This window comes from Desmodus rotundus, chromosome 9 (genome assembly GCF_022682495.2).
Source record: "Desmodus rotundus isolate HL8 chromosome 9, HLdesRot8A.1, whole genome shotgun sequence".
In the NCBI taxonomy this organism is placed as follows: Eukaryota; Metazoa; Chordata; class Mammalia; order Chiroptera; family Phyllostomidae; genus Desmodus; species Desmodus rotundus.
The window spans coordinates 8,278,857-8,350,945 of NC_071395.1; positions in this window are offsets into that span (position 1 = coordinate 8,278,857).

The following is a 72,089-nucleotide window of genomic DNA, read 5'->3' on the forward strand; positions in this document are numbered from 1 at the left end:
CTCCATCAACCCCAAATATTTGTATGATTTTCTGTGCCAATGAGAGTGTTTAAACAAATATATATTTTTCTTGTATCATTTTTTCTAAGAAATTAGTTTCTATTGATTTCATGTTAAGTGAAGTCCTCATACAAGCTTCCATAACACTTTCTCATTAAGGAATGATCCTCTACATAAATCTAGTATGTGTTTAATTCAAGGAAATTATGGATCCTTACATAGCTGTGACAAAAATATTATGGTAATGTTTGACATATCTTACATAAGTGAAAATGATGTCCCTTTCCTGTAAAAACACCTTTTTCTTATAAATCATGTATTTTCAGTGACAGGAGTGGTGATTACAAGTCTATATTCAGTAGACTGTGTATTTCTTATGGTTCATGGACATAACCACATACTAGATATGTTCCAGGTTTTCACAGACACTGGTTTCCATGGGGCATCAGGTAATAAAGCCCATCTACTCCTCACCTGCATGCTATGGATGTCAGGGAATTATTTGTCACCCAATGTCAACCAATTCCATAGCATGGAGGACCAGCTCCTTCCTTATTCATCTGGCCTGGGCTGTCAGAGAGCAATGCAAAGGTCACTGCATTTAGTTGTTTGAGCCATAAGTCATACTCAACATGGTTTACCCACGATTTTAATTCTTTAGCTTGCCTCTCTGGATTCCTGCCACTAAAATTGAAAAACATAATATTTCATAGTGAAAAGAATACCCAAGAGTTCTTCCTGGGTGAAGGTGCACGCCGACTCTCAGCATTGTTAATGAGTATGAAAGAGCCTTTACTCATTTGATGCATTCGGTTGCAGCTTGATTCCCACCCACGGTGATTTCTCGGGGCAGCTAGTCCTCTAAAAATAAGCTCCCTCTAGTGCCCCTATTTACAGTATCAAGTGCTTTGCATCATGGTGATGGAGCTCCTGGAATAACATGTCCGGGAGATGCAATGCCCCCTGAGCAACTCCTAAAACTCCTATAAAATGCCTGGCACAGGGAGGCCAGTTCTGATTAATATGTTACATATGGTCTTGGCATTATACATTAATTAAATGCATATAGTTTTGTCTGCACCTAAAAATAGTGTGCTTCATGAGACTCCTAATTAGATATATTCTGCTACCAAATATAATATGGTTGTACCATAAGGCTTCCCATAAATGTCCTCCATGTACCTCTGGAAAGGAGTTATTTGTAGTTTCAGACCAATTCATCACACCCAAAGACACATTCCCTAAGCTTTCTGGGTTCCAGCTTTTGAATACTTTAAATTAATTTCATCCACATTCACATGATGCGTTTAAAGGAACGGAAGATGCCAAGCTGTGACATGCCACGCAGGCCACCACTATCTGCTTTCCATCATTCCAAGGGAGCTGTCTTTGCAATGCATCATCTTGATTTATGGCCACGCAAGGTACAGAAACTGTTGCACAGAATCCTCTGGTCCATACAATTTATTGGTAGTATTTTTCTGGTAAAAAAAAATCCTAGAATGTAAACAAAGCCTCGGAAATGAATAATAATTGTAGTCAACTGCCCATAAACTGGGTCGTCAGGGGGAACTTTGTCATTTGTTTTATCTAAATTACACAGGTAGAACATTCAAATCAGTAGGAGTCCAATTTTCCTCTTCTGCAGAAAATAGGCCATGAGATTTCTACCAACATCAGCCATTTGTTTGCATGAGAGTGGCAAAAGATAGACAAATATTATATCCTTGCTCTGAGCTGCTTGTGTGGAAATATCGTCATGGCTTCTATCCATGGTAATGTAATCTCCTTATAAACTCCTCTCCCATCTGCTATGATTTCCCCCTATTTCCAAACACGTCATCCCAATGTGAGGCTTTATAAGTCACGCACATAATGTTTACACACAAGGGCAACAACACAAGCCTTGCTAGAACACACAGACAAATGCTTTAGGATATGACAAACCAAGGCCCTCAGGAACGTCTGCTCTGCTTGGTGATACAGTTTCATTCTCCTTATTTGATTACATGGGAAGAAGTCCAACCATAAATTACCTTGTGGAATATGCACTATCAAAGTCAATGTCATGGGTATCATGTCCTTGGTACTACCACAACCTTCCTCTGGTTCACCCAGACTTACGTCTGGGTTTGGGCCCCCATTAGAGCCAAAACAAAAGACAATGTTTTCAAGGCGGGAAAGAGATAAGGTTACATATTTGCATTCTCCCTCACTCCTTCGTTACTACGTCAGGATCCTAGAAAAGCTCCCAGTGAATTGTATGAGTTACTTCTCATATTAATCTTGAGACACTAGGTTTTAACTAAATCAACTCAATAATTTTGAGCAAGAGGGCCTGCATTTTCACTTGTTACTGGGTCACGTGAGTTGGGTAGCTCGTCCTGCCTGACACCGTTCACCATGTTGCCCAGTGCAGCAGGGCGTCTTTCAAAGGGATTCTATTAAACGGGGACCCCAGACAGAATCTGAGTCAAAATCCTGAGGGGTTTGAACTGGTGGCCCTATGTCATTTTCCCAAAAGGTCTCCAGTTTTAGTATATTCTCCTATCTAATCCAGTGGCTGGGTCATAAAGGTCAAAGGATATCTCCTGTGCTATCACCTACCCCACAACTTCCAACACTTTTTTCTACTCCGTGCTATAGTAGGGTAAATGGTGTCCCTCCAAAACGAATGCCTTTCTGGAACCTCAGAAAGTGGCCTTACTTAGAAATTGATATCTTTGCAGTCATAGGTCCTGCTAGATTAGGGTAGCTACTAACTCCAGTAACTGCTTGTGTCCTTAAGAAAAGAGGAAAGGACAGAGGAGTATGATGTGAGAATAGAAGCAGAGACTGGAGTGATATGTGTACAAGCCCAGAGGTGCCACGGTTTGCTAGGACATACCAGAAGGGGGGAGGAGGCAAGGAAGGACCCCTTTCTAGAGCTTTCTCAGGGGCAGCATGGCTTTGCCCATACCTTGATTTCAGGCTCTAGCCTTAAATTTCTGTTGATTTAAGCTACCCAATGTGTGGTAACTTTTACAGCAGCCCTACATAACTAATTCAGTGCCATACTCATATTAAGAATTAGTTCCAGTGACTTTGTAAATGGGGGTTAACAAGATTTCAAGCTCAGGAGTAGCCCTGCCAGGACTCGGCATTGCTGAATGGCAGGTCCTAAGAAAGATAAATCGCTTTTCACAGTTAAAGGAACATTCCTCATTGCTCCATTGTAATTCCCAGGACTTTATATATTGGACTGTGCCTTGAATTTAGCTGGATTTGTTTTCCAGAGTCTATTTGTAATATAGGTGACTCAAGTCCTTAAGTCCTCTCCCTCTTCTTCCTCTGGGAAGAGAATTATCATGATAACATTTTGTTATTGTCTTTTAATTTCCCTTGCTCTTCTGGAATATAGCAATGTGCTGCTGAACTAAAGAAAATCCATGAGGAGACAGCAAACATACATTTGTTTCCATTACCTACAATTTCAAATTATGCCTAACTGAAATACAAAATTGAGATAGGGAAGAAGACAAAGCCAGTTCTATGGTTACACTTCTGTGGAGTCATGCGGTGCCCTGTGCGTGGCAGGGTCTTGAGACTGGTTTAACACTTGGTTGTTCCACTCTTGAAATTCTTAATCTTCAAGTATGGGGCCCTATATTTTCACTGGGCGCTGAGCTCCATGAGTTATGTTGCCATCCCTGATGACATATGACTCCCTCGTGGCCTACCGTATTTCCTGTACAGTTTCCATTGTATCAACTGCAGCCGAAGCGTTCTAATAAACCCACCTGGTCAGCCTCCTGTTAATGTGCAGGCACTGTCTGCCTCCCTTAGTGACCAGACAGAGCTACTCAAAGGGTGTAAATGGAAGAAAAGCTTCCTCCTTAACTAGTTCCTCAATTAGAACAGGTGTAATTTGTTGACTCCTGGAATTCTGCATTGTTTAATGTTTAATACTGATGAGAATGTGCATAATTCTAAAGTTATCATGGCGAATTAAACTTGATGAAGAATGGACTTAGTCACTGTACTCTGCAAAAAAGGGCAAGGACGGAGTCCAGTTCACATAGAATGTCAATTCTAATCCTGTGTTCATGGAAAAGCAGCACAACCACAGCATCGTCTCTCCACTCACAAATACCAGTTTGCAACCTGACCCTCACCTAGGCTTCCTCCCTCCTGTTCTCCCCATGTACCTCGGGACATCTGTGAGCACCATCCCGACTTCCATAAGGGTTGCTGTACGTTCGGCTCTCCATTCTAACAATCCTAACAGTTCCTATAGCACTCCAGGCAGTTTCATCCGATTACATATGGTCTTGAATCCCCGACTGGGTGTTGAAACAACAGATTTCAGTGCCTTATTCGGTCTTTTTCAGATTCTATGGTTTTAACTAAGGGGGTAAATCCAGCAATATGTTCAAGTATATTCCAAGAGACAGGCATGGGACTTTATTCCCCTCCCTCCTTTCAAAGTTGGTAATGCACTTTAATTCCTTCCTGGGAAGTCAATCAGGGTCTACTCTTTAAGCCTATTTACCTTTTCAAAAGCAAATTCATCCAGGTGAGCTTGTTTTTATTTCCTTCTGTTATTTTTAATTTTCTCCCCATTGTGCTAATGACAGGGGAGTTTTTTCTCCATATTGCCCTGTGTGTGGTAACTAAGTTTGAATGTCTGTCACTATCTTTTGATTTTCTTTGGAGGGGCTGCTAACTGGAAAGAATGTATGCACCCCTATATTCATTGCAGCATTATTTACAATAGCCAAGATGTGGAAGCAGCCCAAGTGTCCCTCAGTAGCGGCCCTTCAGCAATAACAATTATGAAACTTTGTAGAAAAAAAAAGTTGAAGAAAAAACAGACCTGGAGCATTCAAGGCGCGCCAGGAGCCGCAGAGCAAGGAGGTGATAGCACCGAGCAGAGCGCACCTGAGCCTGGGCTTCTGCTTCACAGAGGTGGGGGTGGTGCCTAACTTTGGGCTCTCTCTTAATTGGTGGATTTAGGACACAGCTGGGAATTTAAAGCAGCAGGAAAAGAAAAGATCAATGGTCAGTTATCTGAAATAGCCAAGGTTTCTGAAACAAAGGAGCATCAGCGGGGGGAGGTGGACGGCGCATCCCCCATACTGAGCTGGACGGACGCGTGTGTTCCAGAAGGCAGCATTGTGCTGGATGCCTGGCAATAAAGCTTAAATCAGGCACTTGCATCACAAAAAGAGAAGACACATGTCAGGGCCCGCAGTGCAGTTTCTCATGCGTTAGTGGCGATGCTAGTGTAAGCACACCCACGCGCTGCCAGTCATAAGGAAGTCTAGCACTTGTGATACAGTGGTGGGCTGCTCCACCGGCGTGTAAGTGCACGCCCTGGGTCGGCCCAACAGAGTCGCCTGACCATGGTTTCTCAGAGCGTATCCAGTCTTTAGTGGCACATGACTGTATGTGCTTAGTCTCTCACCGCTTTTAAGTGTTTGCTTCTTGCTACCTTTTTAAGGATCCTTAGTATGGCCTTCCTAACACTGCAACCGGCCCTGTGGACCAGTATTCAAAACTAAATATGAATGCAGGAACACGATTGATACGCATCTGCCTGCATAGTAGTAACAATCTACAGGGACATCAAATAAAAAAAAAAAAACAACAACTAATAAGTCATTGCATTATTTTCCATCTCTCTAAAGAAATAATTCAAGTACTTCAAAGTTTATATTTGGAAGTGCTCACTATGAGTCAGGAAGTGATATCGCTCCAAAAAAGCAATGCGAAATCAGCACTAGGTTTTCCACTTTTATTATACTTCTGTTATGTAATAGATTTTACTTCTAAAATTGTTACATTACAATTACACTAGACATTCCACTGTTATGTCTACAATCAACCCTAAGATCCCTTTTATCCTTTCCATGGCACTTGCTTGTAGAGGAGGTGGGAGTTAGGAAGCAGGTACTTGAAACCAATAATAACCCCACTTTGAAGGACATCGAAATCTAAAAGTAACATAGAGAGCTCGGTGAAAGAAACATAGGCATTGTTGTCATTTTAGTAGGTAAAATTATTCTTTTATGATAGACCTTGTGTCAATTTTTTGAATAATGTTCTCAATCTACAACAAAATACATAAGCTAAGTATGGCTTATTAAAAATAAACACCATTTGAATTAAGGTTCTGTAAAAATGAAGTTGATATTCCCTTTCTAAAATATATTAACAAATATTTGCACTTTCTAAAACTTCACCCTCAATTACGTAGACATGGAACAATGTGGTGGGATACATTTGTAACATAATTGGCAAAAGGAAAGAAAGAATACAGGAAGTAAGGGTGGCAAAATGAGTGGTGTTTGTTGAAGTTGAGTGATGGTCATATGTGGACTTATTGAATTATTTAGTATGAGTATAAAATGTGATAAAAGTAAAACAAAGAGGTAAATATATATATTTTTAAGGAAATAGTACTATATTTGATCAAAAGCAAAGACTTTGTGACATTTGATGAAATAGGATTAAGTGTAGAATCTCCTGGGGAGTTAATTCAAGGCAGCAAAGACCCACATTACACAGATGATGTATTTAATGAGTAATTACATTGATTTATTTATATTTTAAATTACACAATATCATTCCTTTGTTATCCTTAACATATGATGTTAAATTTTGCAAATAGAGTAGACACAGTATCTCGGGATCTATAATCTCAACTGTGTAAACTTACAATAACTTGGATAAAAAAGAAAGAGCCAATGCATATTGCTATAATGCATATTGGTTATTCACCCCAAATTTTATTTTTATTTTACATCTCCCTTCATCATAACCAGTTGATGTAAACAAATAAAAGTTTAAAATAATATTATTAAAGTTAAAAATCAATGTGCTTACTAATAAATCAGAGAATAATAATCAAGTTGCTCTAAACATAACAAAAGTTATCTATGCATAATGAACATTATGATTTTCAACTTAAATTCTGTATGCTTAACTATTTTTAATTTTTATAAAATTATCACTTCTAATTTCATTTATTTAATGTGATTTATGATGTGTACTCTGTAGATCCTTGCATACAAGATGTACAATTAATTAATTCTATTGCATCCTTTTGTGCCAGAGAAAGTGTGGGTTTTGTGATTTCCTGGACTAAGAGGTATGTGTTGACATAGTGAAATGCCAGGCCATATAACATCTTGCCTGTATTCTGTTGCATTTTGGGTTTTTATTGCAGTGAATTTGTAGACACCTTACTTCATTCTATTGCATTTATGGAATTTAAATATTTTACTAAAATCCCTAATTTATGAGGCATATTAATAGAATGAACATGTAAACATTCAATCCGATTTCAACATGAGAATATTATCAATAATTTTGCAGCTATTTTTTATTTATTTTCTGCCACGCAAAGGCAAATACACTCTTGTATTTTGTGTTTAGAATTCTGGTCTTCTTAGTAGAACGCATGTGATCAACAGCCTATTTTTGACCCCGACAGCGTATATTTGGATGTTATTTCTTCCATTTTCCAGGCTCTTTTGAATCTATTTCTGAAATTTATCCCTGGTTTCTCTATGAAAATCTAAGTAATTTTTGAAAAAGTGAGAAAAGTGAAATGATGAAACGTAGTGGTTTTAGTTGTAGAGGTGAGGAGCTGAGCTTTGATTAAATAAGGTTGTGTTTCTGACTGAAACCCCAAATCAGAGATCACAAAAGATCAAGTAATCATATCTCTTCCTGAACTGTAACTAGAACATGTTCATCGATGGTCATTTACTCATGACAGTGTTTGAATGTTAATATACTGATAGAGATACCTTGGAATCCTAAATGGATAAAAAATATGTTAAAAGGAGTTAATAATTTTATATCATTGCAAATTCCTCCCATGAATCCTTTCAGAAAAATCAGAATATTTTTGTTGTAAAGTATGTTTAACTAGAACATAACTGAGTGGGACCAATATTGTGTATTGCTTTTTACAAGGAAAGATCCCCAGGTGTGCTACCTCATTATGTCAATAATTCTAGGAAAAGGTGATCAATCTTAGATCAATGGGTATGTGTAAAACAGCATGGACTGTGGGAGAGAAAAGAACTTCGTGTTCAGAGCTGCTCATTCGATAAAGTCTGGACGTGAGTCTGGATAAGCTGTTGTTTGTTAAGGGATCTGCTCACTTAGGTGAGTAAAATGTGGCTTCAGATAAATGAATCTGCAGGAATTTTCTGAAGCAAATGGTAAAGTCATTTATTAACTTGCAGTTGTACCTTTTCTAAGTGAACATTTTCTGGAACAAACTCATTTTATCACGACCCAAGGTGTCTTAATTTTTAGTTTTGAGAGCCGTATCCCTTGATAACAAGGGATATCCTTTTTCAGTACCTGATCATCATTGCAAAAATCATCTCAAGTTTCTGAAGTTGAATTTCTAAATAGGTGAGAGATCGGCAGATTTTCCTTTTGTAAAGTGTAAAATAGAAAATGATGTAGGCTTTGTGAGTCATGCAGTCTTTTGAAACTACTTAACTTGACAATTTTAGCCCCAAAGCAGGCATAGACAAAATGTAAATAAATGTGCGGACTGTGTTAAAAGATTAATTTATTTTTAACAGCAGTAGTTAAAAGACAGCAATATCTTGTGAGGTGTAATTTGCTGAGCTATATAGTTTAATGAAAAAGATGGTTCTGTCATATGCTTTCCACACATTTTTGCTTTTTAAGACATAAAAATGCTACAGACTGTTTTCATGACATATACATATATAATATATATGCATATCCATATAACATCCACATATGTAATATATGGATATATAATATATATATCCATGGATATATATATGTACACATGCAGTGTCCTAGGTACATGTACGTGTATACCAGGTCTCAAGAAAAGAATGCTTCAACTGGCACTTGCTTAAGCCTCTCTTTCATTTTCCTTTTTTTTTTAAATCCTCAGCAGAGGATATGTTTCTATTGATCTCTGGAGAGAGGAAGGGTGAGAGTGAGAGAGGAACACCAATGCGAGAAAGAAATATGGATCAGGTGCTTCTCATACACACCCCGACCTGGAATTAAACCTGCAAACCAGGTATGTGCCCTGACCGGGAATCAAAAACCACAACTTTTTGTGTAGGGAACTATGGTCCAACCAACTTAGTCATGAGGCTAGGGCAGACCTAGTATTTTATCTGTAAAAATGGATAATAATCTTGTAAGAATTTTATAATGATTAAGATAACTAAAATATATAAATTAATCTATGATTTTCCATACATTTTCATATAAATCATTGGAAATAATTGAGATCAGTAAGTTTTGAGCATCAGAGTAACTTACATTTAGTTTGATATGTAAATTGTGGAGAGAAGGTATTTTTACCTTAAATATAATTTCTAGAAAATAGGAATATGAAAGTTACCCAATTTTGAATATGGTGCCAGGGTTTCTCTCAATTGTTAGTACCTATTTGTGAACTATTTGGAATTTTGCATAGTACTCCATTTCTTCTGAAAAAAGTCAAGGCAATCCAAATAGGAAGGCATTCTTAGTTTTTAAAGTTATCTTTCTTTATGTAATATTAAAAATAGGTGCTCTAATAATGACAAAAGTTGTTCAATTCATATGTGTTTGTGTTTCATATTATATAGTTTACTAGGTCAGATTTTCTGAGAAGCCAACACCAAGAAGTTATTATAGTTGCACAAAAGACTTACAGAGGAAACTTCATGTTAAGTATTAAGGAGAGGAAACAGATATATAAGGGGGGACCCATAAAATGGAATTTATTTATAATAGTTGTGTATTTATTCTTACGTGTTTGAACTTCAGTCACCATCAAAGTACTCCCCATTTGATGCAGTGCACCTACTGGGACGTTTCTTCCGCTGCTCAAAATGGTTTTTGAACTCGTGGATTTTGATGCCTTTTAGTGCTTCTGCTGTTTTTTGTTTCACTTCTTCTATATTGAGAAAACATTTCACTTTGGGGCTTTTTTCATGAGGAAAATAAAATAGTGGCCCAGGGCCAGATTGGGTGAATAGGGAGGGTGGCGCATGGAAGTCGTGCCATTTTTGGTCAAAAACTACCGAACACTCAGCATGGTGTGGGCAGGTGTGCTCATAAATTTCCCATCATGAAATGGGCAAACGTGGCGAAAGAGTCTTCAAAAAAAAATTCAGCCAAACTCAGCCTCTCACAACACCACCATCTGGTATATGATACAGATAGAACACTGACCTAATGGGGGAAGCCTGTCCTACAAGGGGCCCTCCCTCCAGAAGGTAATTCTGTTTCGAGGGGTCTCCTCTCATAACTGTAAGGAGTCCTCAGACAGTGATGTGACTCTGGTCTTTGTGAAAGGAGAGGGTGAAAGAAGGATTGGGAAAAAATGTTTCAGCCAGCAGCAGTTTTAGAAAGTTTTGTCCAGACCAATGGGGGTCCTTAGTTTAAAGCAATTTGCAAGAAGAGTTCTACAGTTCTGAAGATTGGTCCCTGCTAGTATCCCCATCATTGGCCAGGAGCAGCCTGGGAAAATATGGCCTCACACAACCAGGGGGTGGCCGCCAGGGTTGCCTGTCATTGGTGGTCCCTGAAGCAGGAGTGCTAAGTGGCCACCACAGATACCCAATATCGATGTGGAAAAAAGCAAAAATCGAACAAATAAAACCGTGAAACAATGACCTTTAACGCCCATTAGATGATGTGTTATGCTTGATACTTTGTTAAATGTTTGATCATTATATATTCACATACCGTATATATGTGGACATATGCATAATTTTCACTCTTTAATTAAGAATGCTTTGCTACTAATGTTGTTTTTAACATAATCCTAATTTACTTTTTAAAAACAGGCTTAAAAGGAGAAGTTAAAATATTCTGCTTTAATTTCACGAGTAGAATTTTTTAATGTTTTGTAATCATAATGCTTAATTTGTGCTGTTCTCAGAACTTTAATTATGAAACTAAATTGTACTAATACCCATTAGGTACTTCTTAATTGAAGGCACATCATATGTCTGATGTGGCAGTACTAATTGGTGTAATTAAATTCTAATATGCATCAGTAACCTAATTTTAAAAAGTGAATAAAAAGCAGATAGAAATACGTCAGTTCTTGAAACTGCATAGCTGTAAAATACATAAATGCATTTGCATTTGTAACATACACATTTATTCAAAGCAGACAACCCATCAATTATATTTAAAATTAATTTCACCAGATAACGGTAATAGAAATTAAAGATTGGTCAGGTAAAATGCATGTGACTTCAAAAGGAACAGTCATAAAGTTGTACAAGAATGCTTTATTACAAATTCTTATGTAGGTCAAACCCTGTGAGGGTAAATACATTCCATATTGTAATAAGTTTTGGCTGAAATTACAACCTACTTGCAAATCATATTATTGATGTTTAAGCAGGAGGTGAATCAGTGGTGAGCTCCTGCCCTGCTAAAACAGGCTCCAAAACAGGAAAACAAACAAACAGACAAACAAACAAATTATTGTTTACCTGTTCAAAACTGCTCATTCATTTCTGCTCTTAGATCTTATTTGTTCCATATAATATTATATGTAATTTAAAATTAGAGTAATTTTGATTATGCATTTTATCTTGATCTTTTGACTGAAATTAATAATGGACTCTAAATCTCTTTAATTAAATAACATAGCCTTAAAATATGAAAGTAAATTATAAATTATTTTAATTTCTATATTTTAGGAATTCTTAGAAAAATTATTTAAAAATCAATTCAAATATATATTTTTATGAAGATGTAAACCAAGATTATGAGCACAAACTTCAGTATCATATCCCATTTAATTAATAATCATTCTAATCACAGAGTAAATTCACAGAATTTCATCACACACATGAAATTCATTTTCATTTTCATCAATTATCAGAATCTTTAAGATTTTCCTACCTGGATATAGGCCCAGGCTGGCTTCATGCTTGTGTGAATGGAGCAGCTGCATAGGACTCTATGTGTTTAAAGAGCTCATGTTTGGCCCTGGCTGGTGTGGCTCAGTGGACTGAGTGGCAGCCTTGGAACCAAAGAGTCGCCAGTTTGATTCCCAGTCAGGGCACATGCCTGGGTTGCAGGCAAGGTCCCCATTTGGGGCATGTGAGAGGCAACCACACATTGATGTTTCTCTCCCTCTCTCTCTCCCTCCCTTCCCTTTCTGTAAAAATAAAGAAATAAAATCTAAAAAAAAAAAAGGAGACTTCATGGTTGGTTTAATGCTCTGTCACTACTATCTTGCAAAGCGTGTGCACTATGCGGCCATAAACAAGGAGGAGCTCTGAACCTTAGTGACCGCAGGATGACTTGGAGTGTATGATGCTAAGTGAGCTAAGCCGCTCAGAGAAGACAACTGCCATGTGATCTCACTTGTATGTGAAATCTACTGACCGAGAGAAACTGATGAACAAAATACAAACAGAGGCATGGATACATGGAACAGACTGACAGTTGTCAGAGGGGAGGAGGACATGGGGACTGGAAGAAAGGAGGTGAAGTGATTAGTGAGAACATATATGCATGACCCATGGACACAGACAGTACTGTGGGGATGGCCAAGGGGAAGGCGGGAGCTGGGGCTGAGTGGAGGTGGGCAAAGGGGTGAAAATAGGGACATGTTTAATAGTGTCAACAATAAAAATAAAGTAAAATAAAATAAAATGAAATAAATTCTTAATAGTTTTCAAACAAAGAGCAGCCCTCATTTTCATCTTGCACTGGGCCGTACAAATTATATAGCAGTCATGTATGTGCCTAGTATTTCTTTTAAGAAATGTTATTGAATGTATTGGGTGACAGTGGTTAATGAAATCATATAGGTTTCAGGTGCGCAGTTCTATCACACATCACCTGTACACTGTATTGTGTGTTTATCACCCAAGTCAAGTCTCCATCACCAGCATTTTCTTACAACCAGAGATTTTAATGTACTAAAGGCATGGAATACTGTTTGAAAATTCAAAAGGCGAATATCAAAGGGTATTTTACTTTGAAAAGGGAGTAATAATTTAAAAAATTAAAAGATGATGCAACCATTCCTAAACCTTTAATATTGTTAATCCTGGAAGTACACCATTTGACCTTCAGAGGCTGTTCATTTCCTTTGCTACTGCACTTTGAATCATTGACAGAAATACATTTCAAAAGGAGATCTTTAACAATTTTGTGCATTACTAAAAGTTATCGGTTCTCTCACAGCTATTTGGAAGACATACATATTTTTATTTGATTTATAAAGATATCAAAGTGGTTCTAAACTTTCAGCATTTTGAAAAACTTATTGGAATCCAGAAATCGCCAAAGCACCACGCAAAATAATCCTATCACAACTTAATATTATCAGTGATTTGTGAAATTCTGGGAAAAGGAAAATGATCCTTTAATGACCAAGATATTTGAAAATGAAAGTAAAAGAAAGCGTGCTAATGGATATGATATTACTCAATTAAAAAACTAAATACATGTCACAAACAATAAGTACAATTACTGAATAAAGCTGTCTTGGTAGTTGATTTTTTCAGGATTGTTAATTAATTGTACCCCACCTATCTTATAAATATTTGAAGATAACATTCACAAAGATAACAATTTCAGATGAATAAATCAATCTGCTAACACATTAATGAGTTGAAGTCAGAGCAATGATAACATGTTGATAAAAAAAATTTAAGGCCAGGAAAAAAATGTCAGTAATGTTTTTATTTTTAGTATGTTTTTCACTTTAAAAAGTGGTTCAGACAGTGTTACGCAAAAAGCATATCAGAGTTTTATAATACCTTGCAAACGTTTTTAAAAATCTTAAATTTAATAAGAGAAGTTAAATGTTTCATGGTCTATTTAAGAGATGGGAAATCCAGGACACAGATTGGAATTGAATAAATGTTTAGGAAACCCTGTACAAAGGGTTTCATCTTCGAACAGAATGCTTTTTCCAGTAAGCCAGAGAATTTCACAATTTTCCATTTTTGTAACAATTTTTACAAACCATAATTAACCTAGAAGTAGAAACAAATAAAAAAAACAAAATTGCAGCTAATTTTGTTGAATCAGGGTTGACTCCACAGAGTACAGTTAGGAAATAATTACATTAAGCTGAACATATGCAGAATTCACATGAATTTCAATGCAGTAGTAAAAACCTATAAATAATGTTAAACAAATGTAATGTGTTCAGATATACATTTATCATCTGTTTAACAGAATAGTTTTTTTATTAATTCTTTTAGTGTAATAAAATTTCACTCTGAAAATAACTTTAAAACAGAAACAGATTTCACTAAGAAAAAACTATAAATACAGCAAAAAATACTGTAATCCTAACTTCCAAGTACACCAATGTGGGTTTATAAATACTAGACAGTTTTCTTCGTGACAAAGCACTGAGCTTTCATTAAATAAAATCCTCATAAGCTCTTTACCTTGCTAATGTTTCAGGAAGTGGCAGTTCTTGAGTCATCAGAAGAACTTCTGAAGTCACTAAAAATATTTGGTGAAGAATTTTAAGTCACCATTTTTCCTCCTCCCCAAAGAGACTCTCAGGATGCCAGCCCTCCCTCACCTCCTGTTCCTGTGTCTCTCTCATTCCTAGTCTTCGATGACCTTACCTGTATCACTGTATGGCTCTGCATCTCCATCAAAACCAGTCTCCTACCCTCAATCCCACATCCTGACAGGTCTTCTTTATTGCTTGTGCTCTCATTAACACATGTCCATATTTTCATGGGAACCTTGATCCCAGTGTGCCTGGAAATTACTACTTCAATATACCTTTCAGCAAGATGCCACATTTCCTTTTTGTCCACTCTGGCTTCACAAGTCTAATGATCAAGGAGTTGGGTATATATGTTTCAGGTTTTAATTTGCAGCTGCCAGGTTATTATTGTTCCTTTGCAAATAAACAAACAAACAAACATTGCCAATACACTTTCTCCACTGTTGCTTTCGACATTTATCTACATCAAAGTTTCCACTCCTGAGTGCTCTTCAAACCATTTGGGCTTTTTCCACTAGGAGAACTTGCTCTTTGGCTTCCAAGACATCTGTCGACTGAAATGCCTGTCATTATTCTCCATTACTTTTGCCTGAAACTGATAACTCTCCAAAGTCTTAACTCTCAATTTTTTGAGCCCCACACCTGTAATAACGTTTTTCTTGCCACATTTTGAGAGTAATTGTTTCTTGGCATTTAAACATAAAATTTAAAATATCTTTGATCACTCTATTGCCCATTTCACTCATCACCACTTGTTCAAGACCTGAACTAGTACAGGGTTCTACCTCTTAAAGGTTGTCAGTCTATCTTTCCCTCTCCCTTCATCTTCTCATTACTTCTCTTTCCTGCTGGTTCGGGAAAAACTGAATAGTCCATCATTATAATTACCTGAATGATAGGATTTTTAAAAAGTAAATTTTTGTTGAATGTACTTGTCTGATTAGAAAATGTTGCTAATAATGCAATGGTTTATTTTAGTCATTTTCATGTTTGTTCCTCTGAAGCAACTCTGAAAGTAGCCCTTACTTTAGACTCTGTGAATCTATGCCAGGGTACTCAATTTAATTCCTAGAAGTACTTTTTTTCATATGCTGTAAAACAAGCATGAATTGCATAGTCATTCCATTTCAATTGAATCCTAATACCATCTGCCGATATCGTACTGAAACTTTTTCATATTTCTAGATTTTCACTTTCGTCATTCTATAGTATTTATTCTTGACATGTTTGTAACATCTGTGGGACTATATCAGCCGTATCATTCTCTTAGAGCAATATGTACACACTGTTAAAAGTGTGAAACTTTTTAGATAAATGCTTCTTTTTTTTAGCAAAAATGTTTGTATTTTAAGTCTACTTGTAATGCAATCAAAGAACATGGCCAAAATCTTTAGGAGGAATGAAGTCTTATTTCTATTATTTGTGACATTGCCACAATAAAATTCGATAAATTTGCAGTTTTCTTCTCAATTTCAAACATGAAATCCCAAAGAATTGTTATTTGCATTCAACTCTCTACTTGCCATTAACTCAAATAAAATTTACCTATTTTAACATATGACATCACTTCATAAATCTTTGCAATACTGATTTAACTAGAAAATATTTTCACCAAATTGAGAGGATCTAAAATTCAAATTATATCACTTCAGTGCAATACATTGGAGCAAATTGAACTGTAATCATTTGATTGAGCATATATTCAAGGCGATTTCAAAGCATGTACAGCTGTACAAACAAAAGATTTGTCTGAATCTGCCTTGCTTAACATTTTAAGTGGCTTGAGAATGGTAATTAAAATCTCATTTTAGCTCAGTTTGAAGAATCCTGTAAGGTGACATTTAATCCTTTTGTTCTGACAATGGTGACTGTTGATTTCTATTGGGAGTTCTCAAGATCATTTTCAGAAGGCCATGACAAAAATGACAATATTTGAGGGAAAAAAAATCAAAGTTTAAAATAGTATGCTATCCCTTGAATCCAAATTTCCTTATTTTATGTGTCTTTTCAAGGCTCTTACATGTTTCTATTGGACTTTCCCTTAAATTGACTTTTTTACTTCAATGCCATGAACATAACTTCTGTTCTGTTCTTTAAGCTGCTGTTTTGATTTCCAGTTTGACGGTTAACATGGATTTGGTATTATGCTGTTGTGTGTTAGAAGTCATGGTTGGCTAATATGATTTTCTACTGAAATTCATCATTTACTATTATAAAATTGTAGTGAGCCACCCAAATAAAAATCTTAACTTCTATAAATCTTACTATATAAAATAAAATATAAAATCTTCCTCAACAAATTAATATCCGAGATTACTTACAGAGTATTTCCAAAATATTACAATTTGTTTTTACAATAGGACATAATAACTGGTATAATTTTTTGACTTTACTTTAGTGTTTTGTTTTCTCTTTGTTTTTATATCTTCCTCAGATGTCTTCTTTTATAAGCAAATGTGAGGAAAGTAGGCGTCTCCTAGGTTTAGGGCATAAAGATAAATATGTGATTTGGCCAAATACTTTTCTGTTCTGTTCATAGCACACAGAAAGTGGAAAAAATGCAAAATGAATTTAAGAACCCCGAGGAAAATTTTTCTTAGGTTCTAGTTATGTCAGCCTTTTGATACGAAGTTAACCTTTCACAGTTAGATTCCAAACACAGCTGAGAGCAGCTGGCAGAAGCCACGGAAATAACAGTAACTTCAGGTCATGTGACGATTAGGCTGCCAATGCCAGGATCAACATCCAGACAGGTTGTGAGTTAGACAATAATGCCTAATAATATGCATATTAGCTTCTAATTTTATTGTCTGTAAGGAGGCACCTGCAGCAGCAAGAGGGCCTTGGGAAAGTATGTGTGGGTCTGAATATCGGCCTGCCGTGGCAAAAACAGCGATCACAGCTGTGGACTGATCCCCTCTGGTTATAATTTAGACAGGTTAAAATTGCTTTTAAATAAGGGAACTCTACATACATTAAAACTATTAAATCAGTGTATACATCTCAAAAGGGAGGCAATGAGGACTTGACTAAAAATAGGACAGAGAAAGCAGACCCAGAGGTCTAATGAGATTTTTTTTTTTAAGATGAGATCCATTTACAGGGTTTAAGAAAAGTCCATACTGCTAAAAATTGCTTTATGTTTCTTATGAAATTTATCTATACCTGATTTATTTTACTTCTAAATCTGATTAGATTTTTAAGTCAATTGCAGAAGTTATCTCACAGTGGAATTATCTTTTCTCATTTTAGAATTTTTTCCTCTGACAAACTATATATACTCCAATTGCTATCCAAATTTCACCTATAATATTTTGGCAATTGTGATATAATTTGCGAATTAATCAATAAATTTATGTTATAGCAAATACCAGATAAAAGTATAAGAAAAAAACAAAAGTGCATAAGAAAGAAAAATTAAGCAAAGTCACAATCAATATGTCATTAAATATTATCAATGTTGTGGAGTACACACCTTCCCAGATAAGGAAATATATCAATATTAAATAAATAAAACTGAATAAAGTACAGACAAAATTTTACCTCCAACTAATCAAAAGCAACTTAAGTCTAGTTCCTATTTAGTCTTGACCATAAAACCTTGAAAATGTTGACACATGTTGATTTTTTTAAACTTGAAATTAATACATATTGAATCCTGGCTGTGTGGCTCAGTGGATTGAGTACTGGCCTACAAACAGAAAGGTCACAGGTTTGATTCCCAGTCTGGGCATATGCTGTGGGCCAGGTCCCGGGTTGGTGGTGTGTGAAAGGCAACTGAACATGCTTTTCTCCCTCTCTTTCTCATCCCCTTCCCCTGTCTAAAAATAAATAAATAAAATCTTTAAAAAATAAAATTAATATACATTGCATTATTATTATTACAATTTTGAAAACTTAGGGCTCTGTAAATTGAGCTTTATTAATATATAATTTGCATATTATATATTTGCAAATTTTAAGAATATTTTAAATTATTTTGTTCAAACCTGTTGAATAGGATTTCAATTTACATACAGATTGGTATGATTTTTACATACAAATATGGTAAAATATTCAGGAAAATATTTTAATAGATCATTCTTTTTCACAACTACACATATTCTGGTCTAATTATGAAACTTTAACTGTCGATAAATAATTCATGATGCGAACAGCAGACTTGATTATTCTTTTTTGTCTTCCCTGAGCATTTCAGCTTTTCTTCACTTGAGTTTTGAAGAATGTTTTCTTTCACAAAAGCCTTCTTCATGTAGGAGATTTCCTTACCTCTTTTAATACTAGTCAAATACTTTCTCTTTAATCTGGATACACATTATCCTTCTCCCCAGGACACTTTGCATTTCTTTGTATGCAAAGAAATGCAAAGAAATTGAATTTATTGGGGTGACATTGGTTAATAAAATTATCCATGTTTCAGATACATGATTCTACAATATATCATCTGTATATTGTATTGTGCGTTCACCACCCCGAGTCAGACCTTCCATCACCGTTTATCCTCCCACGCCCTCTTCCACCTTCCCCCACCCCCTTCCCTCTGGCAATCACTATGCTGTTGTCTGTCCAGGAATCTTTTTTGGCTTTTGCTTAATCCCTTCAGCCTCCTTACCCAGCCCGCAAGGCTCTCTCCCCTGAAAGCAGTCAGTCTGTTCTCTGTAGCCATTAGTCTGCCTCCACTTTGTTAGTTTATTTTGTTCATTAGATTCCACATATTGGTGAAATTATATGGTACTTGTCTTTATAATAATAAATTTGCATCAGTGTCTGCCCCAAATTAAATGATAAATTACTTGATTTTTACTTTTCCTCTTAACTTTGAACTTTACTGAATATTGCACGTATATTTCTTCTGGGAAAACACACATCTATTTCCTGTCGTTTGATACTACACAACTGAGAGAAACAAGAATCAAGTGGCATTTAATGGCAGCGCAAAACGGTGTTTAACTGCAGATGGTGGACTGTGTTCCTAGATGTAGACCCTGTTACATGGGATGTTTCACTTCTTTCAAGTTTTTAAATATAAGCTATTTCAATAACCTATTTGGAATATATTTAAATAGTAATCCATTTAATACACATTCTCATGTATAAGAGGCTGCACCAATTAAAGAGAAAAAATAAGAATTTCAGTTTATGACATGTTCATTATATACTCTTTTGCATATACTTTCTGAAGGTGAATTGTAGAACTTTATTGAAAAATTAATCACAGATTTCCAGGGGGGAGAAAGTTGAGTATAAACTAAACTGTAAGGGATCTATGTGTGTTTCAGTAACTGAAACTCCTTGAAACAGTATTAAGCTTTTCACTCTATAGAGATGTACCTATAGATATAGGTATATAGATAGAGACACAGAATAGAAACAATGTTATAAAATATCCTAAATAACTATATAATATATTAACATCTAGATCCAGCAGACATTAATATATTATATCAAGGCAGAGAGTATTTTAATTTAATTTACACAAATTCATCATATCTCGGTTGTCTTTTAGAAGATGAAGTATTTCTTCTTGTTTTTAATCACATAAGAAAGCAAATATTTGTAAATTCAAAATCCTCCTTTTATTAAAACATGCATTTTGAATTTTTATTGTTGAAATAGTATATAATTTGAATTAGAGGTTATCCTAGTAAGGAAATACATTTCTTCAAGACTAGGACATACTTAATCTTGCATATAATATAACCAAATAAATATGGTGGCTGGTGATGAATTTTTACCTAATTATTCAATATAATTCTTGCTCTCAAAAGAAGAATGATTAAATGAATTAAACAACAGTTAAGCAATTTGATTCAGTATGAACAGTATGCGCCCTTTGTGCATAGTTTGAATTTTTAAGGTCAATCATTGCGTAGAAAAAATTAATTATTTCTTTAGAAGATAAAAATATAGCACTTAAATTTGAATAAATTTGTTAATAGCTAGGATACATACAAAATATATTTTAAAAAGTAGTTCAGTCACATGCATGTAAGAGGTTTTCTTTAGGATAGCACAAAAAGAAAAATAAGTTAAAGATTAAAACATTACAAAACCAAAATAAAAAACCCCCGAAACAATAACAACAAAAATATTCCAAAATATTTCTGCTTCTTTTTTAATTGAAAAGAATAAAAGTAAAAACAAAGTTGGTGTTATTTTTCATGAATTAATTATTGTTGATTTTGCTGGATTAAATAATTAGAACTTTTAGCTTTTTTCCCAATACTACCTTAATTTTCTAAACTCTTAGAAACCAATTATACACACTGGACATACCACTTCAATTGCAATTCTTTGAATGACTCACCTTTTTTCATGTACCCATGTGTGTTTTGTACTTTATCATTTTCTAGAACTTCTTTCCCCAATTTTTCATTTATAATAAATATTGTTATTAATAGAAAATCTAAGATACATACAGTAAGACCAACAGATCAAGAGACAAGTGCCAATGAGAAGATGGTTTATTATTCATAGTTCCCAAGAGGAGGAAGTACCCACCACACAGGGGGCAACATGGGGGAGGCTGAGAGAGAGGGAAGAATGTTGAGTAAGAGCTTTTATTGTGGTTTCTGTGGAAGGAGCCAACAAGGAAAGGTAAATGGGTTTAGTACTGATCAGTATGAATAATTTCAGAGGGTTCTGGAGCATAGGGTCTGTGTCCTGCTGTCTGGTGCTTGATCTTCAGGTGACTAGGGCAGGGGAACAGTGGTCCAGAATGTGAGAGCCAGATCAGAGAGATTGTTGGGGATTGGTTGGTTTGTATTTTAAAAGTTTCCTTCCATAGAGAATTAGATAAAGAAGATGTAGTACCTATACAATATGGAATATGTCTCAGTCATAAGAAAAGATGAAATACCACCATTTCAACAACATGGGTGGGCATTGAGAATATTATGCTAAATGACATCACTGTCAGAAAAAGATAAGAACCATATGATTTCCCTCATGTATTGGATATAAAACTGAAACTCATAGACACAGACAACAGTATGGTGGTTACCAGGGGAAGGAGGTGGGGGTAGTAAGGGATAAAGGGCTCAAGTATATGGTGATGGAAGATGATTTGACTTTGGGTGGTGGACACACAGTGCAATATACAGATGATGTATCACAAAAATGTACACTTGAAACCTATATGATCTTATTAGCCAATGCCAGCCCAATAAATGTAAATAAATGAATGATAAAAAGACAATAAACTACTAGAAGGAGGCAGATGGATGAGAGATGGAGTTAAGGAAGACCAAGGCAAGGAGTCTCAGGCATATTATTGGGTTGTTTACCACAAGATGTGTCTGGCATATGCAGCAGAAGTTCAAACAAGTCTACAGAAGTGAGATGCATGGTTAACACAATTATTCCACTGTATTCCTTAAACTCAAACCATAGCCAGTATGTCATGATTGATTATTTACAGAACTTAAAACTTTTAAAACCTTTGATTCCCCCCTCCCTGTTTATGCTTTCAGTAGATGCTCATAACTCCTACTTGAAGATGAGAAGTAAATAGACATGCCGGCATTTGCACGGTATGTAGCACACAACTTTCAAAAACGCTGAGATATCCTCATACCCATACTACTCATGATTCGATAAAATAAAGTCTATTACGTTTCTTATCTAACGGCTATCCCTCATCTTGAACTGGCCTTATGCTAACTTCTCATGATTTATTTTTCTGTCTCATTTAAATTTAACATTTCCACCTCAACTGAATTTCTCATTGATATTTCCCTTTTTAACTGCATTTTAAAACTGAAGTATTGTGTATGTACTAAAACTATACACACCATAAACATACAGCCTGATTAAATATCCAGTGAACCAAATTTTCACTGAACAGTCAAGAAACACAGTAGGAACACAATAATACCCACATACGAGGATTTTCCTTCATGCCCAAAGGTGCACTCGATTATGCCCCACCAGCAATGTACAAGTATTCCCACTTAACTACATCCTTTTCAACACTGGGTACTTTGGGGAGGGGATAGTGGGGAGAGGGGTCTATAGGAGCTACTACAAAGGACACAAGGACAAAATCAAGGGGGAGGGTAGAGGTAGGGGAGGGAGGTAAGACTGGTTGGGGTGGGGTGGAGGGAAGGGGAGAAAATGCAGACAATTGTAACTGAATAAAAATAAATTAATTAAAAAAATAATTGTCAGTCTGCTGTGATATGAATGTTCAGTCCTTTAATTCCTAAAGCCATTCGGCATATTTTCATATTTCAGTAGCCTTTTGAATTGTTCATTTTACATGCCTTTTCAAGTATCTTACATGTTTCTGTTGGATATTTTTATATTCATTTTTCTTTATTCCAAGGCCGTGAACATCATCTCTTATGTGCTATATGCTATTGTTTTGATTTTTGGATCCACACTTAACAGAGCTTTGATTTTGCAAGGCTATGTTTTAGGAACCAAGATTTCTGTTTCTTTGTTTTGTTTTTAATGTAGGCACACTACATTAATTATTGAATGGATTGTCATTTATCCATTAAAATGCATTTTGACAAAAATGAAATTTTGACAAAAGTTAAGTGTCCACATATATTTCGATCTGCCTATGGCCTTTCTAAGAAATCTTGATTTATTTGTCTATACTTGCATAAATATAACAGTGTTTGAATTGATCAATCTTACAGTGTTTTTAAAATTGAGCAGAGTCGATCCTTCCACCCAGTTGTTTTCATTCAATATTTACCTTGCTTTTCTTCAAATTATTTTTTGGAATAATCCAGTTTGATATATGTGTTAGTATTCCAATGAATGAGTAGATTACCCTCACATTAAAGTCCAATTCCCACATCATCTTGAGTAGCCTTTTTATTATCTCCATCTAGGAGATTTTGTCATTTGGAAGAGGTATCAGAAGAAAACCACCTTTGACCATCTCAACTTCATAGGAAGGGACCATGTCAAGGGCTGTTAACAGCAAATTCAGCAGGGAGACACCAGGGAGTCAGTACAGCCTGGATGTCATATTTCACAGCTAAAGAAGCAACTCAAACGCAAACAATTGGAAGGCAGGTCAAATAGAGGATCTCAAACTGTAGGTTCTCAGAAATCCTTTAGAAACATCTGATCTTTGGCAGTAAATAGCTGAGCCAAGACATTCTGAACAAGCTAATGATCTCTGACGTTGAAGCATTTACAGCCAAGATGGATAAGTACCTCTGTCTAATTTCACCCCTTTCTTTTTCATTTGATCCCCCTTCAAGTTATTCTCCTCATTTTCTATAGATAGACTGCTTTTTATTTACCCAGAGTTGCTGCTTTCCTGTTGTCTCACCTTCTTGTTGCCATTGTTAGGTCAGAATGCTCTCATTTTAATCCCATTCTGAGATTATCACAGGCAATAGCCACTACCCCCAATCTTACTGACTGCCAGATATGCAGGCTTTATTACTAGACTCTCATAGTAAACATATCTGCATAATTCTTGTTGCATCAAACCGGAGCATAAGGAATTACAGCTGATACCACTTCCCCATGCACCAATGTGGACAAATGACCTTAAACAATTACAACTGGTATTGCTAGTGCCCCTTTGTCCCAGAAAAAAACAATGACTGCAATCTCTTCCTTAGACCCCGGTAATTCTCAATTTAAATTCAGCAAACCTCACTGGGCAAGGGACCAAATACTTGTCAACTGGAAGAGACTAATCGAGGTCAAAATATGTAACCCAGCTAACCTAAGTTCTTTCTCAGTTCCCACCTCATCTTGAGCAGTCTTTTCGTCCAGGGTTTTCATGTGCTTTTCCAGTATATGGCTTTCTTTACCAGGAAGGTGCTTGGTCCTGCTTGCTTCAAACTAACACCTTGTGCCTTTTAGGAATAGCTCTCAAGACTTGTTTGCACAGAGTCCCCTCATCCTACAAATCATCAGAGCTAAAAACTTTGCTTCAGATGCAGCCTCCAGAATGAGACCATGCTTGATTTTACTAGCATTTTACCTCAGAATCATTGTTTATGGGAATTATCAGAGTGGTATTCCCAGTAGTGGGAATCATAAAATGTTTTTTTAAAAAGCCGTGATACACATCACTAACTCAGGCTGATGTCATTAATGATGCCACCTCTGTGCTAGATAGAATTCAGATTATCCAACGATTTTGGTCATCTCTCACCTGTGTAAGTGATCTTTAGTTGTCCAGCATTCCAACTTGCTTGGATTGCATATAAAAGGTAGATTTTTAATACAACATAGATATCATTTGATGCTAAAATGTATATGGATGTTTATGTAAAAATACAAAGGACCATGAATAACTGAAACAATATTGGAAGGTAATAAAGTTTAAAGATTCACACTTAATGATTTCAAGACTTGTTATGTAATATAAAGATGCATTACTCAAGAAGGGGTTGTAATGGTGTAATGATTGGCAGGTAAAACTTTGGAGCACTGTAAATATGCTCACGTATATGTGATGAAGTGATTTTCTACAAAATCGGAGGGGAATTGAATAGAAAATAAATGCTTTTACAACAAAACTGGGACAGCTAACAAACTTGGGGCATCAAATCAACTTAAATTCTTACCTCACATTGTACACAGATTTTGGATGTATTCATTTTGAGATAGATAGATTTAAATATAAAACATAAGAAAAAACTCTTGTATCTTTGGGTAGGCAATTTAAAGACATGTGATATTGATTTGGCCAAAAAGTTCATTTTTTTCCCATAAGATGGTTCTAGTAGCTCTTAGTTGTCTTTAACTTCATTTGAAACAATTTTGTTAGATTGTACTGTGACAGCTGTCATATCAGCATGCATTAAAAAAACTTACCGAAATTGGTGAATTTTTGTGTTGTCATTTTAATATTGATGATAGAAGAAAATAAGCAACATTGTCAGCACATTATGTTTTATTATTTCAAGAAAGGTAAAAGCACAAGTGAAACACAAGAAAAGATTTGTGCGGTGTGTGGATAAAGGGCTGTGACTGCCTGAACATGTCAAAAGTGGTTTGTGCAGTTTCATGCTGGAGATTTCTCACTGGACGATGCTCCGCAGTCTGGTAGCCCAGTTGAAACTGATAACAATCAAATTGAGACATTAATAGAGAATAATCAATGTTATATCATGCAGGAGATAGCTGACATACTCAAAATGTCCAAATCAATAAAGATGTTGAAAATGAAAAATGTGTCTTTTATTTTACAAAAAATAAAACCCCATAGATTTTTTTGGCCAACCCACTATGAAGAAAAAATATGTAAGTTGGACTTTTTTAAAATCAAATTGTCTGCCCATTACAAGCATTACAAAAATTTCAGTGACTGGCTACACAATGAGATGTTATTTGCAACACATATATTCAAAAGGGATTTATACTCAAAATATATTTATAATTCGTACCACTTGGTAATGAAGTATCTCACTCATACCCTCCTCCAAATGGGGAGGAGCATAGAATATTTCACAAAGGAAGATGTACGGCACACACATGAGGAGGTACTGAACATCACTATTCATTAAGAAAATGAAAATGTAAAGTATGACATACCTTTGCACATACACTAGAATTACTTTAAAAAGTGTGAGAGAGACTGACAAATATTTTAGGTATACAGAAACTGGAAGCCTAGTGTATTTTCTAAGTATAATATAAGACAAACACTGTGAAAAAGTTTACATCTTGTAAAGTTTAAAATATTTTTCCCTTTGAATCAGGAAATTATTTCTCAGTTGTATATCCAAGATAAATAATAATCTATGCCCCGATAAAGGCTTCTCCAAAATTGATTACAGCCAATTCATTTTTAATATACTAAAACACAAAAGAACCTAATCATCCCTCAACAGAACCCTGGAAAAACAAATTGTATATATTCATATAATGAAACACTACTCAGAACTAATGACAGTAACAGATCAACCGGTAATATGTGTAACAAAATGACTGGGCTCTATAAAACATTATGTTCAATAAAAGAATTCAGGGAAAAAAATACATACTATATATTTCTGTTTACATGACCTTCTACAACCTACTAAACTAATTCATGGTTATAGAAATAGGAAAGAAGCACCTATATGATGTAGGAGTAGGACTGAAATGGAAAAGACCCGAGAAAACTTTCTGTGGGGACCATAAATGCTGTAGTTGGAACAGGTGTGGATTATATACGTGTTTTTATTTGTCCAGACTTATTGGATTGTAGTCTTTAGAACAGTGCATTTCACAGATTTGAAAATTTTTCCTCAATTAAACTAATTTTTTTTTACATCTGCATATTCCTGGCCCCTGCAGCAGATCCAAGTTTTGGATCCATTTAAAAATGAACAGAGAATATGACAGACTGTTAATAAAGTAACCCATTTATGATGATGACAAAGATGTGGTAAATTTTATCTACATTGACAGCTGTTGAGCTTTCTAAACCTCAGTCTCAGAATGAGGCAGCACACGTCTCTCCTGAGAGACGGAGGGGACAAACATGTGTTTCCTGTGGGAATCAGAAGACCAGAAATATATTTTTTTAACAGATATTTGAACCTTAGGAGAGCTTCATAAAAATAATTTTTATAACCTTCTCTCCTCTATTAACAAACGTGTTTTCCATCTGACCCAGAGCCAATCATGTGCAGATAACCAGAGACTTCTGTCTCTCTTACAGGACGTCTAGAGGTAAATTGGTTAGCCTTTTCCACAGGGTACTGCTGAAAGGCATGTCACATTTGATTGTCTTTCGGTTTTTCTGACCTTACATTCTTTGTGTGAAGACCCTTCACAATTGTAGAGATTCTTCTAGATATGCCAAAGTCTAAACGGTTTACTTTTTAATCCATTGTTGCCACTTCTGCCCCACTAGCCCCCTTTCTGACAGTTTTCCATCATGGTTGTTTACGCGGCTTTCATGATGCAGTTGCCCATACATTTGCTCTTGCTTCTCCTCTCCGAGTTCAAAAATGAACAGGGGAGCTGGGAGTTGCCAACAGCTGCTTCCTCTGAGACCCTAGACATTCTGTCAAAACCTGGTTCGGATGATCCTCTGAAATACCAAATACCTTATTAATATCAATATGTGCACTCATTTGGTAACAGGATTCTGACTTGATTTCTAAATCACTGACCTTAAGTGAAGAATTTCAAAAGAGAGGCTTACAGAAATACTGTCACTCAGGGCATGCTTTGCTTTAAACAGTCTTTTAAAGTTATTCTTCATGTTTAATCCATCATACTCTGACCTTCTCCATAGCAAAAGAGAATGTAAATCTCCTAGACAGCAGAGAACAAACTGTCAGAAAAATGAAATGAGTTTTCTAATCGCTGTACTTCTGAAACGCAGCTCTAAACCCAACTGTCACTCTGGTTGCTTCGCATTCTTAGTAGAAAATATTAACCTTCCAGCTTTGAACATGAGGGAAAATACTCTATGTTTATCAATGTTTGTACCTAGGAAATCCATATATTAAACAGGGTCATATAAAGAAAAGAATCTTGATGGTACAATTAAATAAGTGCAATGCAGGGAGGTTTTGTAGACACTGCACAGATTCGTTGAAGGGGTGAGGAAGACCACGAGAGAGAGGGCAGTAACATTTGCTTAGTGAGCGGAGGGATTTTTATTGGCTTCAAAGGCCACCAGCCGACCAGCTTGACCCAACGACAGGAGAGGTTAGTGCCAGTTTGAGAGAAGCAACGATCTAAGCCAGTCACCAGTTAGAAGCCAGTGTCAGAAATACCCTGACATATCAGAGTTGTACACTTGAAACCTAGGTAATTAAAGATTATTAAAAAATAAAAAACACCCTGATCTTGCTCTCTGCCTTCCCTGAAATCAAAATTCTTTGCTTTATCCCCTTGAGTCTGCCTGAGGAACAGAGAGCCCTTGCCGACGGGGTCCACACCAAGCCACTTCCAAGTCAGAAAGTACAAAGAGGAGCAGAGAGACCGGGGGCCAAGCAGGTGCCCAAAACAAAGGACATGCGTGCTGTTCATTCGACTTCATCTATTGGAGTGTGCTGGTTCTGTGTAAGGACATTTGGGGCTTTTTTTCTATCAATTCAATTAGTCATTGGATTATTGAGAGATGGTCATGGATATATTATTTATCTCAATGACTGTATTTCCGGTTTCCTTATTTTATTTTTCCATAGATGCAAAAGTTTCTTGCATCCCTCTGAAGGTATTAGTCACATTTATTTGGAAGTTCTCTTATTATTCTTAACTGCCTTTTATTCTGCTATTATTAGCCCACACTTAGCTTTGTTTGTAGTAAGAGTCATTTTCTTTCTTTCTTTTTTTTGTAAGATAGGGAGGAGTGCCCATTAGTGAATGTGTATCAGGATATTTCTGGCTGATCACTGCCCTTTCTTTCTGACCCAAGTTCCCACACTCTGGTAAGTGTGTGACCAAGTTCCCACACTTACTTAACACAGCATAATTGTATGTTAAGTAAGTTCCTACTTAGCATACAATTCTCTCTTGCCTTCTTAAACAAGAGTCAAAAACGAATAGCAAGGAGGAAAAAAATAGTGATTATTTTGATTACATGTAATGTAATGTCTGCTCTACTAGTAAAGAGACTATAAACAGTTTTCAAAGACAGTTGGCAGATGAGAAAATATTTAAAACACATGTAACATGAGATTATAGTGGACACCTACAAGTCTTTTAAGAATATAAGAATATCTCAAAAGAAAAACAGTATAAGTGGGTGAACAGACAGTAACTGGAAGAATCTAAGCAGCAATCCACAGACCTACAAACTCATTAATAATCAGGAAAACCAAATTAATCTGATGAGGGAGAACTTTTTATTTTGAGATGTAAAATAATGTAGACATATTTATAAAGCTTAAATAATAGTTATAAGACCAAACTGTGTATAACAAACTGGACCACAAATTAGGATATCATTCTAACTCGCACCCCACAATCCTCTGTGTCCCTTTGTTAAAGAAGCACCAATTACCTTATTTTTCAGCCTAATATTATTGCTGTATTTGAAAAGATACACCATGAATGCACCTCTAAACAATATACTTTAGTTTTTCCAGCTTTGTTAACTTATATAATTTTTTGTATTCTTTTGTGACACACTTCCTTTGTTCAGCATATATTTATGAAAGATAGCTTTGCTGTTGCAATAGCTGTAGTTTATTTTCACTGCTACGTGTTTTTAGCTTTTATATAAATGATAACTTTGTATTTCACTTTTTATACACATTTGGGTTGTTTACAATTTGGGGCACATGGAAGCAAAGTTGATATGCAAATACTTGGACATATGATTCTGAGGTGTCTATGAATCAGTTTCTCTACAGCATGTGACTATCCCAGGTATTTTAAAGATTTGTGGATATTTATTTAGAGAGTGGCAAATGATTTTTCCAAATAATTTGTATCAATTTGCATTTCTCTCTGCAGTATATGACATTTCATAAAGTCATCTTCCATCCATCAATTTAGCAAAAATATTGAAAGTTCAATATCAAATTGCCATCTATAATGTAATACCACTTTAGATGGAAACTTATGACACCTATTACATTTTACAACATGTGTATCTTAAAAATACAACTTCCTTTAAGTCATCTTCTGCCTTAGACAAATACTAACATGTGTACCCATAAAATGTTCACAAGGGTATCTATTGTGAACATTTTTGTAATGCTCAAATTCTTATAAATATATTACATGTCCATCAAAAGAGAGATGGCTAAATAATCTATGGCACACTGAAGGCTCAATGAAATGATTTAGATTAACATGTACTGAATCAATAAGTTCCAGAGAGCATATTAAATTTAAAAATAAGAACACAAATTGTAGTAAAACACACTCACACATAAAGTATTGGCTTATCAAATCAGACTGATGGGCATCAGAGATCTTCTGCAAACTTAATCATTTCCAGGATAAAAATCATTGCCAGGCACAGGGGACACAGGATGAAGTCAGGTCATCCTGTGTAGCCCCCTAGCCGACCTCCCATGTCAGATGTGCTCTGGTCCAGGATACCAGATGACATTTCCCAGTAAAGTGTGCCTCACCTCGATGTTATAGAGGAGACATCAAAGTCATGAGATATCCCTTTGTCTTCAGAAGGACCATGAAACTGTGCCCCACAAGTCAAGGGCTTTAGGTTTGTTTATCATAAACAATCCTAGAAACAAATGTACATTCTGCTCAACATTTTCCCGCCTAAGGAATTTTCTCCCAGAAAATCTTCGGTTTGTTTGGCAGGAGTCCTGCACATTTATAGAAACCTGCCTTCTTTGTTTGTCTCCAGTGTGTCCCTTCTTAGAGGGAATGAATGAATTGCTGAGCTGTCAGTTATCCATTTGTTTCTTGATAGTTTACAAGCAGAGTATGGGGGTTGGATGTTTTCCCATACATGTATGTGATCACATTGGGGAATGTCTGCAAATGTGCAAACCACACTGACTACAGCTTTATTTGCAATCCTTTGATTTTTTTCCAAAGATAATACCTCCCTCTATGGCTTGTACAATTAAAATGTATTTAACATAATGCCCCAATGTGTTGATGATAGTGTGTGTATGTAGGACATTGGCTGTGCTTTTAGGAGACAGAATAAGTATTTACAGGTCAAGCACAGGGATCAGCAAACTGGTCCATCCGCTGAATTGCCCTGCTGCCTCTTTGGGGGCAGCTTGCAAATAAGAATGACTTCTACATTTTTTAAAGGCTAAAAAGAAATCAACAGGAGAAGAATATTTCATAAAAATTATATAGAACTAGCATTGTTATATCATGGCCAAGTCCACTCATTACACTATTGTGTATGACTGTTTTGTGCTTCATCAGACTAGTTTAGCTGTGACAGAGCTTACAAGACAGCTCACACGGCCTGAAAGGAAGGTAGGAGAACTCATAATTAATATCAAGATCATTGGATTTAGGAAGGTAAAGAATATGTTCTTTATTTTGCATATATATTCTTTTTCTTGAAGATTTTATTTATTTATTTTAGAGAGAGGAGAAGGGAAGGAGAAAGAGAGGGAGAGAAAAATGCAAGCAACCGAGTGGGAGAAGATACTTGCAACCAACAACTGTATAAGGGGTTAATATCCAAAAAATATAAACAACTCACGCACCTCAACACCAAACAATCCAATTAAACACGGGCAGCAAACCTGAACAGACACTTCTCCTAGGAAGACATACAAGTGGCCAACAGACACAGGAAAAGATATTCAGTTTCATTAGCTATTAAGGACACGTGAGTCAAAACTGCAATGAGCTACCACCTCACATGTGTTAGAATGGTTATTATCAACAGAACGAGTAGTAACAAGTGTTGGAGAGGTTGTGGAGAGAAAGGAACCCTGTAAACTAGTACAACCATTATGGAAAGCAATGTAGAGGCTCCTCAAAATATTAGAATAGAGTGACCGTATGACCCAGCAACCCTGCTCTGGGTGTCTACGCAAAAAAGTTGAAAACGTTTATTTGCACACCTACGTCCACTGCAACGTGGTTCACACTGGCCAAGAAATGGAAACAATGAAGTGCCCTTTGATAGATGATTACATGACCAAGTGTGGTTCAGATATACAAGGGAATACTGCGCAGCCATAAGAAAAGCTGAAGTACTGTCATTTGCGACAACATACATGGGTCTCGAGACTATCACTCAAAGTGAAAGAAGTCAGAGACCAACATTTAAGAACAATCTGATGTTACTCATATGTGGGATATAAAACTGAAAGCAACCCATGAACAAAGACTCATAGACACAGACAACAGTATGGCGTCACCAGAGGGAAGATGGTTGGAGTAGCAAAGGGGAAAGGGGGACAAAGATATGGCAACAGGATAAGATCTGACTTTGGGGGGTGGGCACACAGGGAAATATACAGACGATGCACCATGAACCACACACCTGAAACCTATGTAATTTTACTAACCAGTGTCATTCCAATGCATTTAATTAAAATAAATAATAAAACATAATAGTAACTTCAGGCAAGCATTAGATGGCTTAACTTAGTCTAAGTTAATGAAATCATTTTTTTTCAAATTTTAAACTATAAAGTATTAATCAACAATAAAGCACTTATATACTTCCCCTGATGTTAATATATTTTTGGAATTAAGATAAATTATATATAAACAAACAACCAAACCTTTTTATTTTGTTGTTCAGGAGGTAGTTTGATATTATGGAACTCAGTTCTAGTGATAGATTTGTCAGTTAATGAATGTAAAACCTTAATCAGGATATTGATTTCTTTCATTTACACAATTCATTTGTAACTAAACCATCTAGTGAACTTATATTACAGGAATCGTGTGAGGAGAAATAAGATATACTCAATACTTATTGGATAATTCTGTCTTTATTTGTATATTTCTATATTCTTATCAGATGTGTTCTTATTAAATGTGTTATTTTAAGGTATACAACCAGTATTGTATTTTTTCCTTATATTTAGTACAGTATAAAGCCCAGCATGCAATCTCATTTTAATATATTGTTTTTAATTCAGTAATGCTAAATGAATATACACACACACATATTTATTTCCCTCTCCTTAAATTATGCTCAGTTTCAATATTTTGAAACTATTTTCAATAGCATATATTCATCTGGTCCTTTTACATTTTTGATTAATTTCATTTCCATCATGGTCTAGAATTTCTTGTTCCTTACCATGGCCTTCAGGGTCCGATATAAGCCTGTAATATAATGGCAATCCATATCCTTGCCCTTTCTCTCTGGACTCTAAATCTCGGCTTAGCTTAGTGAGGATAGACAATTGATTCCAAATTCTGTTTTTTATCTGTTACCATCCAAAGTGCTCAAGAATTCTGGGTATAATTAAACTGGGTTATTTGACTTTAAATTTAGAATTAGAAATCCTAAAAGGATGCTTAATATCGCCATCCGATACATTTTACTTGCACAATGCATCCCTTCTCACACTATTCATATTGACAATCTTCTGCAAAGTTGCCACACATGTGGTATAAACGGATGGTCTTTTCCAATGTTGAGTAAGTAGGATTAATCCACCAGGGACAACCCCATCTTTCCATCACAAGTTTTGCAACTGGTCTACAAGTACTCCTCGCTTCTACTTCCCTCTTGTTCCTACTATCAAAATGTTTCCTCCCCTCTGCCTCTTGCTCCACTAGATCATTCTCTTCATTAATGTCTCCTTCCTTGTTAATAGTTTAGAATGACATCCTCTTTCCCTCCAGTTACCACCTTCTCTTTCAACCTTTCTTTCAAACAAAAACAGAACAATCATCTACAAATTCTCCTTCAGTGTCTCTTGCACCATCATTAACACACCTAGTTATCTTCTCTCTTCCTTCTCGGCAGGACGTGTTTCTTCTTTATGTTGTATCCTTTCTCTTGAATAAATGAATGTTATAATATACACTTGACACATAGCTTAATTCCATAGGGGAACTTTTTATATAAAAGTGCTCAATTGCTTGGTTTTTCTGATTTGCTACATTCCCCACATCCATAGATAAGTCATTGTTTGTAATTTTGCTTTAGTTATCAATAAACAACAAAAAATTGAACCATCATATCTCTTTACTTTCTTCCCTCTCTAAAGAAATATAAAATGAATTTGAGATATTTGCCTGACATGAATTTTAGCTTTATTGCTTTTTGTTATTTAGGTAAGAACTTCCAGAAAGGGAAAAGAAGAGAGATATTAATTATGATAGATATTATCAAAAGATGATTATAAGTTTTTGAAGATGATAACCACACAAAGAGTTTCTTCTTTATCCTAATGTCATGTTTTTATAAATAGAGGACTTTTTTATTCACTGAAAATAATTATATGTGGTAGTCAAAATATGATGCAATAGAATTACATAGAATATTCTAATAATATTGTATGTGGAAACAGTATTGAGGAGGTTTTAGGACCAAAGGATATATGTTTCATAGTGTCAGAATTCATTTTAACACAGTGAAAAGAGTATGTGTTTGTTCAATTTTCACTCAGTGCACAAAGCATTAGATAAAAGATTTTCAGTAATAGCATTTCATTTTGAGTCTTACCAATCCTTTTAGTTTTGGTAACCAAAACTAATAACCAAAAGGCTGTTAGCTTTTCCTCTCCTGTGCTGAGTTTTGATGAGTTTTAGCCATCTACATGGAGACAGTCAAAGAGATGAGACCTGCCAGTCGCATAACATGAGATTTCATTAAATTTACCAGTGTCAGAACACAAAGAGCTATTTCTGTCTCTTAACATTTGATATGTTGTCTTTTTCTAATATTCTTCCAGGTCCTATATAAAAGGCAACAAAAATGTTTATTTTTCTGTGTCCAGATGTTTCTTCATAATCAAGATCATAGTCAAGTCTTTACTTTAGAATTATTGCCTTTATGAACATCAAAATAAGTACAAATTTATTTTAAAATCAATCAAAGTTTTCTATTACCATGTAGTAATAGTAGCAAAAGTAATGTGCATGTTATTTTACAGCATTTACAAAGATATAATATCCAGTCTAAATTTGCAATGATAATAAATGGGACAAGTAATATTATCACTTTAATAGATAAAGAGATGGACTAAGAAAACATCAACATCTTTCTCCAATTCATGTGCTAGTGAATAGCTAAGATAATACCAACTCCAAGTATTTAGAACATTATTTATATGATACTGTATTGCTCATAAAGTAGTGTGTTTTGTTATTTTTGATAACTTGAACTGGTTATCAACACAGTGTTAGTGAAAAAAGGCTTGAATTAAGCATATGAGGACAGTGTGAAAGGATTCCTATTTCCTCAAATTTAGAGAGCATGCATTGGAAAGAAACACATTTCTATAAAATTGGTGGTGATAGTCTTACTTTCCAGGATCCCTGGGTGTAGAAAATGTGCACTTAAAATTACTGAAGAAATGAAACTTCTCTCATTTTTCTTATATTAAGTCATAAAAATATATTTTAAGACATCAAGAATAAAAATGTTAACAGAAGGAAGCTTAAGATCATGCAATACCTATAATAACTAATACATGTAAACTGTTTTATTGTGGAATCATTTTCAAACTACTAAATGATGTGAAAGATAAAATGCACAGCCATGGTTTTTACACCAACTCCAAGGAGCATTCATAAATATCATAACTTTCATGTGGAGGCAACTGAAGGCACGCTGTTTTACTGTTCCCATTGTATAGATAAAGAACACGGGGCTCGGATTATAGCCCTTTAACAACATCGAGGACCCACCTCCCAGAGATCTTATTTAATTTTGTTCTGTCGTGAACAATGAGAAATAGAGTCGGCGTCAAGTGTGTGCTAAACAAATTCAGTAATAAGAAAGCACGGCAAATGCTGACTAGGGACTGTAAAAATATTAGTTTTTAGGCTAACAAAGTAAGATATATACACCAATAAAAGTGGATAATTATATGACTGAGAGGACCTAGGGTATAAACAAGCCGATGAGAAATAAGACCCATTACTTGTTTAAATCTAGGGGGAGATAAATTCATTCAATCTATAGATACTTACTTTCTTACCACATTAGAAAGAAACATCTTTTCTGAAAAAGACCGCATCTTATTTCATTTTCATTACATTACCTAAAAAATAACAGTATACTAAGGCAGAAAGCAACCAAATGTGTTTTATAAAATACAATGTCAAATATATTGAGATATTAATTATGCTGTATTTTTCTGAGTATGGCATTAAACTAAGATTATTTTATTACTGCAGAGCTGCTTCTTAATGAGAAAATTAAACAAGTTATATTGGAGAGACTTTCAACAGTAGACTATGGTGTCAATATTTATATATATATTATTTTCTCTTACATATGCCTGGATCTCCTCAAAACAAGAGGCAGAGTAGTTAGTAGGCTAGGTAATGAAACAATCCTGGGTAAGACCATCAACAAAAGCAAATGAAAAGTAAACAGGAGTAATTAGCCAAGTCCTTAGCAGCATAGGGCAGCGCCAGGCAGGGTAAGTGGCAAATATTACAAGGGGGGACCAAAACATAGCCATAATTTATTTATAAAAAATTGTGTGTTTATCCTTACATGTTTAAACTTCAGTCACCTTCATAGTACTCTCTATATGATGCAATACACTTATTGAGACATTTTTTCCACTGCTCCAAACAGTTTTTTAACTCATCAATTTTGATGCCTTTTAGTGTTTCTGCTGTTTTTTTTTTTCACCTTTTCCACATAGGCAAACAGTTTCCTTTTGAGGACTTTTTTCATCTGGGGAAACAAAAAATGTCACTGGAGTGTGATTGGGTGAATAGGATGGGTGGGGTATGAGGGTCATAGAATTTTTAGTCAAAAACTCCTGAAAAGTCAATACTGTTTGGGCAGGTGTACTCATAAATCACCCATCATGAAATGGGCAAATTTGTTGAGTTTTTTTTTTTTTTTAATTCACTGAAGCTGAGTGCAGCCTCTCACAACAATGCCAGCTGGTTTACTGATACAGATGGGTTCCCAGAACACTCACCTAATAGGGGAGGCCTGGACTACAAGGGGCCCAGCCTCCAGAAGATAATTCTGTTTGTTTTGGGGCGCCCGGCTCATATATGCAGATAAAAGAAAGAATTGAAAGATCCAAAAATCAACAGATTATATCCAGAAATCACCAACAATCACCTCCAAGAAGAGGACACGAACCCTGAACACTGGGAACAAAATCAAAATCAATCAGAGAATCAGAGAGAGAGCCTGAGATAGATAGAGACAGAGAGAAATAGAATCACCTGGTGGAGGGTCAGGAGAGACAAGGGAGATAATTTTCAGAAAATCCTTTTTTCAGAAATAAGGATTTAATAAGGAGAAACATAAAATCAAATAGAAATGATGCAACACAGGAAGAGATATAGAGAAGAAAAATGAGTGAAAATGTAAACCAAAATGAAAAGATGAAAAACATTTGAGAACATTTAAAATATAGAACTTCGGCAAAGAAGAACAACCCATATGTGATTATATATTTTTTTCTAAAGAGTAAAATTGAACAGGAAATAATAATTATTTGAGCCGGTGGGTAAAAGGTGAAAAAACATATTGGAAACACATTCCTTGACAGCAACCAACATTCTATACAGGAATTTAATAAAGAATTGTTTTAATTATGCGAACATGTTAAACAAATGATATTTTATTTATTTAAACTGTGCATCTTATCTGAGGAACACAGAACTCAATGGGTATTTGGCAACTTTGGGAAAACAGCTCCTCTTATCACTTGCTGAGCGATCTCCTAGTGCCTGACAACAAACCTGAAGTTCAGACAAATGTAAAAGTAGGACTAAAAATGGGAATAAAAGTAACAAAACATTGTGCTGCTATTAAGTGTGCTAAAAACATAGAAATTACACAAGTCACACCAAATTGAAGAAAGTGAGCATATGAGTCAAGGGAACATGAATGAATAGCTCAGGAGTATCTAACTCATTGAAAGTATAGTGAATTAAAGTCAATGCTAGTCCAAAAGACAGGAGGGAGAATGCGAGGGCACTAGACATCATTATCATCGCTCATCCAAGAAATCAGTAGAGAGCATTACAATGGGCTGGAAGACTAGTGTATTGTATTATGGGTTATACAAGATACTGACAAGAATAAAGATGAAAACACTTATAAATAACAGATTCCGTAAAAGATGTATAAAAACAGTGTAAGTTTATATATATATATATATAAACAATATGCCACCACTGAAAACCAGTATAGTAAACATATCAAACATATAAATGGACTTAACTGATCAGTAGGTAAAATATTTGCAGATTGGTTAATGAAGTAGAATTGAATCCATTCTGTGTACAAGAGGGAGATCTAAACAAAGCAATTTAGAATGTTTTTTTTTTTTTTATATATATATAAAGGAAGATCAAATGTTGCCCTTACCTGATAGCAAGATTGTGAAGCAGGTGTCGTAATTTTGTTTGGGATATGGTACAATTTAGGGAAAATACCGTATTTTTTGGACTATAAGAAATACTTTTCCCCCCAGATTTGGGAGGAAAATGGGGGTGCGTCTTGTAGTCCGACTGTAGCTTATCTGGCTCGTCGGGGGCGGGGGGTGGAGGCGGTGGAGGAGCAGAGTGTTTTTCCTGTTTTCCTCCTCTAAAAACCTAGGTGCGTCTTATGGTCTCGTGCGTCTTACAGTCCAAAAAATACAGCATATGCAGCAAATATATGTAAGAAAAGGTAATGTATTATATATACTAAAGATTCCATTCTACATTAAAAGTATAATAGATATTAATAAAATGTTACCAATTACAACTTTCAGAAAGCAGAAATGACAGGAGATAAAGGAGAATGTAAACATATATTAAAACTGAGGATTTTAACATAGCTTATCCAGTGGAAAGTCAATGAAGAATGTAAATAAGCTTCACTTTCAATTAACAAAAAAATAATGTAGTTCCTGAAAAAAAACTCTTTCTAGCCAAACTTCTTGACTCTCTTCTCCATTGTGCCTCCACTCTGGCCCCTTCCTTGCTGGGCCTACAGAGCCCAGCTTTAGCAAGAATCCTACTGTGCCGGTTTAGAGAAAACCCCAACACTCGATGTGGGATCACCTTTGATTTCTGATCCTCCCGGCTTACCTTCAGCAAGAATTCTATTAAGTCGGTTTCACAAGAATGCCCCCCACTCCTTGATGTCTCCATTTAATACTTTTCTACCCACTGACTCCCCACTCTGTTCTTTGGCTCTAAATACCCACTTTTCTTTGTTTTTGGAGTTGGGCTCCTTTCTATAATGAAGTCCCTTTTACCCTATTGCAATATTTTCTAAATAAAATCTATCTTTACCACTTTAACTATTGTCTGGCGCTGGTTCTCTTTGACATTAATCTTTGAAGAATCAATTTTAGGGAAGAAGAATTAGATGCAAGAGTCTATTGTCCCAATTTAATGGAAATGATAATGATGCCTTTGATAGTGATAATGGTCTGGTGATGGAAAACAGTTAATGCATTTGGTATATACTTAAAAAAAATAACAGGACTATCATGTTTATTTTTTTTTCACATGAGAGATATTAAAGATGGTGATGAAACAACATTAAATCTGAACCATAGAGAACAGTCAGAGGTAGAAATACAATTGTAGGTGCTATATGTTGATATATAAGGCATTTAAAATAATGAATTTGAATCACCCCAGCAGAGTTTAGACAATAGGGATTAATACAAATAAACCAACAAAATAAACCTGCCAAAATTGAGCTAAGAATAAAGAGTTGAGAATAAGAAAAAATTGAGGTCAGTATATTTTTAAGGAAATGCATAAAGGAGAGTGTTTTAAAAAGGAAGAAGTTGTCAGCTACATGAAATGCTGAGGAGACTCTGGAAAATATGAATAGTGCCTATACAGAAGTCATTGGCAGTCATTAAAAGAACACTCTCATTAAAATTACGGATAAGAAACTAGATTAGAATGAGATGTATGGGTCTTTAATTCCAGAATTATGGCAAAATCTGAATCTAAAAATTCTCATTAGAAACACACGAAGTGCAACATAAACTACCACAGCCATCCATTAAAATGTGTATTAGAAGATTTCAGGTTCAGGCCGTGGTAGAAGAGCATACCGTGAACAAGCCAGTCCACTGCAGACAGCTGTAAAAGCTGAGCAAATACATCAGACAGTTGTTTGAAGGCACTGGGGAACAATTGACCCACACGGGGCTTGAGGGGATTTATTATTAAGAGGAAATAAGCCCACCAGATAAATTACATCCCCGGATGTTTTCCTGACAGTACCTCCCCAATGCTGATGTGGAGGGAAAAGAAAGACCATAAGCAGAACATGAAGCAGTTCCATGCTGAGGAGAGGGAGATCGGAGTCTGAGACACCCAGTGTTGTCTGGGACTCATGGGATGAATTTCTATGAAGGAGTTAATCACAGAGAGGAAAAGCCAAAAGTCTGCAGCCACGTCCCCCTGAGTGTGGCCACCTTCAAAGACGTGCACGCACATGGTGTGACTTCAAGAGCCCTGCAGAAAGTTTCATGGGCTGCAGCAGCATCCTTAGTTTTACATACTGTCTATGGCTGTTTAGACACCACAATGACAGATTGAGTGGCTGTGACAGCAACCATAGGGCACATGCCATCTAACACATGTAGTAGCTGGCCCTGCCCAGAAAGGTTTGTGAACAACTACTACCCTAGTTCATCTCAGCTTCAGTGTCATTTGGGAATCAGTTTGGTTTAGTGTGGCCATGTTTGATTTCCTTCCAGTGGCAATAATTGTTACAGCCTCTAGACAGAAGATCCCAATTATTTTAAGATTTCATTATTAGGAATGGTATACTTAATTAAGCCATGGCTGTTACTTCAAGTATAATTAATTAGTGCAGGTATATTACTTTTATGGGATATAATTAATAGGCAGATAGGTTACCACTCTGTAGCAGAGTTATAATTTAAATGGCTTTATAGAATTTAAGGATGGAGTCTATTAGTTATTAATTATATCTCACATCACCTAGCTCAGCAGTGTTTTTGGCACCAGGGACTGGTTTTGTGGAAGACTGGGTCTCTAACAGACACAGACCACGGACCGGTATTCGTCCACGGCCTGGGGGTTGGGGCCCCCTGATCTAGCTCATGTGATATAGCTCTTGTGTAGCCTATGATTTATGCAGTTGATAAATTATTTTACATACCATGCATGGATAAGAGAGGATTCATGGTGGGTAAGGTAGAATCCACGAATATGTTCCTGAGAGAGTCATGAAGAAGAAACCCCTTGGTATTTGTTAAGTTATATTGCCATGTAAGCAAATAAAAATAGTTTTAATGGTCAACATCCTTATAAATCTGCTATGCATTGATTTTTATTTCTGGAAGAAACATAGTTTGCATTGCTTTGATGCAATTTTAAGCTTTAGTTATCACCTCATACTTTATCTATATTATCGTGGCAGCTTTCTCTATCAAAACAGTCATCAAGAACATCACTAGCATCTGACTGCATTGGCCAGGATAATTAACGCACACTTCTGAACCAGAAAAAGTGTGAATCACAGTGCCTTCACCCATTTTTCCTTCTCACTTCCATTATAGTTCAATGGAGAACTTCATTTCTGGGGTTTTTGGAGGTGTCCACTCTATTCTCTGAATTCAGTAAAGAAAGAGGAGCCTGAAGATTCTGTGGAACATCTCAGAGCCCAGCCTAATGTAGCAAATGTAACTTCTGCCTAGACTTTCTTGACCAGTTCAGTGACCCCAATCTATTTTCAATTGAGGGCGGGCAATATGGCATTTCCATCTGATCCAGAAGAGGAAAATAATGGGTCCATCCTCTCACCAGCCTTTGCCGAATCCAGTCCCTCTGATGGCAAAATACCTGCTGTAATCCTTCTCCTATTATAGAATACATGGACCTTCCTCTCAAAGAACATTCCAGAGCCCTTCCCAGGCGCTGAGCCCAACTCAACATTCAGTATCTCTAGTCACCCACAGTCCTCCAGTCAAGTCTAGATAAGCCCATATTTTTCAATAAAGCTGAGCGCAGAAGACTAAACATGGGTTGTGCATACAGGTATGCGGTGATGGAGCAGGAACAAGGTGACCACAAAAACACTTTTACGTCAACAGCCATTCGTTCTCAAGTGCTTGCAAATAGTTTGAAAAAGATACCCTAGCCTGAGAGTGACAGAAATTCCTTCAGACCTCATTTCTTTCTGAGAAATATTCTCATATCCCAAAATATACTCTGTGATGTCTTTCATTATCTTCTAGAAGAATATTTAAATACATATGGGCCACATTTTGTATCGATACTTATGCAAGCTCTAAGATATTGTGTATTTTTAAGAGGAATTAGAAGAGGTAATCACATTCTGTATGTGTCGTCTCATCTCATCATTTAAAACAACGCACTAAATCATTTTATTTGTATCCAGTGTAAGCTAAACAACAGAATTATTTGTCATGCCTATTATTATTTATCTACACTAAAGAGTGGCATAATGATGTTTAAGTTTCAGAAGCCAGAGGCCAAGTAATTTAATTCCAATCTCTGCTTTTCCACAGTTTATCCATGAAGACTTAAAAAAAAAATCACCAAATTTCTGTCCCTTAGTTTCCTCATCTCAAGAAGGAAATAATAGTAGCAATTACCTCTTGGTGTTCTTGAGAGGATTAAATGACCTATGGATATCAAGACTTAAACTAGGGACTGTCACATTGTATATTTTGAAAAAACTTGGCTACTACACAATACATGATAGAAATTAATACATGGCATAGAAGAGGTGTCTAAAGACAAGGAAAAAGAGAACTAAACTCGATATTTATTGCACCTGATTACATTTTATCTATTCCATGTAAATATGTTTCTCCCATGAGAATACCTTTTCATACCCTAGAGGTTTTACTACCACAGTAAAGGTAAGGTAGGTGAGAAAAGTGCCTTATTTGCTAACGTGGAAGAGGGTGGCTGTGAAAAGCAGGTTGGAAAGGAGAAACAGAATGAATCTGGAGTACAAATACTTTCTTAGGCCTTTCAGTCCCAGGAACAGTGAGTTGGAACTGGAAATACATTTCTGGGGAGATAATTCTCAAACGACTTGTATTTTTGTACATCTTGTGAGTAGAGGCATGAGCTTTACTTTCGTTCCAAACTATGCTCTCAAAGGTGTCTGTCTGTAGAGTGGACAGCCTTGGAGACCAAGACAGTGTTTATTTACAGACCAAGGAGCAGGTTCGTTTATGTTCCGGTATAAAGCAAATAGGGTCTATTTCTGGGGGTGTTAGTGCATGACATAAATGGCAAATGCTGCAGCAAGTCAACAGAATTTATACACACCCACACACCCACACACACAGATATGCAGTGAGAGCCCTCACAGGCTGGAAATTAGATAACTGAGCTTTATTTGCTGTGTCTTTTGGATAATAAAGGAAGTCTTAATATTTAATAATAATAATTAATATCTGCCCCTTCATATTTTATAGAAGAAAAAATATTGTTTGATGTAATTGCCAGTGTTTCTCACTCAGGAATGATTATTATAAGAAGTGACCCTCAATTCAGGGAAGTGTGTCTTTCCAACCAACAAAAGAGCCGGTGCAGATGGTCTTTCCCATGAGTTTATGACGCGCCCCAGGTGACCTCCACCTGGTTGCTTCCCAAAGTCCTGTGTTCATTTCCTTCCTCTCATTGGAAGTCTCTTAGCAACACAGGACTTCATTTCGGCCAGAGAAAATACATAAGAAGAAATCTAGTATACTCAGCATTGCCTTTCTGGAGATTGGCTGGAATTTATGGCCATGATATCATTCCTGCCACACTTGTAAAAATTAAGCATCGGATAGGAGGCTAAGAAATGTAATCTGGTCATGGTCATATGCACTGAGGGTTCTACTACTCAGTAGATAATTAAAGAATTCATACTAAGGACAATTAGTGGTCCCCCCTGCAAAGAAGTTATCAAGTGCTTTTCAGTTATGAATACAGGTTTATTTGCTACTGCTCTTTCAACTTGGAAAGATCTATACAGGCATTCAATAATAATGAAAGAGGAAGGAGGAGGAGGAGGAGAAGGAGGAGGCGGAGAAGAAGAGCAACAACAATGATGAGGCGGATAAGAAGAAAGAAGAGGATAAATAATAATAACGAGACATCTAACAAAGACATGAAAAGCAATTTATGTTAAATCTGATTATTGCTTTATATTGCCCTTTAAAAATAAATGAACTAGAAAAAAATTAAAGTCGATATCAGTTCATGAATTCATAAAATTTATGTCACTGAAATATTTTTAGAGACAAAATAATTGGAATCTAGCAAAAGGAAACAAATCTTTATATATTTTGGTGAATTTTTTTCAAAAAAATTAATTCTTTCTCAGTCAAGGCTAGAAAATAGGTACTAAATTCTCAACAAACTTAAATGTTTTAAAGCTTTGAAATTCCATCTAGAGAAAATAGAGACATGGTTTTCCTTAAATGGTGTTTGAATAAGGGAATTATAAATTCATATGTAACTGTTAGTGAAAGTGGATAGGACCCAGGACAAAACAGTAGAACAAACCCTTGACAATGATCTTTCCTATAATGTTAGCAAATTTGTATGATCTGTCCTAACTGTTCTGCCTTTTCTGGTCCCACTTTCTGTGGTCCCTAAGTATTAATTCAGTGGGACAGAAGCTTCAGCTATAGTTTCAGTTTAATTTCCCTACACAGGGTATGCTTGACAGTTAATTAGAATCATATAATCTTAGCACACAAAGATCCTTAGAGATTGTCTAATCCTATTCTCTCATTTATTCAGGTGCAAGTGGGTTTAGCAACCTTACTAAGGTCACACAAATTTTTTAAGGTCTTACAAATTTCAAAGTTTTCACAAACTTTATGATCAAATGCAAATTAAAATTATAAACTGCACAGGTATTATCAATTTTTTGTGAATATGTATAAGGAAATATTCCATCTTTTAAAATTATTTTCCCTTATGACATGTTTCTGAAAATTTAATGAGTTCAGAACAATACTTCTCAATATTTCAAACTTTAGTTTGTCATCTAAATATCATAATTATAATACATACTTTTATAAATGGAAGGGGTTAACTACAATGGAAATTATTAACAATGGGAAAGAGAAAATCATAAAATTCATAGGGTTGGTTCACTCTCAAAATGCACACCTGCAGACTGAGAAAGGTCTTGCCAAAGGGACTTCTGTTAACAGCCATAATATGATCGAACTTTTTGGTTTAAACAAGTCATTGATTTATAAATAAGAAAAAGTTATATAAATAATGTTAAATGCCAACATTTTTATAATAGATATGAAATGTATTTAATGAAATAGAAGGTTAACAAATTTCTTACATATAAATATAATTTTTTTACTGTAAAATCCACCAAAACTAATACTGCACTTTCATCAAAAGTGATCACAAAACTGATTATTAGGTTATTTTCATGACTAAGTTTCAATACAGCAAGAAACTGAGTAAAGCAGTTATAGTTCTTTTTTATTGAACAAATTATATCTGTGTGTATATGTACACATAGATACATACACACATATGTATGCATCTATATGCATACATATATGTGTATACATATATGTGTATGTGTATATATATGTATACACACATATGGCCTATTACATGAAAACACCACCTACATGTATTATAATTCCATACTTTCTATCCCAAGCTCATATGTGAATGGTGCAGTGATTCAACATGCACGCATGACCCTTGAACTTTGAAGAATAAAAAATGGAAAACAATCTAGAAAAAAATTTTCCTGGGAATTTGCATCTTCAGCAAAGACACACCAGGCTGGAGGAAACGAGAGCTGCATTATGTGACGCCAGGGCCTAAGAATGTTCATTAGTCTGCTGCCAACAGCCTAATTCTGCCGGGGCTCCTACCCTTCTCAAGACTTGGTTTTTCACCTTGTCATTCGATATAAAAGCCTACTGGTATGTTCAAATGAACCCTATTCTGCTCGTTAATCAGAGTTAGTTTCTATTGCTTGCAAATAAAGAACTTTGGTAACAAAAATATAGCAAACACAAAACAAATTCCATATATTGTTCCTAATGGAAAATACCAATAATAAATCATTTTGTCAGTGAAAATTAATAAAATGTCTGTCTGATGGAACACAAAAACAGTTGCAAAATAGAGAAAGAAAAACATTCTAAAGAGGTAAAGTTTAATTATGATTCTGAAAGTAATTGATAATTCCAAATTTTGTTAGAAGACAATTAGAAATTAACTTTGTTTGCAAAATGAAGGTTTAGAATATCTACCCATCAAGCCCATCTTGAATGTGGGTATAAAAGGACCACAGAGATTCCTAAGGTAAGCAATAAACAACTGGTGAAATAAAGTTACAGACAGCACATTTTGACTTCCTGAAATAACGCAAATGCAAAATAAGAGATATAAGTACTATTGCAAACTATTCTCAATATGAGCATTTCTTGGCAGGGAAATTGTTAAATATTAAATGATAAATTAAAAATAAAAATATCCACAAAGAAGTAGCATGTGAGACAGGGGAATAGAGTAATAAAGATATTCAGATTTCCTTGTTTTATATAAGGGCTTAATTTTGTTCTTGGCATTGATAACAGAAAGTTATAGAGACTGACCTTGGAGATATTGTGGGTTCAGTTCCAGACCACCACAATAAAGCAAATATGGCAATAAAGTGAGTTGCATGAATTATTTTGCAGTATTATTATATATTCTGCATTTAAAAGTTATGCTTACCCTATACTATAGACTATAAAGTGTGCAATAAGCATTAATCTAAAATAAGCAATGTACCTACCCTAATTTAAAAAATACTTTATTGCTAAAAATGCTAACCATCACCTGAGCCTTCAGCAAGCTGTCATGTTTTTGCTGGTGGAGGGTGTTGCCTCCATGTTGATGAAAACATTGTATCTGTGAAACACAATAAAACAAAGTGCAATAAAACAAGATATGTTGCTATACTGATAAATAACATATTCTTTAAACTTAGAGAGTCAACATGTAGATAATCTCTCTTACAGTGTGTTACAAACTGCCTCAGCTGGATTTTTACAATGTGTACTAATAAAGGCATGAAGAATTCTTACAAGAAAAACAATTTAAATGTATATAATCCAGTGTTTTAACAATGTATTTAACCATATAGATAATGTGATTGGGTGTAAGCAGTTGAAATTATTTGTAGTGTTAAGCAGGCAAAAATAAAATATTAAAAAGCCATAAGAAAGCTTTTAGAATTGACCAGAAAGGGCAGGGTAGGAGAACCAGGCTCAGGCAGGAATCAGAGAGCAAGTCAGAGCCACTATCAGGAAGAGGGAGGGAGATCTGTTTTTGGTGTGGCCTTTGGTCCATCAGCTGTGGCTGCTTGCATGGACCGCTGCCAGCATCACCCACACGTGCACACATTTCCGGCAATGCTGCTGGGCTCTGCCTCACCTGGGCCCTTGCTCGTTCAATTCGGGCGTTCAAAAACCTCTTTGACTGCCGTGAATAATTTCAGACCCTTAGCCCATTTTTTACCTCTGAAAGTCCCAGGAGGGAGGGACTAGGAAGTCATACTTAGGTCTCTGATTCACATTTTAGCTTCCAGGTAGAGGGAAGAGGAACATCTACTCACAACAGCTTCAAAGAGGGGGCCCCTATTTTTAAATTTGCACATATATTGTGCAGAGGTTCCTGAGGTCTATGCGTGTTATCGCAGATAACAGGATCACCTCCTTTCTCACGCTGGAAAATGAAACTGGTTACACATCAAGGAGAGCTCAATAAACTGGGCAAAGAAAAACGAAAGAGTGTTGGGAAGCTTAGCAAACACGCACTTCTGAAAGAACACACCTGCTCCTTTAGGCAAAAAAAACCGCTCTCACGCAATCAGAGCAGCTGCTTTGAGCTCATTTCCTTCACTGCGCAGTTGACAGTCAGGGCTCCTTTCCTCCACTGGCCGTTTCAGGTTGGCTTTACCTGCAGACAGTTTTCTGGCCAATTTGGTGAGAAACACACACCTTTATTTCTGAAATAGCAGAACTTTTAGAGTACTCCTGGTTTTTTATTAACTTGTAACATTTGAGTAATACCTGCCAACATTTATTGAAACTGTAATCCACTGAGTTCCTGCCACACACTGAAAGAAATCCTTTGAGGGAGGTGGGGAGAAAATTACTATCTTGGTGTCAAATCATCACAAACTGCGTGTATGAGTAAAAGCAAATACAAACGGTCCTGTGGTGTGAAGTTTGTGGTTCTCATCATAATAAAGGCCAGAAGCTATGGGTGGTCACACAGAGATGCGGCTTTAAAATTAGACACATCTTTAAAGTGCTTCGGATGGAGCTTCCTCTGAACAGCTCAGAGAGAGCCCCAGGGCTTTGTATCACATGCAGACGAGCCTCTGTGCACGTGCACACGCTTACAGGTGTGTACACGTCTCCTACGTTTGTTGTGCCTCCTGTGTTCTCCTTGGTACTTAGGTCCCTGGTAAATTCTTTAAGAGTTTCATCCAGTCCCGGCGAGGGCAGCAGAAGCCCTAGTAGAGGTTTCATTCGTGTTCGCATTCGAGCATCTACAGGAGGAGTAACACGTGACTGTGCTGATGTTCCAGGGTCAGAGGGTCATTCCAGACCCCGCACACATCTCCACAGTCAGGAACACCCTTGCTGATCTCAGATTTCTTAAGCAACCGCATCTCTATGAAGCGTTGGAGTTCGAAAGATATATAGAAAGACGTTACAGGTGTGTGTATATGTAGAATGTCACTTCTGACATGTTTCCTTAAATAAAAATTTTAAAATAAACTAGAAACGACTTACACTTCTAAGTTGAGAAAGGATAGAATGGGGATTGTCACTGATTCCTTGGGATGATCATGCAGTGAGCATGTGAGGTGACCCAGAGACTAGGCGTAAGTCACAGAGCAGAACGGCGGCAGCGTGAACGACTCCTTCCACTTCCAAATGTAGAAAACTTGTGTACAGATACATTCGGAAAGTGTTTTATACATACATTTTTAAAATAGCTCTGCAATTTAAAAAAAAACACTTTTTACTTTGAGTCCCACAACTATCTACTGACTGAAAATAGGACTCCCTGTATATACTCATGCCTTTATATATTTTTGATGAAAATGAAAGTAACTAATAACCAGTTAATCCCACATTAATTATAGCTCCTTAGGAATAATCCCTTTAAATGTATCTTGGACAGAGTTTTGAAGAAGCAAATATGTAATTCAACAACAGTTTAAATCAATTTAGAGAAGTAGAGAATAAACCATAAAGAAACATATAACTTCTCTTATTTTAATTTGTAGGATATCCTTTTAGATATAGTATTACATTTTAAATACATTATAGAAAATTTCATTAATTTGATATAAAGTTAGTGGATACATTGAAATATTGACTATGGGATGTTTATAAGGAAAGAATTCACATTTTATGCTACTTCTTCATGCAGCACTGTGAGATCTTCAGGCCTCACCAAATTTTGATGTATACTAGGAAAAGATTAGGCTTTCCTAATGTGGCTGATCTTTAAAATTACTGTATCAGCTATGACCCATGGAATTTCTCTGAATTAGAAAGCAGGTCCTCCAGGCCAGCACTGCACCGCCTTTCAATAATGTAATAACAGCTGTAGAACACGCTACCCACACCTGGCCACCAGTGACCTGAAGGTTCTGGCTACCGGGCTTCACCTGACTGCCCAGCAGCTCTGGGGATCGGACCCCACCTGTCCCGAGTACACCATTCCCACCAGTTTGCTGCTATAGAGAGCCAAGTTTTATTCTCAGGTACAAACAGATAAACCTAGTAAGAAATATGTGAGACCTGAAATGTCCAAATGCTTTCAAAACAGGCAACAGAAATGCCGACTTTTAAAGTGCTTTAACAATAAAGAAATGATCTCATCATGCCTTGAAGAAGGAAGTATTTCTTATTGAAGCACCTTTGTTTGTTTGTTTTTGCTGGTAAAAACGACTGCTGAGTCTGATTAGGCCAGTTTAGGTCACCTGCCCAACGCAAATCGGTATCAATATGGAAGCAATGCCTGGAACTATAATGATGTGAACCAGGGTATCCCACGGAATCTCCGAGCTGACAAAGGGAAAGGGCTTACCATGGCCAGTTGATAACAAAGGCCCATCCTCACCTCTGCCCTTGGGGTAGGATGACATTCCCCTGATGCCCCTGGGCTGCTGGGGGGAGGGTAACATCAATACTGCCATCATGTTAGGGTTCTATCTAGAAGAAGAGGAACAGGTGGGTGGGTAGGCAATTAACAGCATTCCTCCTCTACAACATGATAGCCTTGTCTTAGTTTTCTTATTGCTGTAGCTCTGGAATAGAATGAATAAACTTTGTTATTGAATTGTGTTCCATTTTTGCTGAAGACAAATTAAAAAAAAATAAGGCCTCTTATAAATTCTCCTTAGCTATGCTTCTCTTCACTGGCTTCTGTTTTAAAATTGTCACTTTGCAACTTCAAACACATGAAGTTATTACATTGTTCCCTTGAATGATATTCTTTTCTTTTCAGCATTAAACTTGTCCCTCGAAAAAGTGACCTTCATAAACCTATGACTTGTTAAATATGGTGTCTTTATTAACATTACAGTTCCTGGCACAATTTAAAAGCTAAATACAAACTATTTATAAGAAATGGGTAATATTGTTTCACCTTAACCTTGAAAAATTTGGGGGAAAATTGACAGTCTCAGCCCAATTGCAGTCAAAGGAGCTCTGAAAGCAATCTTAGTGCCAGCCCAGCAGACACAATCTGCATTGAACTTAATCAAAGTAAGATTAAAAGTCCAGAGCAATTTCCTTGAGTGGCCAGTCAGATATCCCCATTACAGTCACCAGCCAGTCTGCCCCTGGGGCCTATTTCAGAAATAAATTGGTTCGTAGATGAGCTGATGCAGAGGAAGGGAAAAAATAATGTTTTCTTGAGACTGTAACCTAAATATTATCAAGTAATACAGGCAAACTTCAAAGTCCTTTTATTTGGAAATGTGCTTTTCTGCTTTATATCTTCTTCTATTTATTAGTATTATATTAAGTATTACTTTATGCAACATATTATTTGACTCCTGTAAGACTTAATAGGTGGCATTAATATTTAATAAGATTGCAACAGCAGTAATACCTAGGTAATTGTTCAGAGAAAAATTCTATTGCATTATTGTAAGATTTGCATAATTTATTAATATTGCTTAGCAATCACAAACATTGTATAATGAATGCCACAATGATCGAAAGAGGCCCCATTAACCCAGAAACCTTAAAAAGAAGTTTTCAGTCTGAGGGATATTTCTATAAACATTCTTTAATAGGACGGTTAAACATTATTCAAAGTCTGTGTCACTGAAACTTCACACTTAAATAGAAGATCCCATTCTTTCTATTAAATGTAATTGATCCATGATGGTTGCCAGAGAGGAGGCGGGTTGGGGAGGTTGGGTGGAAAAGGATTAAGGTGTACTAATTGCTAGTTACAATATTGTCATGGGGAGGTAAAGTACAGCATGGGAAATATAGTCAATAACATTTTAATATAGTCAATAACAGTAACATTTTAATAACTATGTATGGTGCCAGGTGGGTACTGAAAACATCAGGGGGAACATTTTATAAAAGATGTGATTGTCTAACCCCTATATTGCACACCTGAAACTAATACAAAATAATAGTGAATGAAACTAATTGAAAAATAAATTTTGAAAAGTAATAAAAAAGTAATTGATTTAGAATTGTATAGAGCATCTATCAATTAAAAAAAACAGATTCCTAACACCATACTGTATAAAATGTTTTATGGATTGTTTTTGCCTTACTTTTGTATGTATCACCACATTTGATTATCTCAAAAATTTAAATACCTCCTAAAACATATACTTATCACAGTTTTATTGAGAAGATAACTGTGGATAATAGAAGGTAAAAAATTTTCTCAATAGGATACAAGCATATGATAACAATTACACTTAAACCCAGGTTTTTATCCTTCTTCAATTAAATGTCTTGGGACTACGTCAGAATTACCTTACCTTGACCTTGGCCCTTGTAAGTGCTTTGGGTGTTTATTGAGACAATGTTCTCTTACTTAGCTGCACATGAAAATCATCATGGGTTCTTAATAAAAGACAGATGCATTGACAATGGCCTCTGAGAGCCTGACTCTGTGAGTGTGGGTTGGCGCCCAGGCAGGATGATGCTGGTGATCAGGAGTTCCCCCAGTCGTGTGTGGGAGACAGGCTGGCCACAATGACTCAAGATGCCTCACGAGTCCTGTGTCTTTCATTTCAGACTCTGGGCTAGTTTGCACAGAAATACTACTTTTGTATTTCAGTAAGCATGTGGAATTTGCCTCTCTTAATCTTTCCAATAATGACAGCCTTGATCTTACACCAAACTTCTTGTGTATAAATTCTACGCTGACACCTAATAAAGGAACAAGTTCTGTGATCTGTACCGGGATTCTCCTTCCTCATCTCAACTATTAACTCCCATTTCTTTCTGACATGGAAATATCAGCACCATTTACACCGGCCTCACAGAAAGACGATTATATAAACTAGTGATTTGTGGAAATAAGACTCTATTTGGGTAGCATAGAAAATCTTAACAAGGAAATAAGGACACACTCAAGATCAAATGTACTCACATCATAATTTTACATTGGGACAAGACATATTCCCATCCACTGCAGAAATAAAAAGTATTTCATCAAGTTAAATGCTTAACAGTAATATACAAGTATCAAAAATTGATGACAACTTCACAGTGAAAATAATTATTTTATAAAATAGAAAGTCATGCTCATGTTACCATATGATTTCATGCATTAAGCTAAACCGTATAGATATTTCTATGCTTTTAGGATGCATTTAACAAACCTCTCAATTGTATATTTTCAATTGTCAAACATTTAATTTATTAGATTAAATAACTAGAATATTTAATATACATATCTACAGATAAATTTAGGTCTCAAAGTTACATACGAATCAGTCAGTATTTAGACCTGAAAATTATCATCATGTCAAATGACAAATTTGAACTTACTTCATTATTGTTCACTCAGCATATTATTTCTTATCTTGGCTAATGATGTTTTGTAATATTATTCTCAGGAAGTGCTTTGATAAGAATAAATTACTATTGCAATAGCAATTTATGTAGTTGTATTCTTTTTATTTACCCACCCAAATATGCCATTGAATTACTGCTAAATGTATTTTACTCAAAACTATTGTGGACTATTATTCACCTGCAAAGGATCTTGATAAGTTTTGTTAGAGACTCACAAACAAGTGGAACTGACCCGCTAATCTAAATACAGGGTCCCGTAGAAGTGAGGCCTGCGTGAGTGTGGTTGGTAGAGTAATGATATGGGTGTAATAATTTCTAGTTTAATTTGAACATTTCACCTAAAATGTTATATGGCATGCTTGAGTGTGATATTGTTATATTATAGAATTATATGTTTGTAATTTTATAATAAAAGATTTTATAATAAAAGGGGGCATTATTTGTGCTGGACACTGTATTGGCAGTCAAATTGAGGAAGAGAAGCCTTGATATAAAATGTATACATATTGAAAGTCTGTATGATATACAATTTATTTTGACTGCCTTCAACCTTATTTGCCAAGTATAGGAGTGTTCACCTGGCTGATGTGGCCCACCTGCAAACTGAAGAGTCAACGGTTCCATTCCCAGCTGAGGCACATGCCTGAGTTGCAGGCCAGGTCCCCAGCTGGGGGCATGCAAGAGGCAAACAATCTATGTTTCTCTTGCAATCCATGTTTCTTTTCTTCTCTTTCTCCCTCCCTCCCCTTCACTCTACAAATAAGTAAATAAAGACTTTAAAAAAACAAACTAGGAATGTTTACTCTTTTTTTATTGTTGTTCAATTACAGTTGTCTGAATTTTCTCCCCACCCCTCCACCCCATTCCAGCCAAACCTTAATTTAAGTAATATTTTCACATGTCACCCATCTGAGAGAGAGAATTTTTTTTTTCTTTCTGTGAGCCATCAACACTATGCATCTCACATATCTGGTCTACGCAGGCCAATCGTTACATAATAGTTTTTATGTGTTTTGGTCTGAGGTTAGTGACTGCTCAGAGGCAAAACTGAATGACTTTCCAATTGCCAGTCCAAAATTACGAGAAACACAGACACAGATGGCCTGCGGTTATCCTCAAATAAAGTTAGATTTGAATTGCATCTAACATCCTTCATCACAATGTTACATATTCAAGGCAAATACAATAATTTCTCTTTACTTCTGTGACACATTGTTCAGTTTAAATATAACTTTGCCATTCTATTTCACTGAGGAAACTTGAAAAAGTTTGGATCAGAACAATAATTTTTTGTAATATCCTATTAAAGATTGTTTTGTGAGACAAAACAAGAATACCATATAGTACCAATTGAATAACAAAATTTTACCAGTTGGGATTCACTGCTAAAGTATTTAAGTTGTTTAGGTTAAAAACATTATGATACCATTAAATTAAAAGCATAAACATGTTGGAAGAGAAGTAATAAAAATATCTTCAGAGAATAAACATTTTAAGAATACAGGTAATAAAGATGCTACATCACTTTTACGATCATTAGAAATAAAAAGCACGTGACATTTTTATAATATTTAACCCATTAATAGATATTCAAAAACAATGTCTTATTATCTTAATAGGCAATTTATGTGATTGGTGGCTTAATGTAGTTAACAAATAATTTTTGGTTTCGGTCAGACATATTTGGCTCTGGCTTTGCAACTCTCTTGCTATGTAAACTTGATTAAAGTGCTTCACTTGAATTTCAGATTTCATTCTTATGAGGTAGTGATAACACTGACTCTTCGAAATGTATGAGAAAAGTATAAACAGTGTGTATGAAGTCCTGGCAGTAGTCATCTATAAACAAATGACTGGTATTAGATATCGTTCTTAGGCTAGTTCTTGTTTCAAAAGACACTTTTTAAAAGATTTTATTTGAATACAATTCACAATACAGCCACTTCACTTACGTTTACTGGCTGGTCACTCAGTCTGCTTTAGTCTGATTACTGATTTACGACAACATAAAATGCACATTTTGATTATAAATGAATCCGATGACTTTAAATTGTGCAAAATTAGCTCCTGGCCATACCTCCTTTATCTCAGTAGAACCCAGTTTTAACCAGCACAACCCTCAGTAGTTCATTGTGACTGCCCTACAGACTCTATCTGCAACCTCAGGGGAGGGGTAGCATCTGTCAGATGATTGACTAAGTGCCATTTTAGTCTCTTAGAGACATTTATTCTCAGATAATATTGAGTGAAACCTAAGAACTGTTCTATTATCCAACTCTACTTCTCTGGCCACCTCTCTCCTAATTCCTCTCCCCTATAGTCTGAGGAGGTGAAAACTGCCCCTGCCATCTGCTCTCAGCTCAAACCTTCAAAGTGTCCACGTTGAAGGACACTCTCTGCTTATAGGCATTTCTTGTGATTTACTGACAACATAAAAACTTTTAAAAGAGAACTTCCTAATATTCCCAATATTCCTGCCCACGTATCTGCCATGCTCTTTATATCTGTCCCCCACCCCACACATACCGTGTCCTTCTTGTTATGACAGATGAGCTCTCCATGCTGTCTTCCATCTCTACCCTCCCCCCATATGTTGGATAATATCCTCCCTTTCTCCCTTCTAGAATTTCTCCCATAAACTATTCTGAGTTATACATTTTCCTCCCCTTTGACCCTGTAACCAACCCTCCAGCATTAACCAAATTCTCTGCTCTAGTCTTTTTCTCAAATGTTTTCCTATATTCATTGTTTCTACTTATTCTTCCGATTTCTTTTAATGCATTCTCTTTAGTTTGTAACCCTGCCTCTTCACCAAAGCTAATATGGCCGAGATTATCAACACAAGACATCACATTCTTTCCGTTTTCTTTATGTGCCCTGTCTACTTTCTCTGACTCCATTTTGGGGAACATTTTCCTCTTCGGAAACTGTCTCTATGGACTGAAATGCTCCAGAAATGAATTCTCAGGTGTCTTCTCTTCCTTACATGTGTTCAGCTTAGAGGAAATTGAGAGTTCATTAGTAAATCTTTAATTCTATAGATTAACTAATGATTCTCAAATATATGTCCTCTCTCACAGTATCTTCGTTCTCATAATAATGCTTTATTGGCCATTAGAAATTCAATGTCAAATAAAAATCTCTTCATAATTTTGTCTCCCCCAATCCACTTATTTCAATTCTTCATAAACCTGACATTTAATTTTTTGCTGAGTAAATGTAGTTGCATGAAGTTATGGATTTTGTGAAAAGTATATATTACTTTACATGGAAGAAAGCATAGTGTATATAGGGTTTGGTACGAACCGTGATTTCGGACATCCAATAAGGGTCATGGAATGTATCCCTGAAAATAAGGATGGACTACTGTACAAAATCTCTGGTCTGTGAACAAAGATAGTTCCATTTCTTACTTTCTAATTTTCATGCTTTATATTTCTTATCTTCATTCTACTTCATTGCCTTAAATTATGACTTAATATTGACTAGGTTTCTTAGTGCATTAATTTTATCAGATTAAGAATGTTTTATATATCTTAGTTTGTGAAGGGTATTTTTTGAATCATAAATTGGAGTTTGGATTTTATTAAATAATTTTCTCCATTTTTTGAGATTATCTTAGTATTTTATTTTTCTCCATTATTCTCATTGATGGAGTATCATGTATGAGAGCAACCCAGGTCATTCCTGGGATAAACCACCATTGGCATGCAGAAAGGTAACCTTCCCGAATTTCCAAGTGTGTCTGAGCAAAGCCTTAAAGCCTCTTCACATAACCTGAGGGTTAGAGATGTAGGCATTCATCCAGTTAGTTTTAATATATTATATGTAACAAAACTGATTTTATACTTACAGCCCAGGCACAGTCTCTGGGTTAAACCCCAAGGAGCCAGGAAGACTGAAGCTGCTACCATCTCCCCAGGTGTTTATGTTGTTCGATGGTTACAGAGTTACAGTTATACAAGATGAATAGATGGTAGATATTTGCTCTTCAGCATGTGGTGCCTATAGTTAGCAGTATGGTGTTGTGCACTCACAAGTTTGTTAAGGGTGGACTTCATGTTAAGTGTTCTTACCATACGCACACGAAACAAAAGGGCAGGAAGAAACTTTGGGAGGTGTGGGGTATGTCTGTTACCTCCACTGAGGTGACAGCATCACAGCTGTTTGCTTACATCCAAACTCATCAAATCGTATACACTAAACACGTGCAGTTTAATATATCAATATACCTCAGTAAAGCTATAGAAACGGTCTGAAGGTACAGGTTATAAAACAGAGTTATGCTGTATCTATGTTGTATACAGAGTGGTATAAATAGGGAAACCGGTATGAAGAATATTTTAATTAAAAAAATTCCTATGCCATATACAGCATGAAGATAAAGTTTTTTTACACAAGTTCTTCAACATATTAGCTCTTGTTCAATGAGTTGGGATGCCCCTCATATCAGAGGTAATTGGAGTGTTCCAGAAATAAAGCATAAAAAAGATGACACAGACACAAAACGGAAAACATGCCCTTTTTGCCTTCAAAATAGAAGAAATGATAAAGGTAGAAATACCTGTATTTTTAAACAAATGGTAAATTTATAAAGCAGAAAAACCTGTTGTTTTGGAAAGAAATATGAGTAGAAGTTATGTTTGAAACAGGCCAAGTTTAAATGATGTTAACCCTCTGAGGGTGTCTTATTTGGACTGAGAAGCTCAAGCTGAGAGAGGAAGCACATGCCTCTGTATCGAGATAGGTGGGAAAGAGTTCTTTGAGGAATCTATGGCTTCAAAATGAGAATTTGTATTGATCCAATTCTGCAAAAAAAGTATTCAGGATTGGGAGAGAGAAAGGGCAAGAGGGCTTCCCAAAATGAGTCAATAATATTAACAGCATCGATCTGCCATAAGTAGACTTCAAGAAAAGTATTTGTTCAGTTTTTAATTTTATTGGTCACATAATTTTCTACTTACCTAATGTCACATTCTGCCAACCAATGGATGTCCCTCTAGTTAACCACATCTACTTCTGATTCCCTTCTAACCCGTTAAGGTCGCTTCTAAAAATCTGGTGCCGCTTCACTGAGGTCGGCAGAACAGACAGGGAGGGGTCAGGCAAATCCACCTCTCTCATTTTGACGGATTGAAATATCTTTTGTGTAGAAAGATGTACTATTATACAAAAGATCTACTTGGCAATTTATAGTTCACTTTTTATCTCTTCAATTGTTCCCTGGTATTCTTAGAATAGAAAAAGGTACCTTTTAAGAATAATAACATGCCAATTACCTTTAATTATTCTCTAGCTGTTTCAGTTAAAAAAAAACCTCTGGTTTTAGGTTTAGTTTATGTCTGAATAAAACATTTCATATATGAACTCCTTAATGGAAAGGTTTTCTTATTTTCCGTGATTTTTTTTCTATTTAGTGTATTCTCTCAATTTAATACATTATTTAAATTGCTATCCATCTACCTGATCAAGTAGAAAAGATGGACAGCCACACAAGTAAAGCTTGTTATCTGTTCACATTTTATTATGATGATGTTTCCACTTTGACAATTAAATGTTGACTATAAAATATATATTTTCAAATCTGGCTGTTTTATATAATACACTTTACAAAAATTGGAATAAAACAGTGATGTAAGCAAATAGAGAATGAATTATACAACATGACTAATTTATACTTTTTGTTCCTTTAGGTAAAATAGTTTAAGAAATAGAAAAAAATGAGTTATCAAATTTGGAAGACCATAAAGATGAAATGAGAAATAAAATAGTGAAAAGCTGGGAATTTTACCATTTTTTCCCACATGTTTTATAAATGTGTAACCATAGCTCACAACTTTTATATTACATGTTTAATTTATATCAAAAATAGTAAATGCTTATAAAAGCAATAAAGAAAAATTTAGGTTTAAGAGGCACACGGCTTTAAGAGGAAAATGTATGTTATTTATGCAATACAATAAATGGGCCGCAGCTTTCTTGCAGTCAAATACTCTGCTCAAATTATTATTTTAAACTAAAGAAAATAAAAATTCTGAAAGCTTTTTGTCTTAGCTCAGGATGCTATAAAAATGTAGACTGGGTTGCTTCAACAACAGAATCTCATAGTTCTGAAGGCTGAGAAGTTCAAAGTCAAGAAGGTCTCAGCAGATTCAGTTTCTGGTGAGAATTCCCTGGTTTACAGACAGCCCTGGTTTTTTTAATGCTCACGTAATGGAGAAAGATGATCTCTCTCTCTCATCTATTCTGGTAAAGCTAACAAAGTCATTAACGAGGATTTACCATCATGACCTGAACGCCCCACCCCCCCCATCCAATCCCATTGGGGATTAGGACTTTCATATACAAATTGTGGGGAGACACGAATATCTATCAGGAGTGTCCAACCTACGGCCTGCAGGCCACATACAGCCCAGGTTGTCTAGGAATGAGGCCCAACACAAAATCATAAATTTACTTAAAACACTATGGGATTTCTTTTTGTGATTACATGTCACAATGTGTTTAATGTGTGGTCCAAGACAACTCTTCTTCCAGTGTGATGCAGAGACGCCAAAAGGTTGGACACCCCTGATTCTAGTCAATTATATTTATATAACAAGATTGTAGTCTAAATCCAAAAATTGGTATATTCAAATATTTTTAAAGCTTCTAGAGTAGAATTCTATGCACATCTCATCTTGGAATTAAACTTGCTTCATTGATAGAATGATCTTATGCCATATTGTCCAGCTTCTATAAAGGAGAAAAGTTTTATAAATATTCCTAGCTCTGCTCCTCACATAGAAATTCATCCCGTGTCTCCTATGTCTAATCATGCAGCTAATTTAAAAGTCATTAAGAAGGTGTTTTTTTAGCATGCAAAATATACTGGGAAGTTATAAAAATGATGGGTGCTATTTTAAAAGGCAATATACTTCCCAGAAGAGTAGGACTCGGAAGCTATATTTATTTGGAAAATTAAGGAGTAGCTAAGGTTGTTGTGGTCATCACCTAAGTGAGTTTTGAAGTAGTGGTAGATTATATAATGAACTAGAGAAAGAATTTTTACCAGAAAATATTAACACACAAATTAGAAAAAAATATTATTTTATTCAACACTCATACCAAAATTAGGAAAAGCACAGATTTTGCTCTACCATCCCTACAGGGAAATATATATATAAGTGTATATGTAAAACACTGTAATTTTGTATTTGGTGAATATCTTACTTTTGTTTTAAATTTTCTAAGTAGTATTCACCACATATGAAATTACAGTATTTTTCTACGAAATAAAAGAGTGGAACCCACATATAACAATGACAACTGATATTTAGCAGAATCCAAAACTATTTCCTGCAAACATGAAGTGAAAAAGAATGCTCGAACATTCCAGTACAATTGGAGCACCAGGAAGGAATCTTGATAAGACAGGATCGGACGAGCCCCGGATGACAACTACACAGCTGGTCTCCCTTTCACAAGCTCTTACCTACACACTTCTCACAAAATTAAATATATCAGCCAAACAGTTTTGTCTGTTTTTGTTTTTTTATTAAGTACATTCACAATCTCAAACATGTCTAAAGAGAGGCAAGTCCTCTGATAATAGGTTGTTTCATAAATACCATAGACTTTAATTCCTGATCGGAATATGTAATTGTCCTCATCGTTCACAGAGGGAGAAGTAAGGCTATGAAGAATCATGAGACCCAGGAGGGTGGAAAGTAGCAGGAGGTGATGGAGTCCATGTTTAAGGTCACTGAAGCATTGTGTGGAAAGTGACACACCTCTGGGTAGCGGGTGGATGAGGCTCCATCTCAGAGGAAATATGATGTGGAGAGACTGTATGAGCAGCCCTTTACGGTGAAACAATATGGCTTGAATCCTGGGTTTACTGTTTACTATATTTAACCTCCTTAGGCGAGTTACTTAACCACTGTGTCCAGTTCCTCCTCGGTCAAGTGGAGCTCCCAAGAGGACTGTACCTCAGAAGGTGTGAAGAATGAGAACATTAATACATGTACATTGAACAGCACAGGCCTGTTTGCATGGAGTAGGCACTGAATAAAAATTAGTTATTTTTACGAGTAGGTTATTAGTAGTTCTATGAAGGTGGCAGAATCCTATATACATTTTTATTCCTTTTACGAGGGGGAACTCCAAAATAACCGGAATTATCTTCTGGAGGGCAGGCCCCTTGTAATGTAGGCCTCCCCTGCTATCTGAATGTCTTGGAACATATCTGTATCAACGTACCAGCTGGCATTGTTATAAGAGGCTGCCTTCAGCTTTAGTGATTTTTTTTTGGAAGACTCTTTCAACACCTTTGTCCATTTCATGATGGGTGATTTAGGAACGCACCAGCCCACACAGTGCTGAGTGGTCAGCAGTTTTTGATCAAAAATGGCATGACCCCCATGCCCCACCTTTCCTATTCACCAGATCTTACCCTGTAGGGTAAACGGAGGCAGTCTGGCTTCCTCACCCAGGTGTCTGGGTAACTAAGGGAAGCAGTTTTCCCATAGCCTTGAATGGGCCTGATAAACAGTGTTCTCACAGCCTTGAAACTGGGTCCAATAAACGGTCCGCATAACATGAAGTGGGTTTGCATGCACAGACTCATGCTATGTTATATCATTTTTTGGCTTTTTGCTAGCTTGTTTTGTCCCTAATACTTAAGCCATAGGGGCTTCTCACTAGAGATATGTGCAGCTTGCAGCATGGCTCACCCATCCATGAATAAAGGCATGCCAAGCATCCCTAGAGCTCTGTGCATTTTCTTCCACCTCCCTGAATCTAGAGTGGACCTGCTAGGCCTTGACTGGCTGCAACACAATAGGTGTATTGCATCCCATTGAGAGTACTTGGAAGGTGACTAAAGTTTAAATATGTAAGAATAAAGACACAATTTTTATAAATAAATTCTGTTTTGGGGGGTCCCCCTCGTATGTTGTCATTCAATAGAAAAAAATGTATCTGCTTGCTCAGGTTGGTTGTGCCCTTTGATGATGCTGGGCTTCTTCGTCATTGTCCTAGTCATCTCGGCCTGTCACAACAAAATACAACAGACTCGGTGGCTGAAACAATATGGCTTTCTGTTCTCTCTTTGTTCCGGAAGCTAGAAGTCCAAGATCAGGGTGCCAGTGTGGTTGGATTCTGTTGAGACATTTATCCCTGACTTGAAGAGAGGTGCTTTCTCACTCTGTCCTTAAAGGGCAAAGAGAGAAAGGGACAGAGACAGAGACAGATCTTAGCCTTTCCTGTGTCTGTAATTATAAGGGCATTAAACTAATCCCTCACCCTCATGACCTCTCTCAACCTAAGTACCTCCCTAAGGCCCCGTCTGCCATTATAATTGCACTGGGAGTCAGGACTTCAACATATTGGTTTTGGGGAGTCAGTTCATCTTGTATCACTCATATATGTTTAGATTGGACTGTTGTCCCGAATTTTTATTCCTCTGTCATATCATCATACATCCGCACCCTTGCTATCTTTCAGAATGAGTGGAGTGCTCTGAACCACTGGGTCCAAATATGATCATTGTATGAATAACAGAATCATTACATTATTTGTTCAGGGTATAAAAAGGTTTAGGAGAGATTTTCTGAGAGCCAAGCAAATAACTAAAAAGAAATACAATGTTTACCAGGTTCCTATTGTTTGTTAACACAAATTTCTTAAAATTGTGCCAGGTTAAAAGCCATTAAATAGAAGATGACCGTGTTCCCGTTCTAATTAAAAGTAGCCTACAACAGAAGGCTAGTACAGGCTTTCAGATGGTTAATGAGAAGTAAATAAAAGTAAAACATATAAGGTAATCAGTTAACGTGATGGCAAGTGAATGACTATAGAAAGCAAGTGATTTTTCGCACATGTTATTAAAAGAACTAAGAATATTTTGCATGTGGGTAGAAAGAGGGATACAGGAAAAATAAAACGATGGCACCGTCAGCAGCATGGGAGGGGATGAGGGCAGAATCTTGGGAAATTCTCAGTAATAATTTACTTTTCAAAGGTTTGGACACTTAAAAGTTTGGAATAAGTGAAGAAAAGGCATAAAATTAGTACTATATATATTCTGTATTTATATGTAGATTATATATAATTGTATGTAGATTGTATACAAGTGTAATCTGTGTGTAAATAGAGGTTTAGTTCAGTCAGGAGAGTTAGTAAAGAAGAGCTCTACTAGTGAGAAGAGGGACCTGGACACTCAGGAGAAACACAGCTAGTCAAAAGACTCGTAGCCTTGCAAGAGAGCAAATGAGCACCCCAGGTAAACTTGCCTTAAATGAATGTGAATGCCAGCTGTACATATCTGTAAATATCCCTAGCATTTTGTTCTTTTTTTTTTAGTTGACCTGATCGAGAGTTAGGTTTGCATAAGATATATGCAGTAGCTCATCCTCCACTGCAGCTCTGGCATATCAAATGTGAAATTAAAGATCTCATTTCAAAGCATCTGCAAACACAGTCCAACCAGAAATTGTTTAAAGAATATCCACAGTACTTATGACAGCATATGTTATTTGCTAGCACTTGCTAATGGCATGATAAAAATGCATATCATTATTTACCTCGCTGAGTATATTTTCTTCTCTTTAAGGGCAAATTTCGTGTGATAATACTACATAAAAACAGTTCATCTACATTTTATAATATATTTGTGTTATTTTTTAAACTAATAGACTTTGTATTTTTACAGTGCTCTTTAGGTTTACAGAAAAATGGAGCAAAAAGTGCAAAGTTCCTATATCCCCCCTTGCCATCCTTCACAGTTTCCTTGATTATTGACATCTTGCATTAGTTCGATTGTACATTTGTTACAACTGAATCAGTACTGATACATTATTAACTAAGTCCATGGTTTACATTAGGATTCATTCTGGGTGATACTGTTCCGTAGGTTTGACAAATATATAATGCCATGCCTCACCATTACCGTATCTTATAGTTTCACTGCTGTAAAACTCCCTTGTCCTACTCTCCACAATGCCCCTCCCTCCCTGCCAAGGAAACCCTGGCAACAAGTAATCTCTTACTCTTCCTATGGTTTTGCCTTTTCTGGAATAGCATGTAGTTTGAATAATAAAGCCCATGGCGTTTTCAAATTGGTTTCTTTCTCTTAGCAATATGTAGTTAAGGTTGTATGTGTCATTCCATGGCTCCACCACAATTTTACTTGTTTTGATAGCTCATTTCTTTCTCTTTTTCAGTAGAAAGTTTTAATGATAGAGATATTCAATCACTTCAGTGACCTCGGCAATATACATATATATTTAATTTTTCCCCTAGAGAACTAAGAAAAAACTTCTACAACTTTCTCAATTTGAGAAATAAATTACATCACTGAATGATCTGTTGAGCAACTTATTTGAGTTGCAGGGAGTGAAATTAAGTATTTCTGGATGATGTTGTTAAATTTGCATAATATTTGATGTTAGAAATTGATTTTTTGTTAAATTGATTTTTTGATATTGTTTTGATAAACAATATCAAAGATTGCTTTTTATCATTTATTATTATTTTCATATGAAATACGTTATTTTCTGATGGTGCAGACGTGTGTCTTCCTAATACATGTAGCTCCATTGCATTTGTTTACAATCCTACGTAGCGTTCCATTTTATTTGTAGAACTGTAAGTCCAACTATCTTTTGATTTTTTTCTTGTTTGCTATTTTAAAAAAAGTTTCAAGGAACTTTTCATAATGATTTCTTGTGAGAATGTGAATATATTAATTTTTTATAATTCAAGTAAATTTTGTGTCAAAATTTATCCTTGTATTAGGTACATCATGAATTCGCGCAGTTAAAATGAAGGTAACTGAACTCAATAAAACATTACCTGTCAACTTTAATTTGAAATTGATACATCAAAATTTTTAAAATTATGCTGTAATATCTGTCTACAATAACTGTTGAGCTATATGACATAATAGTAACAAACCTCATGAGACAGATTGACTTAAGTTGAGCTTTTCAAATTACTCAGTGTCTCTTAACCTCCTTTTACACATCTGTAAAATAATAATTATAATGAATACTTATTTCATATAAATGTTGTGAAGATTTGAGAATCCTGAACCACCAAATTAAAAGGACCTATGCACCCCAATGTTCATAGCAGCACAATTTACAATAGCCAAGTGCTAGAAACAACCTAAGTGCCCATCAGCAAATGGATCAAAAAAGTAGGGCACATTTACACAATGGAATTCTATGCAGCAGAAAGAAAGAAGGAGCTGCTGCCCTCCACTGCAGCATGGATGGAACTGGAGAGCATTATGCTGAGTGAAATAAGCCAGTCAGTGAGATACAAATACCATATAATCTCACCTGTAAGTGGAACCTAATCAACAAAACAAATGAGCAAGCAAAATATAACCAGAGACATTGAAATGAAGAACAAACTGACAGTAACAAAAGTGGAGGGGGGAAAAAGGGGAAGGGTCATCAAGGAACATGTATAAAGGAGCCATGGACAAAGCCAAATGGGGGAAGGATTGAGAATGGGACGTGGGGGTGGGGTGGAGTTAAATGTTGGCAGGAAAATGGAGACAACTGTACTTGAACAGCAATAAAAAAAAGAAAAAAATGTTGAGAAGATTTCATTATATATTGTATGAACTTGTATTTAGCCATCTGTGTTTGGTACTGATTGTGCACATACATTACCTATCGTTTTAATTACGCAAAGTTTAAACTGAACTTTATCAGAAATTAAACGCTTCCTTTTACAGTAATTATTTTAAATAAGGAGAGAGTAATTAATCATAGGTTTATTTTTTGTTGTTTGATTTTCATATTTTTAACTTTCTAAGTCACTTTGATTCAGATGGTATTTTTACATACCAAACAGTTTTTGTCTTGAAGCAATCGAAGAAAAATTTCAAATACATTATTTTACCTTCATTTATTGTGATTACTCACCAGAAATACCTTTATTTAAAATTCAGTGCTTTTACTTTTGGCACTGGCTTGCTCGTGTTTTTTCTCCTTAAATTGCGGCAGACTTGATTTTCCTAACGCCACTGCACCATCACACTCCTTCCTTCTTACAGCGAGATTTGGACACGACTCCACCGGTCAGTGTGTCTCCTGGTCTGGGTGTGAGTGAAGACGGCTCCGTGACTTGTTTCCATTGAACACAATGCGGTGAAAGTCTAGGCCACAGAAAGAAAGTTGACTTCCAGTGGCATCTCTTTTAAGGTGTGGTCTCCATGCTGTGAGTACACTTTGACTACGTAGAGAGACCACGTGTAGGAGTTTTGCCACCCCTCCCCCCAAGCTGAATTCAGAATCAACCTTCTGATTTACGTGCAGGTGAGCTAGGCTTCTCGAGATTCCTTCTCCCAGCTTTTAGTGTGTATAAATGGAGAAGTACGTGAGCAAAGAAAAACCATCCCTACCATGCCCTGTTTGAATTAGTGATCCAGTGGCTACACACACACATACACACACACACACACATTGACACTGTGGTAATTTTCAATGGATTAATAACTGGAATAAATAGTTTATAAAATTACTGTTTAATTTCCCATCTGCATGTATTATATTTTCAATGCATTATTTTGGTTATTGGATTTTTGTTTGTTGTCTGTTTCTATTTGTGGGCACATACATATTTTCTATTTCCTGGTTTATTTTTAATCTTCTAATTTTCTATAGGCTTATTTCATATATTTTTTATAATACATTTAGACTCCTATTTCTTGATGAATCAACTTCGGATAATACTAACAGAATCAGGGATACCAGAAAATTAAAAATGAGAAAATAAAAACATGTCCTCAGTAGTTATTATTTATGATCCCCTACTCAATCCAGTTATTTCAATCACTATTAATTTTAAATGCTCCAATGGTTCTCTTTATAATTCTCAATAAAACATGAAAATTAAAATTTATTTACTTATTCAACTTTCTATAAACTCTCCTTAATATAAATGAAGAAATTCTGCATGTATATTCCTCCAAACTATCACATTTATCTGCTAATATTTGGTTACTTGTGTACTGAGAAGTTTATAATAGTCACCATTTGATACACTTTTTGTATTTATTTAATTTTAAACATAGACGGGTTCAGGGTCTCCACTGGTGATATTATAAAGCAGCCATCACAAAACATGGCTGCCGCATTTTGATTCTGATGATTGTATTTTTATTTTTTCCTGAGTAGGGTTATATGTGTGTGTATAAGTATATATGTAGATACACATGCACATATATATACACATGTATGTTTAAGGATATCTGCAAGTTTCCTTTATATTTGAATTATTGTGTAGCTTTAAGTAAATATCATATTTTCTTAAGATTGTTTTAGGGACATTTATATTATTTTCAACAACTAGATGTTGCCAATGAAATACTTAACTGGGATTTTTTGGTACAGGTCACTAACTGTCAAAAGTTTTTGCCAGAATAATGTTATATATTTCAAAGTAAAATGTCAATTCTTCCCTCAAAAAAATTGTTTTATTTTCTACTCTTTGGGTAATTTTTCTTTTTCACAAAAATTAACTTCCTATTAAAATGTTTTTTACCACATTTGGTGCTCATTTTCATATTTCTCATTTGTTAACCTTTGTAACTTTGCATTTCTGCTGATCATCTCAAGCCATTTTCCTGCCTAATAATATATGCATATATATTCTTCTTACATGCATATTCCTATATTCTTCTTACATGTAATGTTTTTATTATATTTGAGCTATAGTCTTTATGTTCCTAAGGAAATTTATTCTCAAATTTATCTAATTCTATTAATTTAAAATTTTGCTTTTACGTTTTTAATATGCAAGTATAATATGACCATTCAGTTTTCTATCACACCGAAAACTTTTAATTACTATTTCTAACTTAGATAATCACATAAGAGTATGTAAAATAAGTAACATTTATTTATGTTATTGAAATGGGTAGGAATTGAAAACCAAGAGATGAGGCAGGGGTACAACTATTTTCTTGACCGTTCACAGAAAACAAAAACAGCATGAGATAAGGTAAATGTGTAGAAAATTAGTGAGGTAAGAAGATGTAAGGAAAATTTAAATAGCATAATATGATATTACTATAGGTTTTATGAAGGGACTCAGTGAGATTTGGTTATAAATTAAGTTGCACAAAGATTGTAGATGTTTTTGAGTATAGATAAATGAGTTATTATTTTCATCTGTACATAAAGGAAAATTTTGAATAATTTAGGAAGAAGAAAATTACATAAGATCAATAGTTTATGGGAAGTAATCAGACATTAACACAGTAGACACAGTGGTGGAAATTGGCAATAGCAAAATAGATTAAAAAGCAAGAGCAGCATTTTATATTTTTTCCTAATTTAAAGAAACTAAGGTTCTAAAATTTTAAAATAACTGCAAATATAGTGAAGTGAGATTTCAGAATAAGACACAGATAAAACTTAATAGAGTTTGACAGATTTTTGTTAGAGGAATGAGAAAGATTTTTATTAATTATACAAATATGAATGGTAGATATAGATGATTTAATACATTTCCTCTTTCTCTGGGATGATTCTTATTAAATTTATTGGTTTGAAGGACATCACCTTTGATTTTAGTATTTTCATTTGAAATAGACAAATAATATTCATAACATTTTTGAAGAAAAAATAGCTGGTGAGGACTTGTCATCCGATACGCAATTAAAGTAACATTTCCTAGTGTTAGCAGAGTGGCCAGCATGAACCGTGTAGTCCAATAACCCCCAAGTGCTTTTAATTAGTTTTCCACACACAGTACTCCACCATCCTGATTACACAAAAAAATAAAGATCAGTAAGTAAACATTGCTTATATCAGTTTATGTCGTATGTACTCTTAAGAGCAATAGTTGGTAATGGTTTAATTATGAAAAAACATAACTTCTCACAATGATATTAAGAAAAAAGATGATAGAACAGGAAAAGTGTACTATAAATAGATAATGTGTACTCTAAGGCTCAGTTTCTGTATTATAAAAAGTGATAATGTTCTCTTGCCTGAAGAAATATATCAGTAAAAAACAAAACAAAACAAAACAAAACATTGCTAATAGAAATGTCTGAGATTTTACTGCCTCTGTTTTCTTCTAGGACTTTTATGGTTTCAAGTTTTAAAATAAGTCTTTAATCCATTTTGAGTTCAGTTTTTGCATGTATCTGTCCCACTTTCCCAACACCATTTATTTAACCGACTGCCTTTACCCTATGCTGTAAACGAAGGAGAATGATGGAGTTTTCTTGGCATAAACATACAATGTGAACTAAATTTATATTTTTCACTGGTTTGTTAATTTTTATATCATTTATTATTAGAGTGTAGTTGATTATATAGAGATATATAAGTTTCAGGTGTACCCCATTGGATTTTGACATTTCTATGGCTTATGAAGGGATCAACATTAAGGACTTTACATAAAGATTAGGTTAGCTATTATTGCTGGACACTGGCCAATCAAAAAATAATAATGAAATGAAATAAAATAAAATAAAATAGAATAAAATAACTGGCTTTCCTAAATCCATTTTCTCATTCTTTTTAACTTAAGAATAAAATAAACACATGAGGGGGTAATGACTGTAGAGTCTTCTTAAAGCATCTTAGATGGCTAATAGTCATAAGTTTGCTGAAACTTAACACTATTGAAATAGGTCCAAAACTAATTTCTGGTAGATAGTTGTGCATGCTTAAATATGTAGACTTTTTCTAGAAATCCCGGCATTGACACATATACAAAGAATTTTCTGCTACTTCAAGTATGCTGTTTGTATTTCCTTATGAGTGCTGAAGTTTTCTTTTTGAAACATAGCAGGCACGATTGTGTTGCTCTACAAAAACATAAATGAGAAGCAGCTCTCTAATAAAATTATCACAAATATTATCTGAGTGAATAATTGTGTATTCAGGTCAACACATTATATAAAACTGTTCACAGTATTTTTAGAAGTGTTTTGAGAATTAACATTTTACTTCTGTTTGTTTTGTAAAATAATGTGTCAAATTAAGGGCTTATAGAGACATCTGACAGAACAGTGTAAAGATAAATGTTTAAAAAATAAGTTGATAGAGTATTTTCTTAAATACAAAATGCAGAAATTTGATATGAACAAAGTGCATGTTCGAACAATTGTCTAAGTTAAGACTGCCTAATCTTTTCTTATCTGCTGAATTATGATAATCATTTCAATCGTAAATGCTAAGAATGGATATTCTGTCCATAGCTGGACTATAGCTGAGTTGGTTATTGATGTTCTATTAATTACTTTAGTTTATATGACCTCTCACTACAGTCATTTTTCTTATGAGAATATGCTGGATTTGTCTGAAAGAAAAAAGATGTCCTTTTAAGATAATATACATCTGGGAATTATGCATTATAAAATTATCTCACCCTGATTTATATTATCAGAGCTATTCTAATATTCATTTTTTAGAAACAAATTACCAAACTGTGTAACTTTTTCAACATAAAGTTTTCCTTAGTTTTTTTTTTAAGTTTATATCTAATTGGTGGGAGAATTGAAAATTTAGGGTCATTCACATTTATTGCTATATGAAATCTTCATGCAATTAATCCCCAACTAATGAATTTAAAATGAGCACATCTAAATTCATTATTTAGTAGCTTTTGAAAGGGGGCATTTACCAAGAAAAACTATTGTAAAAGGAAAACTAATTCAAAGTCTTTCTTTGTTGGGTCAATTAATATTTGTTCAGTAAAATGTGGAACCCTAAGAAACTCATTTTGTTACAATTTCTAAGGCTCAGAACTTGGAGAAAAGTGGGGCCTGAGATATAAGGGCTGAGTTCTGTGTGTTTTTGGCACCTACGTGCTGTGTGAAGAAGGGAATTATTTCATCTCCTCTGCTTAAGGATGATGTCCTCTCTTAAAAACATTCTTGTATGCCCTCCATTTTTCTTATAGTATTTTATTAATAATTATTGGCTGTATTCTTTTGTATATTATGTTTTGTAAGCAGAATGGTTCTTCAGTTTACATTATGATGGGTAATTAGTTAACAGTACAGTAACCTTCAGTGTTCAAGTATAGGACAGCCTTGAATGGAGTGGATGATCTAGCCTTTAAAAAATCTATTTCTACCTTAGCTCATTTATCTAATATCTGATGGTAAATCAAGTAAGAGAAATTGGTTATACCCTTGTAATGGTCAAAACATGGCTGGCATGCTTAAATATCTCATTGAATAAAAGCATTTCTCCTTCCTTCCTTCCTTCCTTCCCTCCTTCCTTCCTTCCTTTTCTTTTATTCCTTCCTTCCTATTAATCAATCTATTTAACTATCATCTATTTATTATATCTATCTATCATCTATTATCTATCTATCTATCTATCTATCTATCTATCTATTATGTACTATCAACTGAGATGCACCATAATCACCTACTTAATAAACCAGTATGGCAACTTCGTACTCCATTTCTGGTTGTCTTTCTAACTTTATTCAACTATCAAATTCTGACTATATTGAGGTAGCCATCATGCATTGGAGTATTAGGGAGAAAACCACCACTATAACAATTAGAGGTGTTTTGTTGTTGCATATTTCAAATCACATAAAATATTCTATGAAGTATAATTTATAATGTCAATCTAGGTCATACTTCTGTGAAAAAGAACTAATTGGATGCATAATATAAAATATAAGATAGTAGTATAATAGTAGTATAAGATGATGCTATTTGAATATGTTAATATCTGTTACATATATATTTCATTATAAAGGCATAATTTTAACTGCTTTTAATATTGACCAACTATTTCCTGGGAATTTATGCATCCTTTGGAATGTACAAGGAGAGAATCTTAAACTTGTCATCATGTAAATTTTGTTCTTTGCATGACTAATTTAGATATTGAGGTTAAATACATTTTAGTAGCCAGCCATTGAATATAAATAAGCGCAGATGGAATTCCTTTTTCTGATAAAGAACACACTTCAGTTAACACTAAATTTGACATTGTGTATACCTGAGGACCTTTGATAGCCAACTA